Raw genomic sequence first — 72,089 nt, forward strand, 5'->3', positions numbered from 1 at the left:
GTGGTGGAATCACTGTTCCTGGAGGTGTTTAGGAAACATGTAGATGTGGCACTGAAGGATGTGGGCACAGTAGTAATGGTTGACAGTTGGACTAAATAATCTTAGAGGTCTTTTACAACCTTAACTATTCTATGATTCTATGTCTTATTTACTTGTAAGGTAACGATGTGCTTTACTTTCCAGTGCAGAATGATTTTCTTGGGAGTAAGCACAGGGACCCTTGGATCCAGAAATCTGGTCCTTTGAGAGAAAAAGTCTTGGACATGAAATTAAGCAAGAAAATGAGTTACAGCAAAAAAACTGGATCTCAGGGACCATAGAATTAGAGGGAGGATTTGAGGAAAGGACAAAGAGACAAAAATACATTCATGGTTGCACCTGTGAGCCTTCTAAACAGGAAGATGTCTTCATCACATTCCCGTCCCAGCTCCTGGAAATGACATTCAAATGGGTGTCATGGCCGCAGAAGCAGCCAAACTGCTTTTCCCCTGCTGCATTCCCCTCACAGATGGTGGACCTTCTGCCTCCTCCTTCTGTGGGATGCAAACCCACAGTCCTCTCACTGTTAGTCCACCCCAAGGGCTTCAGAACTGTACAGTTCCACTGCTCATATGGCCAGCACATCTGGTTGGATGTAGTGGTGGCTGCGTTTCCCTGGGGAAGTCAATGATCCGCACATCACACAAAACCAGAATAGCCTTTCATAACATACTGGGTCATGAGAACAAAGGGTGCCATAAATGCAAAATAATTTAGGTAAGTATACATGCAAACCTATCTAGGCAGATCTAAAGTTCTGAGGTAGGCCCAGCCTTCTCGCCTGGCTTGGCATGTTGGGAACAATCTGCTGCTTCCCTGACGGAATGGCTCTGGGCAGTTGGACAGAGTGTGCTGGCTCCTAGGATGGGCCGCATCAAAAATACCCACTGTAGTCGTGCACCAGAGCTGGAACTGCTCACTCAGTTGGGCCTTATCAAAAGAAACTCATTGGTAATCAGTAAAAACTGTTTGACATCTGCTGTGCTCTGCTGATTGTGTCACCACTGCCAAAGAAACGACAGAACCAGAACAGGGGGGGTGGTGAGTGTCGGTCCAGCATAGACCAGCCAGGATTGGGTTAAGTGTTCCATTATGTTCCTGGTGTAGGCAGCAGGTGTGCTGTTCTGGGGTTTGATTTGAAACCTTTTCAACAGCAGCACTACCCCTTCAGCTCTGTGCATAGCTGCTGTGTAATTCCACAGACTCAGCGCAAAGGCGACGGAGATCCCAGCCCCGATCCGTGCTGCAGGGAGCAGACTGCCACAGTAAACCAACTGGAACTACTTCTGACAGATGTGAAGATGAAACTAAGCACTGGAAGCACCCGGTGTCTTCCACACTTATTTCAGCCTTGAGAAATGATTGAGAAAAGCTGTGGCTTGTGTTGCTAAGGAGCAGCCGCCACCATTGCAGATCTGTTTGTGCCTTTTCTGGCTCATTGCTGCCTCCCTCAGCTTCATCAGGACTGGCTGCAAGTTTGTGTTCACACAATTACAGAATTCAAAACCATCCATTTTGCTTATTTTCAGAGTTTCCCATCCGTTATTTGACCTAACAGAGAAACGTTCCTACGTTAAGCATCAAATTCAGCTTTTGTATCCAAATGTTGAACTGCTTCTCCTATTTTTTTTTCCTCATAACACTGACTGCGGTTTCTTATTCCTAAAACATCAGCATTTCTTTTGTTTTGGAGATCAGTCCTGTAGTCAAGGAACGTGAGAAACAGTTTCATTTGTACAACAACAGATGCTGCTGAATTTTCTGTCATTCAGAATGCTCAGCAGTGGGACAGTTTAAGGTATCACCCTCCATTTGCTGCAGAGTCATCGATCCGCTGCAGTGTGCAGTGTGCTCTGATGGGCAGCGCACGCTGACTCCGATTCTGCCTCACTCCAGATTAACGCGAGGACTGTATATGAAATGAATAGGAAGCACAGATGCATTGTCTGGCACAGGTTGGATTTGAGTTCTGTCATAAAAATATCCCAAGTTTCAACTTTGGTCTCAAAAATGCAGAATATTAATGGCGTTCCACCAGTTGATGGTAGACATGTCAACATGCCAGTTGTGGCCAGTGCTGGGACTCCTGAATTCAAATAGCATTACAGTGAGTACTTTTCCGAGGCTAATTTAACACACATGTAAAGTTGGCACAGTCATCTGAAAAAGCACTGCTCACCCCTTCCCTCCTCTCTTCTTCTCCCGCCTGGTGCTCCTTGAGTTGTTCTGGCACAGGTTTTTGTATGGCTGCCCAGCGAGCAGCATGCAGGAACTGATCCAGCTGAAAAGCAAAAAAAAAAAAAAACAAAACAAAAAACCCACACATCTCTATTGGTGGGCTTTACCCTGAATCGTTTCTACCTTCCCCAAATCTAGATGATGGGTACAACTAATTGCTAGCAGTACCTGGGGGACATTGCAAGACAGGGAACTACTCCAAGAAGGCAGCAGAACAGCTTACTTCAGAGAAGAGCCCTTCACATAAAGAACATCACTGGCTTCCAACCCCCATCTGCTCTAGAAGAATGCTAAGCGTCAGGAGCAAATTCACTATTTCTTACTGCATGCATTCTTGATCGATGTCAAACAACGTTTATAAACAGCCATGATTAAAGGTCAACCGCACGGTCCTCAATTACTCAGCATTAGATTCAGGCTGTGTTCTAATGTTCAATATTTTTATTGAAAACAAAAGTTGGGCAAACAAGAAAAGGGGGAGAGCAGGGGAAGAACATGCAGAGAGCCGACTCATGGCAGCCAAACGACTGCTTGTTTCCTTCCTGGCTGCTGGGAAATAGCTGGGGCCAGATGAAATTGGAGGGTGTGTTCTCCCAGAAAGTTTCTGGCACTTGACTTGTAACACAACATTAACATTAACGTTTGGCTAGTATGAATATCTTCTCCTAGCTGTGTTTCTGGAGTTTTTTGGACTCTATGCACATAACGTTTTCAAGTAACACGAATGTAAGAAGAGCTCCTGTGAGAATAGCAAGGGAAAACTTCTGTTTTTCTACTTCCTGTTCCTATCTCCCCAGTGGCTTCAGCTCACTCTCAGTTTAGCAGTAAACAGAATCCTGTCTTTTTTTCTGTGCGAGTTGAGATAATCTATTTCCTCATCTTTTCACTTTTTGACGTGTACACACTGCAGAGTTCACAGTGTGGAACCTAGGCTATTGTTTTTAGGTATAAGAAAAGAAAAAATGATTGAAAATGATATGGAAGAATGTGAACTGAGTTCATGAGTAGACATTTGAGAGCCTCCCCCCCAAAATATTTCCTATGTACCACCACGAAGAGGCACATTCACCCCAGCTGGATGGCAACAGGGTATGGAAAACAGCCTCTTGAAGGCTGACCTCCTTTAGCTGCAGGTGTAGAACAACACCAGCACACAAGGCCAAAGCTAAATAAGCAATCAAGGAAGTGCTTATGAAAGACGAGCTCAGCCCAACATCCCAAATTCTACAGCAAGACATCCCAGTGACTCCAACAAAGTTCCCAAAGCAAAGTTGCACATGGCAGCTCAATAGGATTTTAAACTGATTTCATTAGCAACTGAAATGTGATTTCCAATGATACTTTCAGCCAATATTTTTATAGGAATGTTAAAAATCAGCTGAAATTCTCTGAATTATAAAGTCCTCTGCATATATCCTGCAAAGAGCTGTTTAACTCTACAGATATAGGTAACATTCCCTGCCTCGCTTCCCTCCTTTCAACCCGCTTGGAACAATAACAGCTCTCTTGAGATATGGTCAGAGCAGTCCATCTTCAAGGTGGTCAGACACGCAAGGAGAGAATTAATTTCACAACCGAATCCCTTTGCAGGAATGTTTTCCTTAGATTTATGAACTGCTTTTCCTTTCACCCACCGGAGAGAAGTCATTTGGAGAGCAGTGTGTGGATAGTAAGCACTGCTGTAAATACTTCAGATTTCAAGAGAGAACAAACCTGCTGCCTGCAAAGATGGAGCAGTAACAGAGGCATTCACTGCACTGTACTGCACTAGTGAGGGAAAGGAACTGTTGTAGCCAAACAGGCTGGAGACATTCCAGCCTGAACGATAAAGCAGAAAGGAACATTTTAAAGCAAGGGTACAAATCACGTCTAAGTTCCACATAAGAAGACTGGAGAAGTACTTGGAGAAGATGATGCTACTCACTAAATAGCGAGGAAAGTAGCTTTTATTAGGTAAAAAGCCAATTGAATACTACTGGTTGACTCTTATAAAATTGTTTAAACGGTTATTTGAAGAGTAACTATAACAAAAGGCAGATTACAGCTTTGGGAGTTTTGTTTTAGGGTCCAGAGGAGGGCCACAAAGATGATCAGAGGGCTGGAGCACCTCCCCTACAAAGACAAGCTGGGGGAGCTGGGCTTGTTCAGCTTGGAGAAGAGAGGGCTTCAAGGTGACCTCATTGCAGCCTTCCAGTACCTAAAGGGAGCCTACAAACAAGAGGGGAGTGAACTCTTTACAGGAGTAGGTAATAGCAGGAGAAGGAAAAATGGTTTTAAGTTGAGAGGGAACATTTAGGTTGGATGTCAGGGGGAAGTTCTTTACAGAGTGGTGAGGTGCTGGAACAGGCTGCCCAGAGAGGTTGTGGATGCCCCATCCCTGGAGGTATTCAAGGCCAGGTTGGATGGGGCCCTGGGCAGCCTGGTCTAGTATTAAATAGAGGTTGGAGCTTCATGATACTCGAGGTCCCTTCCAACCTGGGCCATCCTGTTTCTGTTTTAAATACTCCGGTATCTTCGTAAAGAGAAACAAAGTAATGCTGCACAACAGCACTGCTGCCTCTCACGTCTGCACAGTAAGATCAGGAAAATACATCTCTTGGAGATATAACAAATGCTCGTATAAGAGAGCAAATGCTTTGTTTATCACCATTCCTTTGTCCTTGCTCAATAGGTCATCATTATACTCTTGTGAAACCTGCTTTCCAATAAATCTGTTTCTCAATATTACATGCAGGCCACGTTCAATAGTGCTGAACATGTAACAAATCCTCTGCACTACAAAGCAGAGCTTGCAAAGATCGCTTCAGATTATGTTTAGTATCACCAGGAGTACATCTTTGTGAAGTCAATTTGTGGTGAGTGAGGATCCCAGTGGTGCAACAAACTGCAACGTTGTTGACAAAGATGTCCTAAACCTAAACCAGAGAAAACCCCAGAGAAGTCACCTTTCATTCTGGTCCCATGCTTTAGTATCTCCTCCTTACAGACCTTTAATCAAAGAAATGAAAAACAACTCTCGACTGTCCAGTGCAGATAAGCTGCACACATGCACATACTCAACCTAGCTCAACACGGGCCAGCCGGCAAACTTGCAGCAGACAGAATCAGCTGCTTCCAAAGGTGGCTCAAACTCAAAACAGTACAGTCACTTCTGTGTGATGAAGTTATCTCACTGGATCCAGGCTGGTTCTGCAGTTCCCAGAGACAGCATGAGTCAAACAGAATTCATTACCCTGGGTTCTGCGTAAGCTCTGCAGGTAACCCGAGGGACTCCATAGGAGATCTGCTGCTTTTACAGGCTCAGAACCAAGTGTCTGGATCTACAAGGACCTCGTATCTTCAGAAGCACTGACATATTCACAGAGGCAATTCTAGAAGAAAGAGAACTGCAGAGCTAAAAGAATTCAGGGCTGGATATGTTCTGGCATTCGGAAGGGACTGGCATGGAGATGAATCACTTTATAGAGTCTCCTCTAATTTTCCACACAGACATTCCTAGCATAGAGCGCCTGAACAAAACCACAGGATGGCCACTGAAGTCAGTTCTCCTTCTTAATGGTAAGAAATCTATTTGCACATTCAAGCTTTAAATCTCTCCAGCAGCTCTATCAGTACACTTCCACTCCTAATACCAAAATAAGCAATCTGTAAATACAAGGTCCCTGCTACGTAAGTGAAAGGTGTTCAAAGAAGATACGGAGCTCACACATAACAGCTTATAACACAACTTTTATTAGAAAAGTTATACATAACAGCATCAACTATTTTCAAGAATATTATTCTTGAAAAGCAACAAAACCAGACTAAAAAGTGTAACGAGAAACGAATGACCTGTTCTATAATTAAACATTCAAGTTATCTACAATGTCTCTTTTTACAAAGGGGAAAACCATGGTTTTACAGGCACATCATGATGAAAATAAAGCTGCAGTAATTTTATACAATTAATTAACTTTTCCAAGGATTATTAAAACATGATCATCATGGAGTTGCAGATTTTTTTTTTAAAACATTCACATAATTTTACATTTCTGTATACACTGAAATTTCAGTCCCAAAATTACACCACAAAGTGCCCACATTAAAACCAGAACCTTCAGTGTGAATAATTTTGCCCTAAAAAAAGTTAAGACAGGTTTCCATAATCAATATATTCACATAATTTCTGGTACTACTTGATCTAACAGTAAAGCTTCATTGTTTGTATGTAAAATCAAATGGGACTTCTTTTGCAAATCTGATAACATGTTTGGAACACAGGAGTGTGCATTACTGGAAAATCAATACTAAAACCATAAATATATCCAAAGAGTCATTAACACGCTACACAATTAAGCAGAACTATGCCCGTTCACACTGTATATTCAAGCTTGTTGCCCTTTCAGTACAGGTGGTATCTGAATGTAGTACCTCTACAGAGGTAATCTGTTCAACTTTTTATTCTTACTTTTATAAGCCTGCTTCATAAAAATCAGATAATTTACAATCTAGAGTTTGTTTTAAAAAGTCTGGAGTTTATATACAGCTCTAACAAACCTAAAGTATTTTGATATCTTAGAAGGTTTAAATGAAATGGCTAGAGTTTTCACTTGATGCTTATTAACAGTTATTAGCCATTAACAGTAGTGGACTGTAATGAGGTGATAAGTAGAAAGTTATGTTTCATCTAAAATGCTTAACACACATTCAGTCCTTTCATGTATGCAATGGTGTCACTCCCAGAAAGGGCTTTTCACAGACACCCATTTCCCCTTAGCATCAAGGGCTACAAAAATCCGACTGCAAAAATGCAGTGACAAAGCAAGCTGACGTATCAGGCACTACCTTTCATATTGGCAGCTGTAAGAGACCCACAGTATGCACAGAGATCTAAGGAAGGGGAAAAAACCACAACTATGAGAAGCAGACCGAACATTTTAGACAAGTTTGGCAAAATTTTTAACCAGACAATAGGTTGGCCATTCAGGTTTACTTGTAGAGGTTTTAAAATATCACTATTGAATTAACTAGTCGAATGATAGTAAGACATTGTCATGATACTCAAACATTACATGCACCAATATTGCACACATCTGCTCTGCCTTCTTAGCACAATCTTCATCCGGGTCCTTGAGCTGCCTGGTTTCTGCAGCTGGAACTCAAGCCTCCCACCCCAGCAGTTTCACTAAAAATTTAAGTGGTCAATTTAAAATACAAAACCCAGGTAACCCCCGAAAAAACCCAACGAGGACTTTATACAGACAATAAAATCTAAGTTTTCTGCAATGGTCTTGAGGGCCCTACAGAAGGGGCAATACACATATGCACTAGTGAACAAACACTAGCTCTGCCGTATCTAACCATTCAAATAATATGGAATCTGGGACCAGGTGTTGCAATGATGTCACTGTAAGGCTCCTCCTGTGTCAGCTCGATAGCTTGCTGCTTTTTAAGTACCAGGAAACTGTAGAATTTTGCAGCTGCTTGTTTTCTATTTGTATTTCTGCACAGCTCAAGCAAACTGATGGATTCTGCTCCAGTCTTAGCAAGAGCTCTCTGAAAAACACAAACATTGATAAGGCAAATTTAAAAAATGCATACAAGCATGAACAGCAATTGGCAAGATTCTGTTTTGTCATCATCTGAGAGATGCTGGGAAGGATTGTGATGGACTCAACACTGGGCAGGGACACTACAACACGTACATAAGTTGCACATGGATCTTATCTAAATGAAACCAACGAAGATCCCCCAAAGTGAGTGAAAAAGAAAAACAGTCTTGAGGCCACATATTCCAGAAACACCGCAGTATAACAGAAAGGCTTTGGATATCAGCAGCCAGCTGGCTTTTTGACTACAGAACAACTATCTCTGAAGAGACATAAAAAATCATGTTTTACTTCTCAGAATGAAAATAACTCCAAACAGAATCGTGAACTGTTGTTTCAAAAAGTAATTCAGGAGCTCAGATTCTGTACAGAGGCATCATTTTCCCAAGGTGGAAGCCTGTTTATTTCTAAAAATCCTCTTTGTCTGAAATAAAGTATCCAAAAGCTGTTTATGTTTTTTTAAAGTCTTGGCCAGAATATAAAGGATGCAGGGAAATACATTTGTTTGCTGCCTAGAACAACTACTAACATCTTCAGTTTAAAACAGAGCCATCTACTCTGGAATATCTATGAGATGAAAACATATTAAGCTGGCCAAATGAAATTACTTCATATTAAACAGATCCTAATTTTGAGTCTCATTACAGATTTAATGTTTCAGCTATCCAGTCTGATCCTTTTTTGGGCACATGGAGGAGACAATCAAACAAAGCTAGATGTGGCCCAAGGCAAACTCTGAAGCTCTTGTAAGAAATCCATGATTCAACAGAACAAAAATAAGGAACATTACCAACTAAACATCTGTACACTTTAAAAATGATTTTAATTGACAGCTGTACTAATTTTAGCTGGGATAGAATTAATTTTCTTCATAGCAGCTCATCTGGTGCCACGTTTCGAATTTGTGATCAAAACAGTGTTGATAAAACACCAATGATTTAGCTGTTGCTAAGTGGTGCTTGCACAGCATCGAGGCCTTCTGTTTCTCATGCTTCCCCCAAAGCAAGAAAGCTGGGAAATGCACAAGATATTAAGAGTAGCCAAAGCCACAACAGCTGACCCCAACTGATACGGAATATCAGCTAATATTCTATACCATACGATGTCATGCTGAATTAAATCTATGGGATAAGAGGAAAGGAAGGGAGTGTGGGACGTGTCTCGAGTTACTGCGTTACTATGCTGGAAAACAGCTGAGCATCTGCCTGCTCGTGGGAAGTAGTGAATGAGTTCCCTATTTTGCTCTGGTTGTGCAAGCAACTACACTTCAACTGCTACTCCATCTTTACATCAAACTGTTAACTTTCTTGTTTTTAGCCTTCTGATATTGTCCCCCATCTCACTGGGGAAGTGATGGTGTGCTGCCTAGCTGCCTGTTAGACTTAATCCATATAAGCCGTTTAAAACGATCTTAAGCTTGCGGAATTCTTGCAGGCAAGCAAAAGAACAGACTTCATTCACATCAGTCTTCAATGTCACATGCTCATGCTCCAGAAATTTAAAGCTTTTGCTTGAGTATGTATTTCTGAGAAAACAGAAATTACCACTAAATCATACTTGACTAAAAACTCAGCAACGTAAAAAAAAAAAACACACAAAAAACCCCCACAACTATAACAGAACTTCAGAGATATAATAGTGACAATGAGCTTTTATCAGAAAATGTGGACTAATTTTACCCCAAGAAAGATGACTTTGGAAAACAAAGCCAGCTTAGTGGGATGGAATTGACACTCCAGTGGTTTATGAGTCAGCCCTGGGAGCACAGGTGAAAGCAATTCACCTGTGCTACAGGAAGGGGTGGAGCCTGGCTCCACCTCTCCTAGACCCATTTAAGAGCTGACTACCAGTGGGGAAGGATCTCTCTCTCTTCAGAAGATCTGCTCCACTGGTCTTTCCTGAGCGAGCCCACAACACGGGTAAGCTTCCTATTTATTCTCTTTGTCTCACTGCGCCTAACTCTCTTGCTTATTTCATTATTATAACATCTTAATATTATTTGATTATATAATATTCCTTTATATAATTTTCATTGATTATACAGGACCACAAAACAGACTTGAAAGCAAAAGGCAGACCTACATGCAAGCAGACATGAGCTTGCACTCAACTTCAAGTATATACTAGAGGCATTCAATTTTCTTATCAGAAAAAGCCCTTCAGTTCTAGCAAGCAAGAATCCATTCTACAGACGATTATCTGTTGTGCAGACTGACAATGGCAGTCTGAAGCCACCTGCTGAAAAGTAATGCTGCACTACAGAGCCAAGGTCACATTCCCCCAGTTGCTGGGGATTCAGCTTATCGTAGCACAGAAGATTTCAGACTAGTCCATCTAGGAGCAAACATCCCACAAAACAGTTTTGTTCCTGGATCTTGACAATGTTTGTCTATTCTTACTTTGCCTATTCTTACAGAGCTCAAAGTCAGGGGGTGCTAAGGTTTCATTGCAAGAACACAAACTCAGTTATTTTAGAAACAGCATTTCTGGGAATCTTACTTGTGTACAAAGTGTGGCTGGAAAACACGTAAGTTAAAAGTCCTATTTCAAATGTTATTTGAAAAAACATGGCAGTTACATTATGATTTAGTCAGTTACAAGAGTATTTTCCTCCTTATGACAGAGCTGATATTTTAATTCCGTATTTTCTGATAATAAAGGCTTTAAACTTTCACCTCAGGTCAACAGCACCAGGGGGTACATTCAAAAGCTACTTCAAGAGAAAGTAAATAACTGATAATGTGTACCTGAAGCCCATGAAGCATTTGTTGAGTCCTCTTGTTCCATCTCCGTTCTTCTTGATCTTGATCACCCCCTGTGCCATCTTCTTCCTGCAAGCAGCCAGAACTCACTTACAAAACCAGAGATGTTCTCATGCACCAACTTCTACAAGAGGTATTTCTATGTATCAGTGCAGCTTTTTCTTTTCACCAAGACAGATGCAATCTAACCAGGTATGGACAACCTGACTCTTAGGGTACAACTAGGAAATGGGACAGAGGAAGATAAATGCTTAAGCTGATGTATCTTAGTAAGGCTGCATGCTGCTATGACTATACCTCAAAATGTCATGCTGCTAACTAGCAACACAACGAAGTTCAGTCATGCTGGCTTAATGAAAAAAGACTTATCTAAACTAAACATAACATCAACAATTCTTTTATTTTGTAAACATTATTCAACACTGACATTCTCATTTCAGTGTGGAAATGGAGTCAGTGAAAAAGGAAAACAGGTTGCTAAAAGCTGCAAAAGGGAGCTGTGTTATTAGAGAGGACCATGTCCAATGAAGCACTCAGAACTGTGTTTGTTTTATGGAAGATGTATTGCATATGGCTTTTAAAATGAAAGTTGTATTTCAAGCCTGCAATTATAAAAATCACCATGAAAGCAACACATGCAAGTATCTTTGTTTCCAGTCTTAAATCAAGTACTTCAAATTGAGCAGAAAACACCACCTGGACAATTTTTTTCTTTCATCTCTCAAAATTAAATCAAGATGTATTTCTTAGTTTTGATTGTACTCCTATAAAGCAACATTTCACTGCAAACAGCAACAGCTTGCTGCAGTACTAAGAAAATCAAAGTCCAAAATTTCTTGCATAAAGCATCAAAATTCAGAGAGAGCAGCTTAAATCGAACCACATGAGAAGAGAAGCATCCTCTAACTCCCAAGAGAATGCAGATGTGATTTGTAAAATGGTCATGCAACAACTACATTTCTCTAAATAAAAAGTTAACATTTCTTGAATACAAAAATCAAACAGTGCCAGGGAACACACAAACCCTTTTTACACAGCTTGTTGTTGTTTTGGTTTTTTTTTTTGTTGGTTTGTGGCTTTTTTTTTTTTTAAAGAGCTCTGCTCTTACCTCCTCCTCTTCCTCCTCCTCTTTTTCTTTTTCCTTCTCCTTCTCTTTTTCTGGTAGAAGTTCTAGCTCTGGTATTAGCTGACAGATGTTTTGCGGCTCCTCTGGAGGCATTTCTACTGGTGGTATTTCCAGCTGTTGCGATGGTGGATGCTTTAGGAATACACAGCACAGATAAACAGAGAATCACTTCTTTGGTGCTTTTACAACAGAATGCTGACACTACGACAACGTTCCACAACATCCAAGTCTCTCTAACTCTTCTCTTAGCCATTTATAAGAAGTTTTGAAAAATGAGAAGTAATGTTTTTGTCCATTTGCTCTCCTGACCTGCATTTTTAATGCTTCACTCTCTGCTCAAACAAAAGTTAAGGCATCACTAAGGAAAAAGGCTTCCCAGCAAAACTACTGATCTCATTTCTTGGATCAGCACACGTAACCAGACACAGTACTACGTGAACAAACTATCTCAGTCAATAAGACACCTTCAGCATATCAAAATGTTGTCCCTTGTAATACAAACAGAATAGAATTAAGAATGAGGCACTCTAAAGTTTCTAAGCATTTACTACTATATGAGAGCATCATAGGGCAGGTACCTCAAAGGTATGTTTACCTAGAGACCTGATCTTGTTGGCATAATCCAAGTTACCCCAAAACACATTATCTAATTCAGCAGTTGATACCAATTTCATCCATTGCTCTGCTTTTTATAAGACCATGTAACATCTGTGTCATTCAACAGTAAGTAACCTGTAATCCCATGAGAAATGGGATAACAAGTTCACAAGCGTGAGAAAGACTGCACGATCCAGGACTGTTCCTTCTCACCAGGCATTCAGAGATCGTATCTTTAATTTTGCACTTTTCTTCTCTCCCTTAAAAAAATATGGTTTCAGTTCATAGTGCAGCACAGTTTTTACAGAAGGGGTAGATATGAAATAGCTTACCCATAACCCAGAGGAGAAATCTCTCCTGATAGATCTTGTTTGAACTATTAACAGTGAACCACCAGGAATATCTTTTAAAAGGTAGAATGAATCTGTGCAGCTCACACAGTCCTTTCTAATATATACTTGCCACAGCAGAAAGTCTTGATATAATTTATTCATTGAAGACTTTCCTTGGATGAAACACCATCAGTTCCTACCCAATTTGAATTCAGGGGAAAGCTTACACAAACTTTTCGGAAAAATCCCATAAAGGCATTACACTCAGAGATTCTGGTACTACTCCACTGTATCTTGATAGCAAAGAAAGTCAGTACCTCAAATTTGTGTCACATTCTGCTCAAAGATACTTCCCACTTCTGATTAAAACTAGAAGAAAAAAAATCACAATAATTCTTACAGGTAACACTGGTTCTGGTTCCACTTGCTGCAGTTTGCGTTTAACACCAGTTTGTGGTGGTGGAGGTGGCATAACAGATTCATCCAGGTTGGTCCTGCTGCCTTCCATCATTGACTCTTGTAAACGACTTGGTTCTTCCAGAATTGGTTCATCTATATTCCATAATAAAAACAGTTCTAGTAATGTAGTTTCAAATAGTACTGATGTATCTAGGTTCAATCTGCTATTTAGAATGAAGTATCCTAACAGACTGCATAGCTTCTGCAATGATCTGGTACAGATGTGTATACAAACCAATACAATACCCATTTAATCCATTGGATCAAACCAAATCTGTCTTCTATTTCTAGAAAAAAAAAGCTGTTTTAAATCAGGGACTGTATAAAAAGCTAAGCAAGCAATTAAAGTCCTTACTTCATTATATTTAGGAAATTAATATTAAAAACAAAGGAAAGAAACAAGCTCTGAAGGAAAGCAGAGCATCTTTGACCAAATGACCAATGACAAACAAACCAATGACATCTCGCTGCTGTTGCTGCTGCTGCTGTTGCTGTTCCTCTCTGGGCACCTCTGGGTTTTCAAAGTCTTTAAGGAACTCATCAAGGTTGTCAGCTTCTCCACCTTTCCTCCTCTTTCTTAGGTCTTCTGGAACCAGGGGTGTCAGACAACGAGTAAAGAGCTAAGGAGAAAGTTAAATGACTCGCTATTGCAGCTCTCAATATCTTGTGTCACATAAAGCAATCACATGCCATCTTTCCTTCCTCCTTTTTAATCTCCTCTCCAACATTTATAAACAAGAAAAATTGCTTTTGTAACTGATAAATAAGCATTGGTATTTTATGTCGTTTTTACTGAGTCTTTCTTAAAAAAAAAAAAAAGCAAAAACAAGAAGAAAACTGATGAATATTCCTATCATTAGATTGTAACTCAAATACTGGTGTTTACCAGCGAGGCACAATCCTGAACACATCCCATATAAAAATTAATTTGTATAAAAGCATTACCTTCAGTAGCCTGTTATTCCACAAAGGCTGCGCAGGCAGAGAGAAAAGCTTCTCAACTCCTCCAGTTTCTTTCCACATCATCAGTTTCTTCGTAGGGGGCGCCAAGTCCAGCGTTGTAACAATATCAGAGTAATCACTTAATTGGGCTCGAATGGTCTTGCTATCCAACTCTTTCACACTGTCCACAATGAGCTTTCTCTTCCTCTTTGCTTTGGTTTCCTTGACTGTCGAGATTTTTTAAAATTAATGAAGGTGAGTTCACCAAGATACCAAATCGTAGTAGAAATCTTACAGATTTTCTACAGGCCTTACTTGACCACATATAATGCAGCCACAAGAATAAGGAAGTATCAGCACTAGAAGGTATGAAAACCTAAAAGCACTATATCAAATGTTACTCACTACAAATACAGTCCCACAGCCTACAAATTCTTCTGCTACACTCATAGTGTAACTGAATCTTCCTTATAATTGTCAATATCCTTAGCTGCATATGCCTCCTCCCTCACAGTTTGTTTGGCTGGTGTTCTTCATGAGCAAACCCCTGAGATGTAAGGTCCCACTGGCCAAAAAGCTGAAGTACTGTAACTTACTGATGATTTTTTTTTCCTTAAGCCCTATGTGAATTTTGGTAATACGGGTGGTTGTCATACCTGTACCTCATTCTGTTCTAGAAGGCTTTATTGTAAATTGTTTGCAGCGTGGCCCCTGGCAGCAGACCCTGAAGCTCTGGTAAATGCTGTCTTTGCTGGTCCCAGCTGATCAGCTAAGGACCTCTGTTGCTACCTTACCACCAGAGGGCAGTGCCAGGGCTTACTAACTGGTCAAGCAGTAAATCAGTTTGGAGTTCCAAATACAGGACAAACTACATTTAATAGATCTTAATTTTATTTTCCTTTTTTTTAGTGACACTTAAGTTAAAGCAGGGATCTGTTTATATTGAGCCAAATGCAATACCACTTAAAGAAAACAAGTGTGTCTTGCATTAATGAAATTCTGTCTTTTTCTCTATTTACTAGAGCTTGAAATAAAGAGATTTCTCTGCTGGAATCAGCAATTCTTAAAAGCTATACTAGAAAAAAGACTACTCCTTCTCAAGCAGCATTCACAATTTAAACAATCACTCTTGGCCATCAAAAATACTAGTCACCGTGGGGTTTTTTTTGTTTTTGTTTTTGTTGTTTTATTTTAAACTTCACGCATTCTTCAAAAGTTACAAACCAGTTTCTCCAGGATTACTGAAACAAGTTACCTGTCCAGAAGCACTGGAAGGTCAAAATTAGGATAAAATGAATTCAGCACTCAGTCCTTGGTTTCTTTCTCAACTGAGAAGTACAGTCATTCATTTCTACTCCATCATATTAAGGTGGGCTCTGAATGATCCAAAGAAAATATTTCCAAACAGTTTACTTACCAGTTATGTCAATAGGCTCCAGAGCAAAAGCTTCTTCTTCATTGGGAACAAGAGTTGTCTGATCAGTCATGGTTGGTAATGGTTCAACTGGATCTACTGAGTCTGGGCTGTCTGGTCCACCCACTGCCAGTAAGAACAAATACAATGCACTATAATGTCAAAATACAAACAGTGCTATGCTTCCCATCCTCTCCCTCCACATCTTAAAACAGTCTGACACATTTCATACATACATTCAGTTCAACATACTCCTAAGGAATTAAGATTCTTAATTAAACCTGGTTAAAAACAATTCAAGTTCTAGCCTTAGATCATACTCACTTGATACATTATCATCATCATCCATATCGTCATGGGGAGGTTGCTCTGGCATCATTACTCCACCTTCTGAGAGTGCAGGTGGGTCATCAAAAATACCACCATCATTATTACTGAGGAGTTTGTCATCTGAAACGACCATATGAAAACATCATCACTTTGCCTCCACAAAGTACAAACAAGTTTATAATGAAGTATAGACAAATTTAGGAGAACATAGATAAAGACAGTGCAGAAGTTAGAGAAATCTATACTTTTGATGCTGACATGAAAGCCATCACAAAGCATCTTCCAAGGCAAATTTCAGCTCCAACTCACAACTTAGAGATAAAGTTTATTACAATACACTTGCCACATACTTGCACCTTGCTATGTTTCTTAGTACTTCAAGTGGAAGCATTTAATATAACTTGTAACATATTAACAAAACCACTGGGAGAAGTCAGAGTTGTATATTGTTTTTTCTTTAAAGAATGTTTCCTACTTTACTGAATGGGAAAGCTCTGGATGATTTGATTTTACTTCATTTAAAAACATACAGTTCACCTGGAATGTACTGTCTGTGCTGCTACAGCACTCATAAAGCAGAATTGTACTGCTGAAAGCACAACTTAAGAGGATCAAAGTAAAAAAGTAAACAACCTCCTCACTCTCCTTCCCAAGAAAATATTAAGGTACAACATAAGAGAGAGGAAAAATATTTTAATTTCTCAAACATACCCAATATTCCACCATCATTTCCTTCTCCAAAATTATCATCTTTGTACTGGTCTTCATATTCCAGGTGATTAGCTTTCTCATTAAGGTGACTGGTGCTCTGTTCAGGTTCCAGTAAGAGATTAGAAGCACTGGTGCTCACTAGCATGTCATCTTCAAATGCACTACCTTCTCTCATCATCTCACGATCATCCATCCCAAAGTCACCTGCAAGAATATGATTTCACAGCTGTAAATGCAGAAGAACTGGTATGCAAGGGACCTAGCTAACCCATCAAGAAAGGTCCACTTGTAAGACCAAACCTTTCCATCATTTTAATCCTGTAATTTTTCATGGAGTGCAAAATATATATTGGAACAAACATTTTCAGAGTTACTTTAACTTCAGAGTTAATAGGCAAAATAGAAGAAATTGTAGAATCATTTGAGTTGGAAGGACCTTTAAAGGCCATCTAGTCCATCTGCCCTGCAATGAACAGGGACACCTACAGCTAAAGCAGGGTGCTCAGAGCACTGTCCAGCCTGCCCTTCAATGTCACCAGGGATGGGGCATCCATACCATCTCTTAGCAACCTGTTCCAGTGCTTCACTACCCTTATTTTATAAAACTTTTTCTTCTATTCAATCTAAATCTCCCCTCTTTTACTCTGAAACCATTTCCCCTTGTCCTATCACACCAGATCCTGCCTTCTTCCTCACAGCACGCCCCTCTAGACACTGAAAGGCTGCTATAAGGTTTCCCTGAAGCTTTCTCTTCTCCAGGCTGAACAGTCCCAGCTCTCTTATCCTGTCCTCATAGCAGAGATGTTTTACCACTTGAATCATTTTTGTGGCCCTAAATAATGTTCATCATTTTGCTAACAGCAGAAATACTGTTTAAACAATTACAAGAAAAACATCTCCACTTTAAACTTTTTTGAAACAGATTTCAGCAGGATCTTACAATCAAAAGACAACTCAAAAAGTTATATCCTATGTCTTGAGACTGAGCTGCATGTACAGTTGCCAAACTGATATCAAATAAACAATCAAAGCTCAGACTACACTTTCAATAAGATTTTTAAATTATGGATATTATTACACCCTCACTATCCAAAGGTAAATACTTCCCAAATATTTTCAGGTTTTGATTCAAGTCTTAGAACACCATCCTTGAGCAGATATTGAAAGGAGCATCAGCAAACCTGTCACCACCAACTGCTAGAATTTTTTGACTGAAAACATGCCTAGAATTCAAGTGACAATTGACTTCTTCATATCATATCATATTAAAATTGATATAGTATTTCACTAATTAACGTGACAGAACATTCTTCAGCTTTAGGTAAGCAGCCAGAAGCATGCTGAGTAACAGAGGGCAGACTTTCTGGAAAAACTCAAAAATATAAAAACTAAACATATGGAAACACATCCTGTTTGATCTAATTTGTTTCTGTACTTACTAGCAGGAATTCTGTAGTAATTGCAAGACTGTAACTTCACAGTTATCAAAACTAATTTATCAACAACATAATATACAAGATTTTACCAAAGTCATTATCCTGGAGGATACTGATGTTGCCTACTTCTTCTCTCATTGTAATTTCTTCCACTCTACTCTGGTTCAAACTGAACTGCTGGGCCACATCAATATCACTTAAACAAACAGAAGACAATTATTAACATCTCCATTAAAAAATAAACAAACAGATAAGTTCTTAGATAAGCATGTAATTCCTAAACAGTTCACTACACATTTAAATCAATGAAAAAGTGGATGACAAACACAGAATAGGATGTCCTACTTGAAGCACTGAGACTATTAAAGGTTAAAACCTCTAACTCAAGTTGTGTCATCTTCCGGAAAATGTATCAGTACCTCTCTTTCAGCCTTGTTATGCAGGGCCACTAATTTTAAGGCCAATTTAACAACTAAAAACAGCACTGCCCTCCTTCAACTCCGACAGCTATTAATATAGTTATAAAAAAAAATGTATCTAGTAAATGTACTAAGTTAATATTCAGCTGTGTGTTAAAGCACTTTTCTTAGAAAAGCTTTTTTTTTTCCAATTGAAATTTAGTGTATAATCCAAATTGAGTACAAACCACAGAATCACAGAATTGCCAGGGTTGGAAGGGACCTCAAGGATCATGAAGCTCCAACCCCCCTGCCACATGCAGGGCCACCAACCTTCCCACCTAATGCTAGACCAGGCTGCCCAGGGCCCCATCCAATCTGGCCTTATCCAGGCATATTTTGAATATTTCTAGACAAGGAGAATTCACAGCCTGTCTTGCCAGCTTGTTCTTGTGCTCCATCACTAACAATAAAGAATTTCTTTCCTGTGTTAGTCTGGAACTTCCTGTGTTCTAATTTGTTCCCATTCCTCCTCATCCTGTCATTGGGCACAACTGAAACCAACCAAATAGACTACTTATTAAAGCAAGCCACATCCCAGAAATTCCATTACAAATAATACATGAAACAGTATCCTTTGTAACCCCCCTATTTCTTAAAGGCTAAGAAGTCTTCACAGAATCACAGAATTGCCAGGGTTGGAAGGGACCTCAAGGATCATGAAGCTCCAACCCCCCTGCCACATGCAGGGCCACCAACCTTCCCACCTAATGCTAGACCAGGCTGCCCAGGGCCCCATCTAATCTGGCCTTGAAGCTGTATACTCTTCAAGCTGTATACTTGCCATGTTTACAGATAACTCATTAAGAAGTTATAAGAAAAGCATCAACTTACTCTAAATCAGGAAGTGGTTGGTCAAAATCATGAAACTCCTCGGGTAAGGTAATAGCATTGTAAGCAGCCTCTCTGTTTTCCTCAGGCAAATCCACAACCCCTGCAGAGAAAAACACTCAGGCATGAGTTCCCATTCCTTACAAGGACAGCATCTTCCCCTGTGCTTTCACTGAAGCTGTTCTTTCATAAACTTATTGTCTTTCAATTGTTGAGTTGAAACCATGCTAAACACCTATGAAGAAATCTTAGATAATATTAGTATTGAGATTCAGGCTAACAACAAAACAACACCTACTTATCAAGCTGTCATACTGAACTGTATAACCCTGCAAGAACTGCAAGCTTTGGGTCACTAAATGTTTGTGTAGCACATTGCTGAGCCATGCAGCTAAGGCAGGTATTCTAGGTCATCACAATATTACACAGGTATCTGTTAATGCAGGTACCTGGTAGGAATTTGTTTGATCAGGATGCTCCAGATGAGATACACAGTTCTACATTTTGGTTTGTGCTAAGCAGCGACAACACAATAACTACTCTGCTTCTGGTCAGGTAGTCAATTCAATTAACTTCTGAAATCCCAGCACAGTACTTGGACCACCCACACAAATTTTCTACTTCTGTACTGAAAATAGCTAGATGATCTAAACTACATCAGTGTTTGGTTGGAATCTTTTTTAATCCTCCTGAGATACTTTATCTGCTATTCAGTGGGCATCATCACAGAAAAACAGAACCAGTAAGTAGCAACCTAATACTATGTAGAGCCAGTAGTAACATTGCCCCTGTTTAATTCAAAAGCTTAGAGGCCAGGACATCTGCAGGGGAAATGCAGATTCAATTCCTTCTGTATCCAGAGGGAGATCTGAGCTCCATGTTCTGCCTTCTGACCCACACAACACAGGCCATTCTGAGCTACTGTACTTCAAAAACACTGCCAACTCTGTTCTCCTTCACAGTGGATAATCAAAGAATCACCATCCAGGGTGTACCAGGAACAAGCACGACTCCACAGATTTACTTGTCATAGTCCTTGGCTAGCAACTAAGAAACTTAGCCCTGCTTTCAGGGCAATTCAATATTTGTACCTGTTAGTTGATTAAAACATGTAAGCAATTCTCAGAGCAAACGAACACCACAATGGTTAAGCTGCAAAGTAAACTGAGAACAGAGATAAGTGCCTCAAATTGTTTCAGGTCAGCATATCATTTTCTGAGACTATTTTACTCAGTCAGCTCCAACAGGAAAAGATTTTGTTCAGAATCCAATCAAAAAAATAATTCATCATACAACTCATTCACATAGCCAGCTTGAAGCAACACTAAGGAAAACAACTTATCCTGTAATTATCCTATACAACTTTAGGTAGTTATTCTATTAAGAACAGGAAGTAGAACTTTATATCACCTTAAAAAGGGTAATAAAACTTTAGATGTACTTGGACAAATATAGGTACCTGGACGAAAAGCCATCTTAATCTTAATGAAGGCCTCATTACAGTCTGCAAGGAGGTACTTCGCTTTCCTGTGGTAGATTCTGACAACGCCTAATAAGAGATGTCCTGAAGTTCGAAGTGCCATCTTCACCTAAAAGAAGATTGTACAATCAGTGATTGAGGTATAGCCTTACCTCTTCCCTATGATTAAATTTGCCAGCTTTGTATGAGTTTTTCAGCAATATCAAATATTCCAAATAAAGATAAAAATCAGTAGAAAACTCTAAACAAAGAAAGAATGACAAGTTTACAGTTTCAGATGATGCTCTGTATATTACTCTAGGACAAGTTGGAAAATGTAAGTAAATTGTAAATTGGTGAGATCTCACGTAAGGAATTTCCAAACATTGGAAAAAAAAAGACATCAAGACAAAATCCATTTCACCATATCCTTTTCTGACAACTTTGTCACTTCAGTTGTGAAAACTAAACAAACGATCAAGTTTTGAACAGCCAGAAGTTACTATGTGATTAAGGCTGAGGTGTGGTTGAAGACAATGCTGTGCTACCTCTCCATCATCTGTCCTCCACTTACAAAGTAGAACAACAGTGGAAGACAAAAGATGTTCATAAACAAACATTGTCATATTAAAGTTAGCTTAAATAGCTCTCCTCCTTAACCTGAATGTTTTGCTGTGTAATTGAGTACTTCATGCACTGAAGGAGTCATAGGAAATCTCCAGAGGATTCTTCTTAAATGTTTCAGTCACACAGGCTACTTGCGTTGAAGAAAGATTAAACCTTAAATGTCTACCTTCAAACTTTATGAATACAAAACTGCATACATTAACTCACATTACAGCAACTGATGAAAGTCTTACACAAAGGTAAACATATGAAAGAGTGCCCAGCAGTTTCTCCTTTTTCTGAAAGGAACTCTCAACTGAGTCCACAAAAATTATCCTTTCCAAATCCTTCCAGGACTGGCACTGAAAGAAATGACTTTGTACTAGAACAGTAAGCATCTCTGTAATTGTATTATAGGTATCTTTGCTTCATAATGGCAACTGTTCCAAAATCCAGATTAGCACCATTGTGACACTGTTTTGTTTGATTCAATGAAAAAAAAAAAAGAAAAATAAATTTTCGTTCTTTTTTACATAGGGACTTTCTTACTCTTAAATGACAGAATTTATAACCAAATCAGAGCACCAGTTCTTGAACGGATATTTTCATTTTTATGAGCAGCAAAGGAGAAAAAAACATCAAGAACATAAGTTCCTCAAAATTCCCCCTAAAAATTTTCACAGTAACTGTACAGCTGTTACATTCTTCCAATTTTGTCCCTGTTTTCTTTCCATGAACAAGCAAAAATCCAAAAGGTTCAAAAGCAAGGCTTCTACATTACCCTGTAATATTGTTATTGAATGAACCTATCTTCACAAAAAACAGTAACACTGCAAGCTATTCTAAGTCTTTGCTTCTTTTTGCTGGTGATAAAAAGCCTGTTTCGTACTTTGGTCACAAGCACAAACAATATCTCAAATATTATTTCTGCAGCTTCCAGTAACAACAACTCCGAAAACACATCAAAGGCCTTTAAAAGATAACTTTGCACACAAGTTCAGGCTTTCTCTTTTGCAAACATCTGCTTCTAAATGATGCACAACATACCAAGATAAAAGTTCTCCATTTATGCAAAATGAAATATTTTCTAACTAAACTGCATGATACTCTAATATTAGAAAACAGACAAGAAAGTCATCTTCAGAATCATTCAAAAGAGTACTTCATATCTGAAAACGCCTTTTCATGCTTTAGAACAGCAATTCTAAGCAACCCAAATAGTAACTACCACCTGCACAAACAATTTCTTTTCAGTACAAGATAACATTACATCAGTGTAAAATAGATACCTTTGGTGAAATGATACTCTCCACGCTGCTCTCTAGATTACATTCAAAAACATGGGCTTTGGTTAGCTTCTTATCCCAGTGGGCCGCCAGCCATATTTTGGCCAGCGGCCCACGCTTGCTCAGGACAAAGTGGGCATAGAACATGGTCCCAGATGTCTAAATCGAAGAGCAGATCTGTAAAGAGAAAGGCAGATAGAGAGAAAATTCTTGATTAGTAACATCCTCACAAATATACTCCTTATGTTTGCTTTTCATTCATTAAGATCAAACCATTTGTATAAAACACTGACAGGTGTCGGTTATGTAATACATAAATTTTGTGCAATGAAAACATGAAGCAGGAAGAACTGTGATCAATCAATGCTCCTTCCACAGACTAAAACCATTCACATAAATTTAAAATGTTTACCATACAAGGAAAAAAATCCTTGAATACATTTAACAAAGTTGATGACAGTACCAAACTGTCAGAATGAAAACAGACGTGTACCAGTTTTCTTAGCCACAGTGGTCTTCTACCTCTTCCATTTCTTCCTAGTCTAGCTTTCTCAGTAGCTCCTACTATATTATATACTGTTTTAGCAAAACACAGAGCATTCTAAAATACAGTGGTCAACTCTGCAGACTGCTCCATGTTTTCTTAAAACAGAAAGTACAACTCTCTACTTCTGAACAGACTGCTATCCATCTCAGAATCCTCTTAGTAATATTTCATATTTTTTTATGCAAGTGATGAGAAAACTAATTGCATCATTCCAAACTTCCTGAAGGTTTCACTTTCTTCTTCCTCCCCTATCAGAAAGTAAGACTTCCTTCCTCTTACCTAGCAGCTACCTGTTTTCTACTTATCTAATAAGTATCTCCTTACTGCTGATAAAGACACCAGCATATAAAGCCATGGGGAAGCAGACACGATGAGGTCTTGTGACATAAAGCTGCTAATACCTGCAGAAGGTAAGCATCTGATTGAGTTTAACTACAAGCTAGAGGGAATTTTGCTTTGAAGAGTTAGAAGATTTTCCACATACAGCTTCTTTTCCAGCACTACCCATATCAGGGGGGGGGGGAGGGGGAAGAAATGGAAAAATGGGAGAAAAGCAGCAAGCACAGCTGAGGCTTTTGAGCACCAACACTGCAGTAAGTAGGGGCAGTTTTGTTTGGGTGACACAAGGAGCAGCAATTTCTAACCAATAAAAACACGTTTTCCAAACATGTACCAACACAAATTACAAGCAAACAAGGATCACAGTGAAACACAACCTTGGTAAACACGATAGCCAGAGAGAGATTCTCACCAAGACAACAGCTAGGTGACTACAATCAGCTTACAGGTAAAAGAAACAAGTTTCATAGCAGCTATATCAGAGTTGTTGGTATTTATGGTGTACACTCATAAAAAGCACTTGGCTCAGTGGAAGCAAAGCCAACCTCTGCATACCCAGGTAATAAACAAAAATCTACATATCTAGGAATAGATTCCTGAAAGCAAATGTCAAGCATTTGAGCTCTAAATTTCTGCTGCATTAAATACAGAATGGAAACACTTCTGTTGCCCAAAAAATTATCAAACTTGCCTGACTGATAAACAGGCTGGCCACCAGTTTTGCCCATAGCCAAGAACGGACACAGTACATGAGATGTAAAGAGAATAAAGGCCACATTCAGCTTGAACTAACATAGCATATAGCAAGCATTACAATTTCTGCTATGACTTCAGAAGACAGGTGTCAGTCATAACAGCTGCAAATTAACAAAAGTCAGAGTTACTTATTTTTGTGTGTTGAGACTGTGTGGGTTTAAGAACAGCACTGCACCAAGCTGGAAATGAGCAAGTTTTTTCTAGGAAGCAAAACAAAATCACTTTGGAAGCATCCTTGGTCAATAAAAGCTTTCTTTCCCTCTTCCTCCTACTGGCTTTTGGAAAACTCCACGCTGCCCCAAAGGCTACTGGACAATTCAGTCCCTCACACAGTTTCAAACGTCTCATAATACTTTTTGGCACTAAAAGCCAGGCTGGATGTGGCTCTGGGCAGCCTGGTCTGGTGGCTGGCAACCCTGCACATAGCAGGGGGGTTGACACTAGATGATCTTTGAGATCCTTTTCAACCCAGGCCATTCTACAACTCTATGATGCTATGATTTTAAATACACAGAGACATAACTTCGTAGCACAGCATTTTAGTAACTGGAATTGCACTGCCCTGAGCAGCAGGTAAGTTACCCACAGATGTGAGGAGGAAGAGCAGAGGAAAGCAAACACACACTTAACAAGACCTTCCAACAGTTGGAGAAGAACGTACATTGATTCACAGAGTTTGGTACAATTATACACTGATACATTACAATCATTAAAATATGTAACATGAGCATGACAGAACTTCAAACATACCATTAACTGTAAGCCTGAAATGTACTGAAGATTTCCTGTCAAACATGGAACATACTGTTAGGACTAATGAGAAGAAGCGACCTATCACTGCTGTCCAGGATTTGAAGCAATAATGCAAGCAGAACACAAATGGTTAAGAATTGGAGAGGAAGCAAGTTGCCCCTATAAACAAGGAGGTCAGTTATACCTCAAAGATGAAGGGTTTTTGCTTTGACTTTTTGAATCAGAAATTACTAACAACCTCTGTCTTTCAAAGAGTTGACAGCCCAAGTCAAATGGGAACGGGCTTTAAAACGTATACTCTATTAGTAATTAAATCAAAGAACAGAGGCTGAAAACCACTACACCACAAAAGCCAATCTGCTTGCACTGCTTCTTAGGTTTGACTCCTCTCAGTACCAGAATTATGGCTCAAACCTAAAGCTCACTCATCTTGCAGGCAGGAAGAATAAACTGCACGTGTATGGTATTTAGAAACTTCTGAAGCACGTATGAATCCAATATAACTAACTTCTGACAGAGGCTGTTTCTTTTCAGCCATTATCGAAGCCTCGCCACAGCAAAACACATCAAGAGAAACCATGAGCATCAGAGTACAAATCATTTAAAGCACTTTAAAATGAACTACTGCCAACAAATAATACTTCTGTTCAAAGCAGCACTATCTTCCCATGTCACAGTAAGGAGTCTCAGCAACTTGGAAATTCCAGCCAACCTGCTGTATTCTAATACCTTTGCTTCTATCAGCTGCAAAAACGTGTCTTTGCATGTCTTAGCTGCAGCAGATGAACTGCAGTTACTTAGAGCACCAGCACAATGGCTTAAAGCAGACCCCAAGGGCTGCTCTTACTTTCTTCAAATATTTTTTCTTTCTTTTCAGATAATTATTTTCCTTATTTTATTGCTTGACCTTTAATGCATAGGGCAGTATATCAGTGCAGAGGCATAAAAGGAGGAAGATTTTCTGGTGTAATTTAAGGTTGGCATCAATGTTAAAGGCACTAGAAGGTTTTCTGAAGAGACAGCATTCAGGTAGACACATAGAACATCTGTCTTTGGATGCAATAACAACAAATAGGAAGCCTCAAAAGAAAAAGGGTAGCTGATGGCTCTTATGAAGATTATAAGGTAAAATATCTTTGTCAACTTTTGAAATTGACTAGTTATGGAGCAAGACCTCAAAACTCATCATAAGAACTTACAGCACTCCAAGAAAGACAGAAAAATGAACAAGGTAAAAGTAGCATGTACTCACACAAGACCAGCTGGGATCAAATCCCAACCCTGCCCAATTGCAGTTTTAAGAAAGCTTAAACTTGATTTTAATTCATTTTGAATTTGCTTCAATGATCTGTTATGTTACTGTGGGAATGGAATGTTGTTTCTGCATTTGATATTAAAACGTAGCAATTGGTTTGAAGAAGTAGAACATAATGCATTTGTATTTTCTAACTTATCCTTAGAAATAGTTGATCTAAGAAGTAAAATACTGTATATGTTAGCGGCATGTTTTAGAAACATTATTACTGAATTATGTGATTAATTCTTTCTTGCAAAACTGTAATAGTTGTTAAATGTTCCAAACATATAGTGTGCTAAGGATTAGAAAACATATTGTAGAGCTGTTCTGTTAGGATAAGAGACTCTCAGCAAAAGAAAGACAGATTTAGCAAACATCAAAGAAGTTAGGGCCTCTTCACAAGGCTGAACTGTCTCAGTCCGTGAGAAGGTTGGGGTGTGAAGGCAGGCACCAGGATACTCCCCTGCCTCTCTCCCAAGCTTATCTTTGTAGAAAGAAGGACAAGCAGATATCTGCAAAATAATGATCAGATGTGGAATAAGTTAATTAACTACAGATTTACGCTTATGCAGCAAAAATTTATGTTTGTCCAGTGTTTCCATGTTTAGTGAAGCGTCGAGAAGATTGTGAACCTGAAGTACTCAGCCAATGGGGAACCAGGGGAGTAAGAGATGAGCGTCGGGGAATAGGGAATAAAAGATGTAACTCTGTTTTTCTGCGTGCTCTCCTGCTTGCAGGAGGCCCGCCACTGCAATTACGAATAAAATCTGCTTTATCAGAGATACCGTCCTAGAAAATTATTTGGATATTTCCTACATTACTGTCAATGTTACTGCCTTCAAGTTCCTCTGCCCAAACCTTGCTCAACAATCCCACCATTTTTTAATATTTTTCTTTCTTCAGAAGTATTGAAGTCTACAATTTTATATGCAAAATAATTGAATATGTGAAGTAATACTAATACAATTCAGACAGTTCATTTTCCTATTTAAAGTATCCAGCAACTGATCCACTCAAAAAAGCAACAGGAAAGCTGGGCAGTCAGTACTTGGGAAACTTCATCTTAATCATGAATTCAAACTTATGAAGTCACAGAATGAATCACAGAATGGCCTAGGTTGAAAAGGACCACAATGATCATCTAGTTTCAACCCCTCTGCTGTGTGCAGGGTCGCCAACCACCAGACCAGGCTGCCCAGAGCCACAGCCAGCCTGGCCTTGAATGCCTCTAGAGATGGATTTCCACACCCTCCTTGGGCAACCTGTTCCAGTGGAGGTGTTCAAGAAACATTTAGATGCTGTACTGAAAGCCATGGTTTAGTGGGCAATATTGGTGGTAGGTGAATGGCTGGACTGGATGGTCTTGGAGGTCTTTTCCAACCTTGGTGATTCTACGATTCTAACTCCTTAAGGCTCAGTGCTCTCAGCATTATATCATCTCCTTCCTTTGATAACCTTTACAGTTCTGTTGTTAACTCACATTTTTCTATATTTAGTACATTTCTTTGTGGCACCTTCAGCTTTATGGAAGCTCAATGACAAGTCACTTTCTTATATCCAAAAAATCAATTATTCAGAAGATGAAATTGAACTAGTCCAACCTGACATACTTTTGATATACACATACCAGCATTTTCAATTTGTCTCCAGGTTTTGCCTTTTTCCATCACCTTACATTCCAACTTGCTATGGCAAAGGGTGTACTACTAGGTCTGCAACTGCTCAAAACACTTACTTCTTGTTATGTAGGAAATGCATTCACTGTTCTCCAGTCACAATATACTACATACCAACATTATCAAACTTCCAGAACTAGCACCCACTAGCACCATCTAATTCAAACAGCAGATCTTTCAGAATCCTCACTGTCTGAGGTCACCAATCCTTAGGAATGGTTCTCCTTGTCCCAGCCATGACCTCTATTTTACTTGCAGGTATCCTGTCCTGCCACCTAGATTCAGCATGTCCATTTACACAATGGAAAAGACTACTTTTATGTCCTACCTCAACTATCCCAAACCATACAGTGAAACTGCAGCTCCAAGTCAAAAGAGTAATGATCCAATTGCAGCAAAGAAGTATTAACACACTCCTTAAACATACGTTAGTTGATAAAGACAACAGACTTTATCAGTCTTTTATTTTTACCCAAAAATCTGACTGTAAGAAAACTTGATTCTTCACCTTCTGCCTCACAGTTAAACTCATGCATCAACTGAGCAACTACTCTCATTTCTGGGGGATACACCATCATATCTGGAGTAGAACAGCAGCAACCTGGATGGTCAGACAACAGTAATTTGTGTGGCAATTTCAGATTATTGTAGGTCTCACAAACTTCTTGCTCCTCCTTTTGTTTCCCCTCAGCTTCCTCTGTAGTAAATATTTTAGATCAGCGTGCGTGGCGTATCCAAGTTCCACAGAACATCAAACATGCAAAATGAACCCTTACAACTCGAGACTGATCCTAATGCTCTGACACTTCCCCATTTCTCATATACCTGGTTTTATGGAGTATGAGGTCAACAGAAGTATTAAGTGTGCTTAACACAGACGTTCACACAACGGGGGCCTGCACGCTAACTTCTCTAAATTTACAGTATTTTTTTCCACGCACCAAAAGCCACTTTTACCCTCGCAGTGCCACGCCAACGAAGCACACATACCCCCACCTCCTTTGTTACCGACACAAACACAGCACCTCGCTCCGCGCTTAGCAGAAGCCTTCCATCGAGAACCACAGAAAGCCCTCAGAGCGCAGCAGCCCGCGGACCCTCACTCACAACTGCCCCAACCCCGCTGCTGCCGGACCCCGAAGCCCGGATCTCCGCGGAAACCCCGCGGCTCCGCGCCGTGCCCGCCACAGCCCGCCCCGCCTCACGCCGCGCTCCCCGCGGGCCGTGCCCGTACCGCCAACAGGCCGCGGCGGCGGTGCGGCCGCCCCCGGCCCTAGCACGGAGCCGCCGTCCTTCGGAGCGAGCGAGGCCGGTGCCGCTCCTTACCCGTGTCCGGGGCGGGGGGAGGCTGGCGCGGCGGCTGGCCGGGCCGGGCTGGGTACCCGCTGCACTTCTCCGAGCCCAGCCGAGCCGCTCACTCAAACAAACAAGATGGCGGCCGGGGCCCTTCCTGCCGCCCAAACCCGCCGTTCAAATCGGCAGGATGTTTACTGTTAAACTGCCCCCCTGCGCCCGGCCGCGCCGCCGCCACCGCGCCTGCGCGGCGCAACAGCCGCCACCGGGCGAGCGCCCAGGAGGAACTGTAGAAGTGCGCATGCGCCCGGCTGCGCCGCTCCGCGCCGCCGGGCGGGAAAGCGGCGAGCGGAGTGGGGGGGGGGGAGATGACGAGAGGTCGGCTGAGGCGACGGAGCGCGCCTGCGCACTGCCTCGAGCTCCGCTGCGGCGCCTCGGCGGCCGCGGGGAACGACGGGAGGCGGAAGTGGGGCGGGTTCAGTTGCCGTGGAAACAGCCGGGCCTAGGAAGCGTCGGTTTTGTTCGCAGGCCTGGATCCGTGCTGGGTGTCCCACCCTGGGTCTCCTTTCTGGGGGCTGTCCTGGCTTTGCGTGGCTTTCCCATCTCCCGTTGCCAGCAAACACCAAAACCTCAATAGCAGTGCTTACTTTTTAGTTAGCCTGTAAAAAATGGCTCTCACTGGAAACACACGTTCCCTCTTTATGACCTACTTCCTTAAGAAGATCAGCACACTGGGTTTTCTCTCTGAGCTTTGTAGCACACTCCTGGTATCTGGGGCACTGCAGGCATTGCTTCTGTGCTTTGTTGGCAGCTTTGGGAACACCTGCACAATCCATCGTGACTTTTTTTTTTTTGCAGTACTTTGACTTCTACAGGATTTGAAATTGTTTACTTGTTTGAGATTTGCCAATGTGTAAAACAGAGAACTGTGTCCATAGCTGAACATAGGCAGGAGACCATGACTGCCGAAAGGAGAGGGGAAATGAGGAGCCTGTTTTGGGAGCAGGATCTTCTGGTCTTCACTCTGAGGTCTCACATTATGAGTGCGTAAAGTAACATTATGGATGAACAAGAAACAGGTTTCAGCCCAAAGGAAATCAAAACACATAAACTGTATTAAATAACTCTTCTGAAATAATACATATGAGGCATCAGTTTCACCCCCTCCCCCCCCCAAAAAAAAAAAAAAAAATCAAATACCAAGAGTATCTTTTTACCGAGAATCTAAAAAGTGATATTGCTATTTGTAAATTTATCAGATAATATATCTTAGTGGATAACATCAACGCATAAGACATAAAAATGCATAAACTCAAGTCCCTTGATTTTCTTTCCCGTCTCAACTTTGCAGATTATATCATTCATTTTCTTTAATGATGTCTCATTAGAGTTTGCTGGCTACTGTAGTGTTTCAAGTGTTGTTTTTTTGTTTGTTTGTTTGTTTGCTTGCTTGTTTGTTTGTTTTTCCTGAAAGAAAGCATCTGGTGTACCACCACTCTTTATTTGCTTCTCTGTGTACAAATTGATTTAGTGGTTCAGACACTGAACCAGCAAGTGTGTAAGTTATAGGAGGTTATCGTCTACCAGACCACAGTTTAGAAATTGTTAAACATTGCAACAGTGATGACACGCTGGATTGTGTCAATTCAAGCATCTGTTGAAGGAGTGGAATAGCTTAAAGAGTGTGATATAGAAAAAAAACACTCAGAGGAAGAGAATAGCCATACCAGTAAAATCATGCATTTTTCTTCTTCAGTTTTCTAGCTATAATAAGGCTGAAGCATGACTTTGTGACTTAGAAATCTAAACTCTCTGTAACTCAACCTATATTATTACTCAAAAGTCTATAGCATATCCTTGTTTTGGATTATGCAGTATCTGAAAGTTGCATGCATTTTACCCTCTTTGTCTCAGCAGATACTGAATATTAGTGGCTTTTGGCCAAAATTCCTTTTCTAACGAGTGTTGGTCAGTGTATGCTGGTTGTCTGTCTAGAAGAAAACAGCAAACTACATTTGTCTGATAACAGAAATTAACTATGGGAAATAAATAACTGCCCACTTTTTTTTTTTTTCATAAAATACTGAAGAAACAGGTCTCCAGTTTTGTGTTGTTTTTTTGTTTCATCCTCTAACCTGCTTACGCAATCAATAATGTCTCTCTAAAAACATATTTTTTAAAAATAAATCTAAGATGTTTGATGTTAAGTTTTGGGTAGCACATATCATCCAGTTAAATTATAAAACTAGTATATATGTCCAGACCTTTCCAGATGACTCTCTGTAGTCAGATTTTGCAGCTCTTCCAAAGTTTAGTTTCCAGTCTTTCCATACTTAGTTATTATCAGGCTTTAAGAATGGATACATCAAAGAAGCATGTATATGCAAATCCCAGGGATTTTATAGCCTAAATTCAGCTCAATTTAAATCTGAAGGATTTGAATTATCACATCTGTTTCTTATGGCAATGTGACTACTGTGAAGATCAGTCTATAATCTTGTCCTGTAATTTATTTTTTAATATGCTATAAAATGGCACCAGCCTAAATTAATATAGCTTATTTTTTTCCAAGTTGTTTTAGATACTTTTCTCTTTTGACTGCCAAGAATACTTTCTTCCAACAAAATTAAAATCAAGACAGTTTCTTTGCATGGGCCAAAATTAAGGTTAACTATGTGATATAAAAACGTTTCGTTTTGACTGTGGAGATAAATGCACTTTGTGTGCAAGTCAACTTTTTAAACTTCCACATAATTTTCAGGTATTCTGCTAAAAAATGAATGTAATTATAGCACAATGAACAAAGAGGACTAAAATAGAGTGTATTGCAACTCATGTCCATTGAATTATATCCACTGTTCTTGTTTTAAAGGGCACAAATGAGTTCTCTTCATGAATGCTTCAAATGTTTATGATAGAAGTAAATTATTTTTCAGCAGTAACTTTTTTGCACTTTAGTTGTCATGAAAATCAATTCTTTGGAAAAAGCAGTTTTTCTCAATTTCAAATGTTTGTTTACAGTTTTCACCCAGATTGGAAATACTGTGAGTATCCTGACCTCAGAGTGTAACTCATCTTCCTCCCCCCCATTCTTTTTCCTAAAACATGACAAGAGAAGAAGCCTGCTGTTTGATTTGTATGCTACAATCAGTACTTCGCTGAATTTTTCTCTGGCTCTGCTCAGACACATGCATTCCAGATGGTACTTTAAAAAGCAAGCTTGTGACTGTTATGTGCACTCTTGCTGGCATATAGCAGAGCACATTATGCAGTGACATTTAGAAAGAAACTGAGGCAGAAAGCCTGTTTTCATTTCCAGCTTCAGCCAAGTGTATCTATCAGGCAACACAACCGTAATTTTCTAGTGCAGAACAGCTTAGTTCATATATAAATAGCTTGCACTTCACAGAGGGGACAACTTGTTGTAATTCTTTTTGAATAACCGGGGTAATCGTTTTCTCCCTTATAAGTACTGGAATTTGAGATCCAGATCCTCTCTGAAGTCACACACCTGTCTTCCAGTTCTTTACAATCTAAGTAATTTCACTGAATCATTACAAATTACTAGCAACATTTTTGGCAGATAAACTGCTTTTTTTGAGCCATCAAATAATAAAGGACAGTCACAGTCATACACCTAGAGCACAAAATAGAAGAAAAAATATAAATCATTATTTGATTAGAACCGATATTTTCTAAAAGCACTGACATCTCAAGACAGGTAATAGGAAATTTTTCCAATGTGTTGGAGATACTTTGAGGAACAAGTCACCTCTGCTGCAGCTGTATGGAAGAGCTGGAGGTGCTTGAAAGTGTGAATAGACAGGAGTTTTCAACTGTAAACCTCAGCTCCCTTTTGATGATCCATAGGTGTTGTGGGTTCTGAAACTGACATTCAGCTGCCACCATTAAAACATCATCATATTCTATTCCAAACATTAGAAGACAAACATGTTCTAGCTGGCTTATTAGACATCTTCCAGTAAAATAAAACTTTTACTTAAACTTTTGAGGAATTCAAATTAGTGGTAACCACTCTAACTACCATGATATTCAGAGATGACAAATTAAAAAAAATAGTCAGCTTGGTCATCAAGCACAACTAAGAAACTGCGACTCTTTAAAAAGGAGTTATTTTATGAAAGACATCATTTATTACCACATGAACAGGAAAGTTCAATAGATCTCAAGCATCAAAGTGATCAGACAGAACCTTTCCTATACTTAGTTCCTTGAATATATAATTTCTTTGAGAGTAAGAAGTCTCCACCTGATTCCATTAAAATCAGACATTTTGTAGAAAGCAGTTGTTCATCTGAGCGCTCTTTGTAGCTTCACCAGGCTTCCATAGGCACAGTAGAGCTGCACTGGTTCTGCCAGTTTGCAGTGCCTGACTCCCTGATTATTACCTGTTTTCACTATGGGCCATTCTAATTTTTGCCACCTGGCACAGATCCCACATGCTCTGTACCTACTGGATGGGAATAACAGGATAGGAGTATTCTTTCCTCTTCTGATTCTTGTTCACAATTTTGTCATTCCCTTCTGGCAAAAAGTTTTTTTATTTGCAGGGAATTTTTTGTGTGCCAAGTCAAAGATGATTCATACTGCTTTGTTTTTTTAGGGGAATGCAAAGAGATATAATTGAGGCAAAAAAAAAAAGGTCTAGATTTCTGAAATGACAATGGAATTTCTGCTCTTGGTTCTAACACTGGGTATGAGTCTTGATGTTAAGATCTGACACAAGAAATTATGCACAAAATAATCAGTACAAATAATCTTGTCTTTATTGGAGTTTTCAGTGTCTCCTTAATTCTGCTATTACAATTATTTTTTTTTCCAGCTTAGAAAAGGCAATATAAGAATTTTCTGTAGATGCAGCATTCTTGTACTCACCTTTTCACTCAAATATAATTATCACCCCACTTCTACTGAAAAGACTTTAAAAGATTCTAAAAGGAAAACTTTGAAAGCATCCTCTTTTTGTTTTCCCAATACAATTTATTTCCAGTAAATGGAAAGATGCGTTTAGCCAATTGCAATTTAATTTTCTGAAAAGGCTCTTCCTTAAAACTGCAGCTTGTCTGATGAAGTTTCTCTTAGGCACTAGAGCTTAATATATTTCAATTTTAATCAATAAACACCAGTATTTGTCTCTTGGGCCTGAAGGTTTCCACGTTACTGCTCAGTTCCAGTCTTTCTCTTCTTACATCTTTTGCTGCCCTCTTCCAACTTCTATCTTTCTCCTCCCAGTCTGTAAGCTGTAATTTGTCTTCATTTTTAACTTTAAAAGTGATCAGAATGGTGAAACTGAGGAACCTGGGAAAAGAGTTCAGGGACAGCCCTACAGGAAACGGGGAGGCTAGAGACAAGACTTAGAAATACAAAATAAGCATTGATTTTTAAATATACCTTCAGTCAAATCCATCAACACATATTTTGAGTGCTGATAACTTTATAGCATCTTGGTTGAGAACAGTTTTACATCCTGTAAACTTTGCAGAAATTAAATTATGTCTCTGTCAGCATGGTTATATTGATTTGTACTTGCCCTGGAAGTAGCTTATAGCTTTGCTGTGCTTTGTTGGAAGGCACAAGTCTTTGAGATAAAATTGTCAAGGAAGACAAATCAGATCCTTTGGTGAACACATTCCTGTAGGCTTTCCAAATTGTTTTCCTGCATTCCACTATTTGCTCAGGCTGGTAGCCATGGTACAGGCAATGACTATAAAATGATCTTTCTGATTATGTACACTAAGATGTGGCAGAACTATGAATAGTTTCCTAGAGTATGGCAAGCCCTAAAACACGTCGGTATCTATTAAATAATAGCACCTGTCTTCATGACAAGAATTTTAAGAGTGACCTCTGTGCTTCACTATAACTTATCAGAAGGTAGAGCGCTGAGCTTTCAGAGGAAAATAGCCACAAGTTTCAGCAGGTGCAAAGAAGCTCTAATACTGAACTGCCCCTGAGGCAGGCTCTGCAGATACTAAGGCAGGTTCCTATTTTCCTTCTGCTCACTTTACAGCTACACTGCTATTTGTATCCAATATATCTGTATCTAGCAGCATGTTTTGCAAATCTGGAAAAGGTTTTGCAATGAATGAAGCTACTCCAGCAGCCGTTCCCCATGGTAATTCTCTGTTTCTGACAATGCAGTGACAGGGCATAGCTGCTGTCTTGAACAACAGTCAGTGGCTGTCTGTCCTGCATTGGTACAGTCATCCACTGGTGGTGTCTTTTGAAAGAGTATGGAAAGTTATATCAGGATTATACTAAATTACAAGTAACGTCTGCGAACAAATCCTGCCACTTTAAAAATGTGATTCCATTCTCAAAATTGCACTACCTTCTAACCTAACTGACTTCTGTAAAGTATCCTTCAGGTCTTCATAGCAGCTGTCCCACAATGCATTATTTTTGAAAGGGGAGTTTCAAAGCTCATTGAGCATGGATGAAGCATCCCTGCTAGTATGACATGAGCATAATGAATATTCCTACTGCAAGGTAACCTTCTTGTAGGCAAGGCTGAAGTCTTTGGAAAAAAACGTGGAACAGAGATTCTGAGTCGAACTGTGTGACATTAATGGATGTTGGGCAAGATTGCCCAGTAGCATAAATCAGCTTGTCAATAAATCAAGTACTGAAAGTTAGGAGAGATACATTATTTTGTATGAGATGAGTATCAGGTCTTCAAATTTTTTATGTTTAGGAACAGAATGCACTCTTCTCAGTGAATAAGCTTTTTCGTTAGCTGTGCATTTTCCAGTTGTGAGTTCTTATATTTCACATTTCTGTTTGTGTTGCTTTACACTTCAAAGTGGTCATTTAAATATTTTTTTCAGTACAAATGTATGGGACTATCTCTTGAAATTTTCTGCTAGATATTTTACAGATACATACATATGGCTATATTTAATTCTCTGCTCAAATAGAACAATCAATTAAACTATTTAAGTGGGATAAATAGTTTATAGAGAATTATGATAGAAGTTAGAACTACATGGTAGATCAAAATAGCTATTAAATAAAGAATGAAGCCAAAAGCTATTTAGCTGTGGACAATTTTATATTGCATATAAAGCACAACGCTATACTATCCTATTTCTAGTACTATTAGACATGTCAGCATAGTTTCTCTGTCTTTATAAGCAAGAATGATTCCTTGCAGGATACTGTAATTTCATTCTGCTAATAATTAAGATCTGTTTCATGTAATACAACCCCCTAAACAATACATTTCTGTATATGAATGTATCATACTTTATATGAAGGGTATACTTATAAATACTTCATGTGGAATTAATAGATGATCAATAAATGCTATCAGTAGGTTGCAGCTACACATAAAACAAAATGATAGTGCCTGGAAGCATGTAAGCATGCTTGAGAGTTTATATACCAAGGACATAAGCAAGCTACAGACGTATTGGCTGTTACAAGCTCTAGTTTCATGTACGTTAGTAGACTGATGAACCAGAGAAGTCTTCTCTGCTTGTCGCTCTTCTGAGGACAAATGAAGTGACATGAAAAAGATGCAGGACGACTGTGGCAAGGTAATGGGGAGATGCTCAGGAAATGGGTCTCTCTCTATATAGTCAGAGTTCATTTAGCTTCCATTCAACTTCTCCTTTTACCCTCCACTCAACACGTGTGAGGCTACATCTTCAAAACTTTATAAAGGCTGGGCTTTGCTCCACGTGAGAGAGGTGTCAGCCCACTGTAGGGGATTACTTAAACTCTGGGGAGAAGATGGGAACATATGTAAAAGGATAGGTTGGGGGAGATGTCGTTCTCTAGCTTAGAGAAGGCTCACCTGGGGTCTAAGAGCAATCTTCTGCTTTGGAAAGGGAGCTTTAGAAAAGACTGGGTGAACACAGTGAAAGGTCAAGGAAAAGCTTTACTATAACTGTGGTTAAATTAAACTTCTGAACAAGTTGACCTTATGGCTCTGAGTCTGTGACTTTGAAGGCTTGGAAAAATCAACTGTATCTATGGTAGGATCTGTTGTGATAGGACAAGGGGAAATGGTTTCAGACTAAAAGAGGGGAGATTTAGATTGGATGGAAGAAAAAAATATTTTTTTAAAAGAGTAGGGAAGCACTGGAACAATTTGCTCAGGGAGATAGTGGGTACCTCATACCTGGAGACATGCAAGGTCAGGCTGGACAAGGCTCTGAGCACCCTGATCGAGCTGTAGGTGTCCCTCTTCATTGCGGTGGAGTTGGACCAGATGACCCTTAGAGATCCCTTCCAACTGCAACTTCCAATTATATGATTCTATGAAATAACATTGCAACACTATAACAAATGTGTGTGAAAGATCCTGTGGGTATAGGGCCCTGAGTACCCCCTAAGCCTTAATTGTCCTGATTTGCAGCCCACTGGGACAAGAGTCCCATTTCTGCTCAGATTGGACCCTGAGTTCTGCTGTGGTGAAGCTGTGAGCAGCCCAGTGATGGTGTGCTGGTTGGGCTTTCTGAGCTGGTCCTGAGCCTTATCCAGCACTTTGTGCTTGTCTGATGGTCACACAGAAGAAAGATAAGAAATGAAAGCAACTGATGCAGACGGTGAAACCGGCTGTTACAGTAACAAAAGGAACACAGGGAGTAGAAGTGGTTGTAAAGTATAACGCATTCACAAATAAGTAACTGGAAATCACTTCTGAAAAATATATATATATAAATGTTAAAGGCATTGTGGAGTAGAACAGATCACTAAATGTTAGAGATTAACAAAGAGGAAAAAATAATTACACTATCTTTGATAAAAGTGGATAAAAAGAACGTTTTCTGAAGGGAGTGGTAGCACTGTGCCAGAGATTCCCTTTCAGGTTTCAGTTTAAACAGAAGTGCAATTCATTTAAGTGTTATTCTGTCATTCTGGTATGGACTGGAGAAGAAGTGGTACATTTTAAATATTTCTGAGCCTGGTATCTGACAAGAACATGCACCTAACAGTCACAGAACCAATCAGAAATGGTACTCTATTAATAGAGTTATTTTGTTTTGCGATGTGGCATCATTTAAAAAGTGGTCATGGAAAATTACTTTCAAATGACTGATCAGAAACTAGTTCAATTGTAATTAAATGGTAGCATAAACAAAAGCATCTTCTAGGGGCCTTGATGTGATGCAATCTGTGTATTGTGACCAACTGCAATCATCAACTGCATCGAAGTATTTCCAGTGGAGGCACTGACAGCATGTAATTGAAGTCTCATTAATTCTGGAATGCTGTGGCTAGCATTCATCCATATTAGTAAATAAATGAGCTCATAAGCTTAAATTGCCTTCCTCCCTCCTCCACCGCCACTCCAAAAAAAGAAGCCTAGCTTTCCTCTCAGAGCATCTACAGGGAAGGGCCGTGACTTCTGCTGTGCCCCAAACCATGTGTTGTCCAGAGGAACAGGGAATAACTCACCAGTGAATGGACCAGCGTGGTAGATGGCATGGATGATCCTGTACTTGCGTCCCAGACCATGTCCTTATGCCCTTGTGCTATGTAGTATTTTATTGGTGTATTATCTCTATAGTTTTCTATTCCTAGAAACACAGACTTAAGTGCAGTACTGGAAAGTGTGAGTACTCAGAGAATCAGGAAAACAGAACAGAAACATATTTACGTCAAGAGAATAAAAGAGAGTGTTTTATTTATCTTAAGAAAGCAAAAGCAGAGAGGGTTATGATGCTTTTTTTTTTATTATTAGAGAGGTAAATGCCAGGGAAGGCGAAGATTCATTACAGCCATTTGGCAGTTCTGACTCAAGGATAAACATACACAAATTTTCCACAGAATAACTGAGGCTAGAATTTGAAATTTCCAAACACTGGAAAACTGTGAGTGTAGGATAGGAAACGTAAGAGTCAAAAGAACTCCCTGTTTTTAACATAAAGCTCAGTTTGTGAAGAGGATAACTTAACATGATTGGCAGATTGTTTCCTATTCTAAATTCCTAAAACTTATGATTTTATTTCTGAAACGTTTGCAGATAAACTTGATTTCAAATATAGATAGCTATAGTGGGCTTAGGCCATTTTATTATCTTTTAAGTGTGAAAAAATGCTATGGTAAAACGTTTTAGACCATTTCAGAACTTTCATAGTGTGGTAGTAATTATTATATTTGTTCCTAGATTACACTGCAATGTCTACTTCGATACTACATGCTCAGTCACAGCTTCCCATAAGCTGAGAGAACCCACTCAGCAAAGGAGCAAAGCAATCAAACAGATCAAAGGAAAGGAGGTGTTGAACCTGAGTGTGAGATACAAGGCATTCTGTAAAGCAAGTGATAAAAAGGGAGTATAAAAGCCACTAGGCTACCAGATACAAGGGATGCCAGGAAACAATAAAGTATTTAATGCTTCCAGCCCCTATACAGAAAGATCAGTGGAAAAGGTCATATTTGCATCTTTGGGACTTGAACTATCCAGAGGAGTTTCTCTTGCTTAAACTGTGCACAAGTCATATGTTTAGTCTAACTTAGGTGACTCAACCTTTTATCCTTAGTGAGAGCAGAAAACTGTGTAAGACTGAGGAGATGGGATTGTATTCTGCCCCTACTTTGTAATAAGCTGCAAGGTGTGGTCACTACTGAAAGACTACAGTGGAACCCTCAATATCATTAGAAGGCAATGGGTATTCTACATGCACATTATTTCCAAATTGTTTATGCCATGATTTTTTTTACTTTTGGTGTTTCAGCATCTTCTTTTGACACCTGCTACTGGTCAGTTCTTTATTCTGTCATACAATAAGACATTTTGATACACAGTGTACATTGCAATTTCCATTAGGCAGCTAAATAATAAAGGATACAGTAAAATATATTGTCATTATTGCACTGGTTTTCCTCCTTCGAAGGTCTACAAACTAATCGCACTGCTGAACATTTTTCAAGCTCAATTTCTACTGAGGTGATGCAAAAGACAGAGGAATTCTTGGCTCTGGTAGTGGTGTAGATCTTTTAGTCTTAGCTTTAGTTTCCTGGAAGAGCTTTTATGGGCACAGCAATAGATATATCAAGGAAGTTACAAGTAGCATTTCAAATCTAAATTCTGCAAACCAAGGTTTCCTCTTATGCTTAGGAAAGAAAGAAAAACCACTTCTTATTTTTATTTCTCCCTATACCTAGAGTAGCTTTCTTGTTGGCACCAAAAATATTTTTATGTACCTGAGGTTCAGATAAAGTAGGGTTAATCAGATCTAAATACTTACATGTGTTTATGCATGTGTAGCTAAACGTATCTCAATTTTGGGGAGATCTTATTGCCAAATGCCAGTTCAATGAAAAAGGCTGACATGTGAGATAATGATAATTATGTTCAGCAAGCAGGAAGCAACACAAGAATCAGACCTACTGAAATCTCATTTCCTATCAATTTCTGTCTGTGTAACTACATATTCCTTCCACCTTCACCTGCAAGATCACTGGCCTCTCCTGCAGTCCCTACTGCATCGCATTTTCTTAGACTACTCCCCCCTTACGTCCCCTAAACCTTTTTTTTGTCCTCAGCTTCCTACTATGGGCAAGGCAAGAGATAGGCTGTGCTAACGCTGGTCCTGCAGTGCAGGGATGCCAGCTGGCTGAGCCTCTCTGCTGTGGCACTGCCTGGCAGGACAAATGGAACAGGTACCTGGGCATGCAATATCTGACTCTTCGTTTTTGCATCTGCTTCTTTTCTGAAAGCTTTTTGGACCTTCAGATTGCCGAGGCTTCTGGCCTCTTGTCTTTTTCTTTTTAAACTGGCCATCTGGTTCAAAAGTTGTTAGGAAAGAATCGACAGACACCTTAATTTAATAAGCCTCATTTCCTTTCAAATTCCAGCTAACAGCTTGTTCTGCTGAAGGCAGCATTTCATGGGGAAAGCCAAAGGCAGATCAGTAGGACCATGCTTGTCCTATGCCAGCCTCCTAATTCTGCACCAAGCCATTGGAAACTAAAGCTCCTAAATAATGTAAATTGTTTAACATAGAATAAATAACTACTACTATATACTATATTTACTATACTATGGCTCCATGTACTTCAAGAAATAGATGAATTGCCTTTGATTAAAATTTGGAAGCAATATTAATATATAATTATCTACATATCTATATGTTCTAATTTCACTATAGCAAATCTTGCTTATCTTTATCTCTGATATCTAACAATCTTAACATCAGGGGCTGTTTTTCAGTTGGGAACTGTATGTATTAGTGTGAACATTTAATAGCCTAACTGGGGCACAACAATCCCAGGGTTTTTTTTGCCTTTATCATGTTTTGAGGATGAAAGCCATATATGTATACACACCCCTTCATATCCTATTCTGAGGATTTTATGTATTCTCAAAATAAGGTTTTGCATAAATCTTATACAACCTTCCAGCACAGCAGAGAAGCTCACCTAGTCAACACATTATTTTATGCTTTTTGTAAAAATGAAGTTTTTCTTCTATAGAAACCAAGCATTACTATTTGGCAATAGTGTGATAATATTCCTTCCAAGATAAAATTCATGTCACTGAAGCCCAGTTAAGTTCTGATTCAAAATCTAAATATTCCCGGAACTGTCATAATTAATAGTTAAAATCCCTTTGTTCTGGATTTTCCAGTAAACTTCCTGCATATAAAACATTCACCTCCAGCAATTAAATGCCACAAAGTGAGGTAGGTTTGCCTTCATATCATTATCTTAGCACTGAAAAAACTGAGAGTGCAGGAAAGCATGTGAAAATCACCAGTGATTAGAAAATGTCCACAGTTACCCAGAGGAGAGCCCAGCAATCAGTTTATATGTGTTTATATGAAGTCAATTTATATATGGAAGTATAGAAATCTCTGTTAGGTCTACAGGAAGAAATGTAAATTTTATTCTGATTAGTTTGTGTGAATTACACTGCTTCATAGTCATTTTTTTTCTTTATGCCTGTGTTTTCCTTCGATTTTAGTAGAATCTTGCTTTTATCCTAGAGAAGAAAGGGAACAAATGAACAGGAGGTGCCCGGTGGTCCCACCTCCTGCATGCCTATATGGACAGCTTGGCGAGGGAGGCAGGATCAGAGAAAGGAGAAGGGGAGGAGATGGGAGGGGATAATCTGACCACAGCTTTTTGCACAGTGAGGGCCAAACAATTTCAGCAGCAGTGTTGACCGTTCTGCGCCACAGTCCAACAGGATTGAGATACCAATGGTTAAACTAGCAATAGAACATACTGCTATTGCTAAATAAAAATAACCAAGCACCTGCACTTTAGAGCAGGACTTGGACTAGTCCGAGGACTTGGGCTAGGGGAGGCTGGTGAAAGCAAATTGTTTCTTCACTCAGCTGCGTCTGCTTACTGCTGAGAGTAACTTTACAGGTGAGCAGAGCTTATGGGGTGGACAGAAATGCTGATCTATTTTTGGGTTTGCTCCTTTGCATACTAGATTTGGGTGCTTTGATAATTTCCAGAACAAGCTTTGGGCCAGAAACACTTCAGCAACTTTTTTTGACACACAAGCTCTATGTAGATCTCCTTTCACCATGCTACTCCAAGCAGAAATGCTGGGCATAGTGGTGCAAAGATGTCTGAGTGGCAGAAAGCAAAGCTAAAATGGCTCTGCACGGAAATTAACAAATAGAAGAGCACTTGGCTTCAATACTTGATGCTGACCTGATGGTTTTAAGCTGCCACTTAAAAATAAGCAGAAGTGTAGTCATTAAGAACAAATTCTCTCCTTGGACATATGTAGATGACTTAGCAAAATCTGTGCTAACAGCTGAAACCCTATTGCACAATGATTTTTTAAAACAGTTTGTCACACCCATAAAGTCAACATCTGCTTTGCTCTTCCATGAATGCACTCCAGGAGCTATTTCAGACAATTGTGGATTTGCCTTGAGAGATTGCTACCAGGTATTGTTTCTCTTGCAGCAAAGTATGACATTATAGCATGTGGAAATCTGCAATTCAGTGTGTTTTCTGCTAGGATTCATCCCATGTAATGCTAACTGCTTGGTCAGGCTGCCTGAAATAGAAAAGTCTCACTCCTGGCTCTTGCTGCAGGTATCTGAGCAGGCTTTGTCACGTCCTTCTGTGCACCTCAAGGTATGACTGAGTCACTGCCAAGATGCGTCCATCCTTCAGACCCTGAACAAAGTCCCCTAGGCCAGTGACTGCTCCCATGTGTACTTGGGAGATGTACCCAGACAAGGGAGGAGTCAGTCTGGGCTTTGCTGTTTCAGGTAACCCAGTGGAACTATGTACAATAGTATGTAATGGCCTTAAGTTTCTCTAGGGGAGATTCAGGTTGGATATTAGGAATTTCTTCTCAGAAGGAGAGATGAGATATTGGAATGGGCAGCCCACAGAGGTGGTGAAGTCACTGTCCCTGGAGGTGTTCAAGAAAAGGGTAAATGTGTCACTGAGGGACATGGTTTAATGGGCACGGTGGAGATGGGTTGATAGTTGGACTAGATGGTCTTAGTGGTATTTCCAACCTTTAAGATTCTATGTTAGTAGCAGGTCTTACTTCACTGTCTTGCAGTCACGTGGAAGATGAGCAAGCTGTCTTCATATTGCATGGGCTTACAGGGCACATTTGCACAGCAGCTCACTTATTTGCAATAAACCTCTTCTGAAGATGAGTATCTTTGCCCTTTGAAGATATTTGTCTCCCTTCACTGACCAAGAGGTTCCCTGGACATCTGGTTTGAACTACACAGCCAGTCTTTAGATGACAAATGGAAAGGTGAATGCACTCTCAATGAGCAGATAAACGATAAATGTCTCTCTGGAATGTTTACTGAGACATTACCACTGGTAGCTCTGGCTGCAGCCATGCATTTTAGGAAGGGATCTGCATGACATGGTAGTCCAAACATAGCTGAGGAAGATTGTTCTATATAGAAAAGGAAGCCCAAATGCATTGTCACTTCAGCTGTTTGGCTTTGTTTTGTTTTGTTCACTTAGAGCGTCTGCCAGAAGAGACAAATAAGCACAGAAAAGAAATCCTGTTTTTTTGGCGTACTTTTACAACCATTCATGTGCATATTTTTAAAGTGTAATACCTGCATGAAAAAGTGTATTTCTACAGTTCATTTCCTGCAGCATATTAATTTTTATGCATCCTATTGTTTAATTGTTCATTTCCCAATATCCTCCTAAAACAATGCAACATACCTTTTAAAATCATCACCAAAACTAAACTATTATCTGACTCTGGTTCAGAGAGTCCTAATACTGTATATACTGACGTAGTGTGTCACCTCATGGGAAAATCTTGTCCCCATGAAGTATTATATTGCTGTGATACTTTCCCACATATGGCAGATAAAGCGCTGAGAAGACGTGAGACAGAAGGGATCTAATGGAAAGAAATGCAGCAGAGTCCTCCTACAGAAAATTACAGGCTTTTAAATATGATTTGCAGAGTATTTTTTAAATGTGTTTATATCCCGTTTGTGTTTCCTTGTGATGCACAAAGAAAGCTTGAAACATGCTATTTTCTCAAAGCCAATAACAATTTCAAAAAGGAAGTGTCTTATAAAGAGCAAATGTCATGTCTGCTGTGGACAACAGAACAGCTGTGAGAAACACATACGCAGCTCGGAAACCCTTTGCCAACTGTTTGTGCTTCCAGCTCTCTCTTGTTAACCACAACCATTCAAGTATATGTTGTTCAGAGGGAGAGAGAAGCCCTGACAGTTGTGTATATAAAATTGGCTATTATTTTGCAGCACAATGAAGAGTGTAGAGAAATATTTTTCACTAAGCATCTCCTTGTTTTTCACAGGACTTAGCTCTAGGAAAGACCATCAGTTAACTTCATATCCAAGACTATACCTGTGTATATCCTTTTAGAATCCAGGGAAAATCAAAGTGTGGGGATGAAGGAAGACAGAGAGGCAGTTTTAAGGGACAAATAGGGGTGATGATGGGACAGAAGGAGGCAGTGACATATAATCCGCTTCTTGCTAAGGGACTTGCTAAGGACTGCAGATATGCAGTGGTCACACCTGCCAACTCACCTATGTGTCCTGGGGCTTGTTAATGAGCCCTTTGCTAGAGATGTAGCTCTCATTCTGTCAAGAGCTGGAAAGCTGCAATCCATTTTCTTCAGTAGGGTGGCTCTCAGTTGTGAGTCACATCACTATAAGAATAAAATTACATCCAAGTTAACCCCTCCATCATCTCCTGTGTCTTTTTAAAACATTGAGGAGGTTTTTGTTTACTGGATCTTGGACAGCTAAATTATCAGAGGATTAATATTACTTGGAGTTCACTTTATTGTTGAGATTGCCGTGTCCTCTTCTGAACTGAAGCGGCGGACATCACAAAAGCTGAAAATGCAGTCTTTTCTGCTCTGTGGGGCACCTATCCAAAATGACTTGGCCTCTGGAGATAAGCAATAAGTAATGGATACACTGATTTATTTTTCTTCTGTACTGAAACTAAAGACTGGCAATTCAAATGCAGAGATTGGAGGTTTGATTCCCAATCATGTTGATTTTACTCTGGAATAACTGATACAGTGGAGTAAAGGAGCAGGCCTGGTATACACCTGCCTTGTGCCAGAACTGCTTTAGCCATTTCTGGTGAAAGAATTTCTGAAGAGTCCCTGCAGACCTGAAATAAAACAGTAATTATTTAATGTTGAAGGTCATGATAATGTTAGAGATTAATGTCAAAGCTTAGGCTTTAAATTCTTGCATGCTAGGATGACAAGGATGTTCTTAGAATTTCTTGTCTCATTGGTGCTCTGCACAGCATCCCATTGAAACTGTTTTCATCCACACTGTCTTCCCATCCTGATCTCTCCTGCTGCTGAGCACACAGCAAACCTCACTCATCGCTTGTCATAGGATCCTGATCACCTGCCGTGCAACATTGCACACAATCATAGAATCATAGAATCCTTAGAGTTGGAAGGGACCTCTGAAGGCCATCTAGTCATCAACTCCCCTGCAATGAACAAGGACATCCACAGCTAGATCACATTGCCCAGGGCTTGATCCAGTCTCTCCTTGAAAGCCTCCATGGATGGGGCATCAACCACATCTCTAGGCAGCCTGTTCCAATGCCTCACCACCCTCACTGTAAAAGACTTTTTCCTTATATCCAACTTAAATCTACCCTCTTTGAGCTTGAAGCCATTTCCCCTTGCTCTGTTGCCACAGACCCTGCTAAAGATTCTGTCCCCTTTTTCCCATAGTCCTCCTTTAGGTACTGAAGGCCTCTCTCAGGTCACCTTGCAGCTTTCTCTTCTCCAAGCTGAACAGCCGCAGCTTTCTCAGCCTGTCCTTGTAGGAGAGGTGTTCCATTCCATGGATCATTTTTGTGGACCTTCTCTGGGCACACTCAGAGAGTTCTGTCTCTCCAGTACTGAGGACACCACATCTGGATGCAAGATCTGAAGATCTTTCTTCTCTTCAGGAATAAGTCTCTCCCTCTTTGGACATTCCTAAAAACTGCCTGAATGTGGTCCTGGGCACCCTGCTCTGGGCCCTTGCCTACCAACATCCGCCATTCTGTTATTCCATGAATAAAGGGCCTTGGTTGTAGTTCTGTGATGCCAGTACTGAAATGCATCCATCTCTTCTGATGAACCTCAGATTCATGAACTTTGGGATCTCAAACTTGGCTACTGAATAGGTTTTATGTGTGGTATTGTGTGTCAGCTAGGGGTGGGGTACGGAAAAGTCACACCAGCAGTCCACCAAACTGTCTCTATGCACAGCTCTGATGGAGAATGTTTTGTGTCATGTCAGTTCAGCTATACTGGAAGAAAGCAATTTTTTTGCATTTGCTGTCCTCCTACAAGAGACCTCTGGTAGCATAACTAAGCTGACACAAGCATTTCAGTGGTGATGGGCAGTAAAACAATGTGCTACAGGACAAGTGGTTCTAAATTTATTCTATAATCAAAAGCATCAAAATCATTAGACACCAATACCAGTACATTATCTGCAATCCTGTTCTTTTGTCCAGTTCTGCTCTGCTCTGCTCAGTCCTTCCTCTTTCCTCCAGGGCTGATAGGGCTGCTGCAGTGCCTCTGCCTTGCAGGTGACCTGTACAGGTGGGGTGGAATTGAAGGGATCCTCTACCTCTACCTCTACCTCTCCATCTCCATCTCCATCTCCATCTCCATCTCCATCTCCATCTCCATCTCCATCTCCGTCTTCCCTCTTCCCTCTTCCCTCTTCCCTCTCCCACTAAGACTTTAGGATCCTAAGACATAGAGTTATATTTGTACACCCCACAAAAACAATGCAGTTAAAAATTAGTATTTTTTAAAAGTACATAGCTAGACATAAATAGAATTCCAGCAATTTTAAAATAAATGAAATGTAAATCCCTAAATTCCATTTGTTCTCTCTGGATGTATTTCTTTGCATTTATAAAAAGATCATGTACACAGTTTTGTCATTTAACTGCTAGTTAAATGTGCCAGAATAAGAAAGCTGAAGAATTAACTTCAATTATGATTAACAGAACAAATATAATTAGAATTGTACCAGAGCAAGTTCCCATGCACTTTCAGGTGTCCTGGTAATATTTTGAGTAAGATAACTTTTCAACTCTTTGTTTCTTAGGAAAGGAACCACTCCCACACACTGTGGATGTGTCTGAACATGCTGTCTTTGCCACGCAAGGATTAATTCACAAGGACTTGAAATTGTATCAGAACTGGTTTTCGGCCAAACAGCCAACCATTATTAACGACTTCGAGTCATTGAAATCCAACATGGATGTGTCCCGGATTTCTGGTGCCTGGGATATTTTCCAGATCAAATTAGTGGTTTCTGTGTGATGCGAAAAACTGAAGGTTTGTGTGAGTTGCTGTGTGCAATACATATTCTTTTCTGTACATTTCTGATGCATCTATGGTACTGTATCTTTTAATCTTTCTCAGTGATATTGCTTTTGATTTTCAGGTAACTTGGGCCAAAACTCATCAGTCAGATTTTATCGTCCTCTTATGCTCCCTCTAACTCTTCTCAGAGTAAAGATTTCAAAAGCAATTTAGAAATTCTGTCAACATCTACGAGAGAGCCAGGAGTAGGAAAATTATATCTTTCTGTACTTCTCCTTAGGACAGAGTAGAGTAAAGGAGAAAGCGTTTTCTGAAAAGGGATTCTTTTTGACCAGAAATTTGAGTAAATTTCTTGTCTCTTACAAGATACAAGTGGATCTAAGAAAGTCACACTGTTTATCGTCAGATCTATTGGTGTATAGATTTGAATAGACTCTAAATGTTTCTTCAACCCACCTTCCCAAAGAAAGTAGGCTGTCTCTGTATTCAAACTACAAAGAGTGTATAATCTTTGAAAAAAGATTGAAAGCATCTTCCTACTGTGATATTTTTGTGTAGAAAGCTGACTGCTGTGGGGCTGAGTTTGTGTTGGAAAAAATGTCATTTTCAAAGAAGATAAAATTCAGACTTTTACTTTCAATAATTAGAACGGTGAACTCTTTGAAATTATGCTTCTTATTTCACGTCTTCAACAAGGCTGACCAGCAAATGGTTCTGTAAACAAAACAAGTTATTGCCATATTAAATGAAATTTATTATGCTAAGGCATACAATGGTGAGTGGTCTTTTTTTACGTATTTTTATCCTCATTATCATTTATTACTTGTTATTTTTCTACAAAAGGAAGAGAGAACGATATATACAGAAAACATTTTTAAACTTTTTTTTCTTGTTCATTTGCAGGAATGTTAGGTGTAATACACATGCAGCTCCAGAGGAGGGCTGTGAAGATGACCAGAGGGCTGGAGCACCTCTCCTACGAAGGAAGGCTGAGGGAGCTGGGCTCCTTTAGCTTGGGGAAAAGAAAACTCCAGGGAGACATTACTGTGGTCTTCTAGTACTTGAAGGGAGCTCACAAGCAGGAGGGGGACTGACTTTTTATGTGGTCTGATAATGATAGAACAAGGGGAAATGGTTTTAAACTAAAAGAGGGTAAATTTAGATCAGATGTTAGGAAGAAATTTCTTACTTAGAGGACAGTGAGGGACTGGCACAGCTGCCCAGAGAAGCTGTGGGTGCCTCATCCCTGGAGACGTTCAAAGGCAGCTTGGATGGGGCCCTGGGCTGCATGATCCAGTTGGTGGCAGCCCTGCCCATGGTAGGGGGTTGGAAGTAGGTAAACTTTAAGGTCCCGTCCAACCTAAGCCATTCTACAGTTCTATGACACAAGGGTGTATGGGAACCATTAGGTCATGGCCTGAATTGGTGATTCAGCAGCTGGTGAAGGAGCTGAGCCAGACCTGGGAGCACAGGTGCAAGCAATTAACCTATGTGACCAGATGGGGTGGACCCTGGGTCCTCCCCTCTCTGACCTCTTTTAAGGGCCAGCAGCCAAAGGGGAAGCATCTTTACTTAGAGATTACTTCCTTTGGGAGTTTTCCTTGCAAACCCTTATCCTTAGAAAAGGGTAAACTGTTCCTTTTTTGTTATTGAATTGTGATCAATACCTTTCTTGTGGGGTGATCTGAAAACTGTTCAATGGCAGCTATAGCCTCTGCCTTATACAATAAAACGAGTATATTTTTTCTTGGTTATAGGTAGGGTGCTCTGCCTGGCTTTCTTTACTATGACTGAAAAACTATGAAAAAAATCTGTGTTTTTTTCACAAGCTGCTACCTTCCTAAACTAATAATTAAGCACAAGTTTGCCTCCTGGACTATTCCAGAAATTGATCTTCTAGTAACTGAGAGAACTCAGAAACATTCAGTCCTGATACTTCAGTCTTAAGGCTGATGTGGCTTCAGTAGTCATTGTGGTCTCTTCCTCAGAAGAAAGTGTGAAAGTAGGGGTCCCCACAGGGTTTTGTTCTGTAGTTTTACAGAGACTATAAGTATATTAATCAACCCTAATGATTCTCCAGAATATATTCACTTCAATACTAATGGCTAGATTACTCCATAATGAAGAGAGATTTTATGATATTTTTGTCTAGTTCTATTGCACTTTTAGTGGCTGGAGAGATTCCATTTAAGTTAATCTCATGTCTCTCCTTCAGGAAGCAAGGTCAAGTTTAGCATCAGTTAAATATATGGCAGTACATCTGTCAAGACTTTCAGATCTTGCAGTTCCAGGGGGCAATTTCAACACATGCAGTCCTTTGCTAATATTAAATAGCAAAATTCTCTTAAGGATCATTAAAACTGTTGTGATTTTTCTGCATCCTCTGTTTGTCTTTCAGAAGAACTTCAGTTGAAGTTCTTCTCCTTGATTTCTGTGCCTTGAAGAGTAAGACTTCTTTGGTGTTCTCCCTCTGTACTCACTCTTCAATGCAGTCCCTACTACTTCTGGACAGCTTTTTCTCTGCTGCTCCATCTCAGTTCTTTGGCTTCTTTCACTCTGTCTGTAAATATGGCTGTGTGTTCCAAACAGGCTTTCCAACACTCATTCTCTGCTAGCATTTATCAGACTTTATTAGTTAGTGTTAGTATCTGTGAGTCCACTTTTGCCAATGATATTTCGTAGCCAAGTGGGCTGCTTTCTATTCAGATCCTCCTTAAAGCTGCATTAGGACCACTGGTACTTCACATCTCCACCTTATCCTTCAGTAAGCCTGCATTCCTGCTTTTTGCTTTTACTTCAAGCCTCGTTCTCTTTTCCTGTGGCAGATCCTCCCACTCCCTCTCCACTGTCTGTTGGCTCCTTTCCGATTTTCACCCTCAGTCCTCCTCTTTTCATCTTTGTAGTATCTATTTTGGCTAACTCATCCTCCCCATCAGTTTCTGTTGCTTATACTCTTTTCCTCCTATTGTGAATTTTTACCTTCTTTGACATTGCCCTGCCATCCCAAACTCTCTTCAGATGGGGTTTCCTTAACAATCTCAATTACGCTCTTTTCTCCTGCTTTCACTTATTCAAAACTGTACCATCCTCCTTGTCTTGCAGCTCTAATGTCAGTGTTGATTTCTCATTCTCCCCTTGTATCTCTATTTACACACTTATTAAATCAGATAATTTTACTCCATATGACATTAGCCAGTCTATCCATGGCAGTTTGTCTTCATTGCTTCAGTACTTGTCCATTTTTGCTCTCATTTCCAAGCATCCTTTTGCTATTTTCTAAAACAAATTAGCTATGCTTATGTTCACTATTTTCTAACCATATCTCCCTCTAATTCAAATCATTTCACCTGCTTCCTCAGTCTTACTACACAATCCCTTTGAATGCCTTGGATAACCTGTCTTTCCCGGAACCTCTTTGAATTTACCTACAACTTCCTCTTTTTTTTTTTTTTTTTCCCTGCCAAGGTCCTCATTTCATTGTAATTTCTTTCCAGGCTTCTTGCAGTCTGGGGAAGAGGTAATTCTCTTCATTTTGGCTTTTTATCCTATTTCTGTTGTTAGCAAACTAATTAATGACACCTAACATCAGCATGTGTGCTGGAGAGACTACAGTAATGAGGTGAAGCTTCTGAAATGAACTTATGTCCCTCCAATTCAACATTGATTTGTCATTCTCCAGAAGTCTTGTATCAGTGTTCATAATCTGTGATTGGCATCCTTTTGTCTCAGCAGCCCAGCAAGGTGGAGAGCAAAAAGGAGAAAGGGAAAGAATTTTTCTGCATTTCCTAAGATTGAATTAGATGAAGGAATAGTCTCATTCTGTTATGAAAACAATCAGGCACTCCCCTGCAGGAGACAGCTGGGAACACTAAAATAGTGCAATGGGAACATGGAGACAGCATTTTTGCCCTGAAATAAGCAGTGTGGCAAGTATTGCCTTTGTCTTTTTATGTACTGTTTTATAGGACTGTCCTTCATTTTGTCTTACAGCAGTAATGTTTGTGGCACTTCAACAAAAACGGCTTTTGCAGTTATTAAAATGCTGAGGTGTTTACTCTCAAATTCTTTGTTGCAGCATTTTGTTTCTCTTGGGCACCAATCTATACAGAGATGCATCAACAAAATTCGACATTACTTCCTTAATTCTGTCACTTTCTAATTCTACTTGCTCAGGTTGGTGCGGTTCCTCCTGCAAAGTCCCTGCTGCGTTTGTAAAGACAGTGATGTAGCACCTTTGATAGGCATCTGCTGACAGCCTCAGAGGATGGAGCTGAGGTTACTGCCCCAGTACATGCACCGTGCAGACCTCCCGATATTGTCTTACCTCTCTCTGAATGGCAAATACTGCCACCAGAGGACAGTGTGGCAGTTATCGGATTTGTTGCTGCATTTGCCAACCAGATTTGTTCATGGTGATGAGTTTTGTGATATGAAGACAAGTATACTTTAAACTAGATGAAGTGAGTCCAATGATTTCAGTGCCTTGTAGTACATCAAGTAACCAGCAGATGGTAATTTTCATTAATGATTAGTCTGTTCTGGAATTTAATGGGGCATCTTCAGTGGAAGAGCACTGTTAGATGCTGTTACAAAGCTGCATGCTTTCTCCATTCCTTGTTTGCATTAATTTTGCTGTAACTTCAGATGTTTCTAAGATCTTATTTGGTAAGTGTATGGGACTGTATTTTACATTCCCATAGGAAGATGGTGTACTATAAATGGGTTGTTCATATATTTTCATAATTTGCTATATAAAACCATAGTGGATGAAAAATAGAACTCAGTAGTGCAATATTAGCAGAAGGCCTCCCGCCCCTGTAAGAAATGAAATACTTCTCTCACCTGGTTGGGAAAGCATCTTTTATTTTGCTAGATTTGCCTTGAAACCATAAAAGTCTGTTTCCTGTTCTCTGCCTGGTACCACCCAGCGGGATTACAGCCTAGCAAAAATCCACGACCGTAAAAAAAAAATACAGCAACTGAAATTTACTGGAGAGCAGACAATGAAAGCTGTTAATGTGCAAATGTGAAAAGTTCACCCAATTTTTAAATTTATCAAATGCTCAGATGTTAATTACAGTTTGAAACGCCTGAAGCCTGCAAGTTTTAAGCGCACAAAGGAAACTGTAGTAACCTGTTAGACACTTGTCCTTTGCTTGGACTTTTCTTTGGCACCCAGATAAGTGAGCGCTAATAGAAAGGCTGACAGCACAAGTGCGTTTCTGATGCAAAGCACCAGGGCTGGGATGAACGGTCGGACCTTTACGAGAAGAATGGGGCTTCTTTGTTATGGAAATGAAGCTGTGATAATGTTCCCAGACTATAAACTGGCTGTTTGGAATGGCCCAAACCATAGGAGCTGTTTCAAATTCTTTATCAATGTCAGCAGATTTTTTTTTTTTTCTTCCTGTTGGGGATTTAGCGAAGAAAAATGTGAAAATTTATGTGAGCAGTTTGATACTGTATATAGCTCTTAGCAACGAGGCTGGAGTGCAGAAAGGCAAACATTTTATTGTCCATTCACGAACAGATTAATGCCATTAATGAGAGAAAATCCTGTGGGCTGAGGTGTTCTGTTTCCAGAAATAAGAATATTTTAAAATGAAGCAGTCTCTGCAAAAAGTGATCTGTGAGCAAGTATTCCATAATCGTATGACTACGCACTTAATCTGTTTTACTCAGAGAATGAAAGGGGCAGAACAACCTATGGCACTGTCTTTCTCAGGATCTTGGTAAGCTGTTGTACTGTTATGATTAATATCACAGAATGGTTTGAGTTGGAAGGGACCCTGAAAGGCCATCTAGTCCAATTCCCCTGCAATGAATAGGGAGACCTACAGCTAGATCAGGATGCTCAGAGCCTTTTCCAGCCTGACCTTGAATGTCTTCAGATACAGGGCATCCACCACCACTCTGAGCAGCCTGTGTCAGTGCCTCACCACCCTTATTGTAAAGTCTTTTCCTTACATCCAGTCTAATCTCCCCTCCTTTAGTATGAAACCATATCCCCATATCCTATCACAACTGATTGTGCTAAGGAGCCTGTCCCCTTCTTTCTTACAGTACCCCTTTAGCTACTCAAAGGGAGTCTCTATTTTATAGAAACTGAAAGAGGTATCTGTGTGATGTTTGTATTTCCATCAGTACCTAGATGTCCTTTGTGACCTCTGTGAGACCATGGTTTATTTCATGAATATGGGAGGCCTGCCATGGCTGTTCTTTCATAAGTGGAGGCCATACTTGATGCACCAACTGTTTGTAATAAAGGGTTCAGAATTCCATTCCTGCACTTTATGTATATATACATATATATGCATATGTATTTTTGTATGTATACACATAAAATCCTGTGGTCTGTGTCAGCATACAGCAGCTACCACCTTCTTGGATAGGGGTTGACTGTTAATGCCAGTGTGTGCTGACAGCATTGGCCACACACAGCAGAGTCTTGGTGTTTGGGGTTTATCAGTTATCTTGGATTCAACAGGACCACAAGTCTCCAGAGCTTATCAATTTGGGAGTTCAGGCTTTTTCTCATGTTGTTTCCTGGTAACAACTTCTGCATTCATGCACAGGGATAAGCCTGTGCTAAGGGCTAGCTCAAGTAGCAGAAGCATCTTCAGAAGGTTGGTACAGCCCCTTGGTGACTTGCTCTGTGTGAAAGTCCTCTTTAATGAGATACCATTTAAAGCTCACACAGATGCCTCTGTTCTGCACTGCTACTTTCATTGCAAACATAGGAGTCTGGCAGGGCATCTGCCCTGGGAATGCAGAACTGTAGCCAGTGAAGACAAACGGTAAAATGAATACATAGAGACAAAAGTTACATAACACTGAAGATCATGCTGCACTGAACCAAACCTCTTGATTTTCTTAACATTCTGATTATTGCATTTTTTTCATTCTTGAAAAAATAAAAGGGATCCAGAAGACAGTTAAATAATAAAAAAGGCAGTGACAGATCTGGGCAAAAATCTTTATTCTTTTCCATGCATTTTTGCTGAAATAATGACAATGCTTAAACTCAGCATAATACAGACTTCATTGCTAAGAACTTCTGGCTCAATTCAGCTGAGGCAAAACACAACCCCTCCATGGAATATCTGGATGGGGCTTTTCTGCTTCACACTGATGTATTCTTTTTCACAGAAGCCAACATCCCTGTGCCCCATAAAGTACAAAGAGCTGAACTACAGATTTCTCAGCATGTATTGTCACAGAATTACAGAATCACAGAATCGTAGGGGTTGGAAGGGACCTCCAGAGATCATCGAGTCCAACCCCCCTGCCAAAGCAGGTTCCCTACACCAGGTTGCACAAATAGGTGTCCAGGTGGGTCTTGAATATCTCCAGAGAAGGAGACTCCACAACCTCCCTGGGCAGCCTGTTCCAGTGCTCCGTCACCCTCAGTGTAAAGAAGTTGTTGTGCACATTGGTGCGGAACTTCCTATGCTGCAGTTTCTGGCCATTTCCCCTTGTCCTGTCTCCACGCACTGCTGAAGAGTCTGGCCTCGCCACTCTGCCCCCCACACCTCAGATATTTATAGACCTGGATCAGGTCCCCTCTCAGTCTTCTTTTCTCAAGGCTAAACAGACCCAGTTCACTTAGCCTTTCTTCATAGGGGAGATGCTCCAGGCCCTTCACCATCTTTATGGCCCTCAGCTGGACTCTTTCCAAGAGATCCCTGTCTTTTTTGTACTGAGGAACCCAGAACTGGACACAGTACTCCAGATGAGGCCTTACCAGGGCAGAGTAGAGGGGGAGGATCACCTCCCTCGACCTGCTGACCACACTCTTTTTAATGCACCCCAGAATGCCATTGGCCTTTTTGGCCACAAGGGCACACTGCTGGCTCATGGCCAACCTGTCGTCCACCAGGACACCCAGGTACCTCTCCGCAGAGCTCCTCTCCAGCAGCTCATCCCCCAACCTGTACCGGTGCATGCAATTATTCCTCCCCAGATGCAAGACTCTACACTTGCTTTTGTTAAACCTCATCTGGTTTTTTTCTGCCCAGCTCTCCAGCCTGTCCAGGTCTCGCTGAATGGCAGCACAGCCTTCAGGCGTGTCAGCCAATCCTCCCAACTTCGTATCATCAGCAAACTTGCTGAGGGTGGCCATTATCCCTTCATCAAGGTCATTGATGAAGATGTTGAACAAGACCGGACCCAGCACCGACCCCAGAGGAACACCGCTGGTTACAGGTCTCCAACCAGACTCTGCACCGCCAACGACAACCCTCTGTGCTCTGCCAGTCAGCCAGTTCTCAACCCACCTCACTGTCCACTCATCTATCCCGCACTTCCTCAGCTTTGTTATAAGGATGTTGTGGGAGACAGTATCAAACACCTTGCTGAAATCAAGGTAGACTACATCCACTGCTCTCCCCCCATCCACCCAGCCAGTGACAGCATCGTAGAAGGCTACCAGGTTGGTCAAGCATGACCTCCTCCTGGCGAACCCATGCTGACTACTCCTGATAACCTCCTTTTCTTCCAGTTGTTTGGAGATGCATCCAGCACAAGCTGTTCCATCACCTCTCCTTATCCAGCCAATTTTACAAGGTCTATCAAGGTACTATACAGCCATGTTCTAAGATATGATCAAATCTCATAATGGTCAGTAGGATGATGGAAATTGGACTATTTGCTCTTGCCAGATATTGCCTATAGCTCTCCTTGCATTTTTGCTCTGGAGATGGAGAACTGATTTAAAAATGTATTTTAATAGGAATTCCAGACAAGCTTTGCAGGTACAATAAGCTGAAAGTACAAAAATACCCAGAAGAGACTGAAAAACAACAATTTCATTCTCTAGCAATACACAGCTGTTCTATGAATTCACTGTATGGGGACCAAAGCAGCAGGGACTGCATAGGGACTAAAATGAATGGTATAGCAAAACCCTGTTTTCCCATCTCTGTTCATGATTAGTCATATTTCTCACTTGTATCTCACTTGTATTTGTAGCAGTTTTGTCCTAGTCATCAAGCAAAGAAGTTGTGTCATTGAATCATAGAATGGTTTGGACTGAAATGGACTTCAAAGATCATCTAGTTCCATCTCCTCTGGCGCGGACAGGGTTGTCAACCACTAAATCAGGCAGTAGATCAGGTTGCCTAGGGCTTCATCCACGATGGTCTTGAACATCTCCAAGGATGGGGCAAAAATAAAACCCAATTTCCTCTTGCTGATCTTTCAGTCTCTTAACATACCAATTGTTTAACAAAACCTGCTAAATACTTTGTCTTCTTCTAATAGAAGTTTCATGCTCCCAATGGGACACAATTGGATGTTTAATACAGATGCTGTATGCTGTGGTGATTGATAGGACCCACTGCAACCCTAACAGCTTTCTATGATTCAAAACAAAAAAAATACCAAGCCACACAAGTTTTCAGAAGCACACATTATTGGTAATGGGTTGCTGAACCACCACACCTGGATGCTGCTGAGGCTGCTTTCAGCAGAAGAAGGAAGTCTGAGGATGGCCCCATCCTCATCCACCAGGGTCCAGGGCTCAGATGCATTATTTCTGTTTAATCCATCACATGCATTATGCAGAAGTAAGATGAGACTGGAGGGACAGCATTCTGGAAATGTTTGTCTCCAGGGCCATAGTTTGATGTGGTAAAAAAGCTGTCCAAGGGAAGCTGTAAATGAGCAAGGCTGAGTGCTGGAAGCAAACTGGCTGCAGAAGTGCTGTGTTTTGCATCAGCAGTCTTGAATAAAATTAATCCATGTGGAGCTCTGCTATAGCATGTCTGTAAGGATTCTCCTACCCATATTTTTTTATTTAAAAGTGGTTCAGGTGTCTGCCTCTCCCTGCAGCAAACAGTACTGATGTATGCTCTGAAACCACACAAGGTCTGTGCAAGCTATTTCAGTTAACATAAGGGAGGGACTGTATTTAGCAGCAGATGAGGTCTAACTTGAGCTGTGACATCCCCAGTAATTCTGTAGTTGCTTCAACCTGTAACTTAAATTTTGTCCATGCACAATCTCCTACTAGCAATAATCATTATCAAGTGATGCCTTGACTTCTAGGAAAGCTCAGCCCTAGCCAGCAGATGCAGTGAGGAAAAATGGTAAGATTACAACAAGCCACTAAAGCTAAATCCAATCATTTCAGTAAGCATCTTTCTTACTTACGCTAATTGATGAGCTTATGTTTGTACTAGTGAGCTAGGCAGAGGCCAGGTGGAGTGAAAAGCTACTGCCTATGCACAGAAGAAAGAAGAAAGGTTTGAGTAGAGTGGAAGCAGCTGATGTTAAAGCTTCTGTGCTTACCCTTCAGTGCAGATTTCAGCCATTCAGACCGAATGCTGTGGGAGCCTGCCTGGCTCAGGCTTTATATGATCATGCAAACACAGTGGAGCAAGGGAAATGGGAGAGTATAGCTTAATGCTGTGGGAATCACAGAATCACAGAATGGCCAGGGTTAGAAGGGACCTCAAGGATCATGAAGCTCCAACCCCCTGCCACATGCAGGGCCACCAACCTCCTCATTCAATACTAGATCAGGCTGCCCAGGGCCTGATCCAATCTGGCCTTGAACATCTCCAGGGACAGGGCATCCACAACCTCTCTGGGGTGAAATAGCTGTTCAAATTAGGACAACGTGCTAAAACCAATCACATAATCTATCAGACAGTTTAGGAGCTTTTCTATGTAGAAGAAGTGTGGTTTGTTACTGAACGTGTCTTGTTGTTTGTTGTCCCCCAAAGACACATATTTCCCTACCACTTTGAAAAAGATCTTAATTTCATTGAAATAATAGGCCAAAAAGTTATGCTACAGTGGTTTGAGGTGTTAGTGCTCTGGCAGGGCATTCCAGCCAGCTTGCAAACAACTATGGACCCTTGCAGGAGTACCTACCAGCAAGAGGCTGTTTCTGAGTCTGTTTCTTTGCCCTGTGAAGGTGGGTTACTTCTAACTACTGCCAAAGCCCAGTGTACCTGGAGTGCAGCGTCCAGTTCTGGGCTACCAAGCACAGAAGAGACATGGAGGTGCTGGAGAGAGCCCAGCAAAGGAAGGGTGCAAAGATGGAACTAGGCTCTGTTCAGAGCTGCCCAGTGCCAGTTCAAAAGGCAGTAGGTACAGGCTGGAGTGCATGAGGCTCCCCCTGAACATCAGAAGCATTTCTGTGTTGTCTGGGTACCTGAACACTGGCACAGGTTGCCCAGAGGCTGAGAATTTTCTTCCTTGGAGATCTCCAAAAGCCACCTGAATGTGGTCCTGGGCCCTCTGCTCTGTGTTTCTCTGCTGAAACAGGAGTTGGACCAGATGGGCCCAGAGATCCCTGCCAGCCTCAGCCATTCTGTGAATCTGTGATGCTTATCTTTATATTGCTCCCTAAGTATACTAGCAGTGCTGAATGAGATGGAATTTCAGTGTGTTCAAAGTGTGACCAGTATTACGTTGCCAACAGAGAGAAATTATACAGCTTTAGCAAAGTACTATTTACCATCAGTTGATCCACAATAACATTCTGTGCTTACACTCTCTTAACCTGGGAAAGAAAAGTGACAAAGATCTCTCCCTTGATCACGAGGCCATGGTATGTGGGTTCAGCCATCTCAAGAAAGTTCACCCTCAGGCTATGTTACACTGTGCAGGGTTCTGTCACTGCAGTGAGCTGCTTGGAGAAACCCAGAGGAGTAACTGAGCTCACTTCAGGAAATTCTGTACTGGCCCTATGTGGGCTACCCAGCCATGGTGCAGGCTGGCCAAAAACCAGCAGAACAGAAGTGCACTTTCACACTGAAACAGCAGAGAATCCAAAGTGCAGCTTTGCTTGGAGCTAAGGTTGACTTCCTAACACACCCCCAATTTAACTTTTATTTTCCCTGGTCAAATGGCAATTTCTGCAGTGAAAATCCACTCAAAGCCACAACTCTTCTGCTGATGGCGGGAGGGGGGGGGGTGAGGGGGGGGGAGGTTTGGAGCATGCTCAGTGCAGACCGGATGCCTAGTGATATTTTCAGCAAATGTTCATTAAGTTCTGCCAAGCACTGTTTGTCCAAATTGCACATGTATTTTATAGATAATATGAAATAGGCATATATTTTATATATATATGTATATAAATAGTCTTGTTGTGTGTCCAAAGTACATTTTGTCATGGACACAGCACAAGGTTTGCTAAGTTCTATTTTCTTACTCCTATATGTAAATATAAAGAGTATGCTAAAAAAAAAAGTTTATGAAATATTAGTTCAAGCTCCTGCAAAATTAGTGACTTTTTTCCCCTGTAATTCTGAGAAACAGTTGAACTGGCTGTACCAAAACCTGAAAATCAAAACTAAAACATAACCAGCTAGAGTGAAGAAGGAAAATGTAGTCTAAACAGTTGTGTTTGGCAAAATGTAAGCTACTGAAAGCAAGGACGTCGTGGGAAGACATCAGACAGCCGGAATTACCAGGATCACCTATCATGGTCTGCCTCTTCATTTAATAAAGTTAAAAAGGAAATTAATGTTGACTATAATCAAATCACATTATGGTTTTATTTTGCATTTATAGGAAACATCTGTGAATGCTGGAATGTATTCAGACTTTATGATTCTTAACTCTTTCACCTCACCCCTGGAGTTTTTGAGACTCTCAGAGTAGTCAGCAGCTTTCATCTTTGCAACAGAAAGAGGAAAAATTCCCACACAGGAAAAGAACAAATAAGCAGATAAATACCAGCCAAGCTTTATGTAGGAGTAGGATACTGAATCCCTTCCTACACCTAAATCAACCTGAATTTGCTAGGAAATTAATGGCATGAAATGTCCAGTGCAGGAAATGTCCAGCATTTTCTGTGACAATTATCTCTTTGCTGCTTTCACGGAGTAGGCAAAACGTGGTAGCTATTGCTGATAAGAAAACATTAAAGAAAATAGAGAATGATGGCAGAAGTATGTGCTTAGGAACTAAATTTCCACAGAAATTGAAGAATTCATTTGAAAAGTACTTAGGATTTATAGGGAAGGCTGGAGGAGATTGCAACAAAAAAAAAGTATCTTTTAAAATTAAATTATCTCTCTAAGTTGTGGTTATATAAAATGGGTATTCTAATTTAGATGTTTGTAAGTAGAGAAGCAATCTGCTGGATCCGTATGCTTATGCCTCTTTCTATGTCTGTATATTTGGAAGGCATATAACATTAAGTCTTTCACTGCAAGGCATATGAAATCATAGAATCATAGAATCACAGAATGGCCTGGTTTGAAAAGGACCACAATGATCATCTAGTTTCAACCCCTCTGCTATGTGCAGGGTCGCCAACCACCAGACCAGGCTGCCCAGAGCCACATCCAGCCTGGCCTTGAATGCCTCCAGGGATGGGGCATCCACAGCCTCCTTGGGCAACCTGTTCCAGTGTGTCACCACCCTCTGTGTGAAAAACTTCCTCCTAATATCTAACCTAAACCTCCTATGTCTCAGTTTAAGACCATTCCCCCTTGTCCTATCACTATCCACCCTCGTAAACAGTCTTTACCCCTCCTTATACACTCTTTTCAAATACTGGAAGGCCGCAATGATGTCTCCTGGAGCCTTCTCTTCTCCAAGCTAAACAATCCCAGTTCCCTCAGCCTTTCCTCACAGGAGAGGTGCTCCAGCCCTCAGATCATCTTAGTGGCCCTCCTCTGGGCCCGCTCCAAGAGCTCCACGTCCTTCTGAAAAAATGAAATGAACATACTGGGGACAATCCAGCAAGGTATTGGGTGCTGTGTCTCTGTTCAATACCCCACTGCAACAACTGCCTCAAGATATACCCAATGGGCTATGGAGATGTGTTCATAGTTAGAGAGTGTGCTTAAGAGATTTGCTGGACTTGGTTCAGAGGGCAGCACTTTATGAGATTAAGTCTGGATTAATTTGTTCACTTGCATTTGATGGTATATTTCAGCTTGTGTATTGCTCACTTTTTGATCCTAATTATTTTTTGCTTCCTTTTCAAATGATTTAGATGGCCAATAAATACATATCCAGTAGTTTCCTCTCCAATGAAGGATTATTTTGACTGACCTGTAACTTAAAAGAAGGCTATATCACTTGAAGAGTCCATGAGAAGTGCCTATTCTTCTGATGAGCTCTTGGCAATTACCTTTATGTTCCACTCAGATTTATCTATCTGCCCTATAAGAGTCATGCTGCGATTTAGGCTGATGGTTGTCTTCTGCTAATAAAAACCTTCTCCTCTGTATTTAGCAGGAGGTGAGCTCTCAGAGTCACTGGCTTGCCAGAACTCTCCTGGATTTAAACACAGAAATGCAGAGACAGAGACATGAAAATGAACTGTCAGCGGCTTTTGAGTCCAGAGCACCGAATGTTGCCATGAGCCCAGAATAACAAACTGTGTTTCAAGGCACAGGCCCTGAAGATGAAGCACACATTCCTGAAATGGTTCTGACAGCAGCATTGTGGATAAGCTGCACAAGCTTCTTGATCCAATCTGGTAGCAGAACACATGGCATTGTTTGGAAATTACAGACATGTTTTAGAGAGGGTGGAGGGAAAAGAGGTGTTTGTATCAGAGTTGGCAGTTTCAGTTGTCTTGTGGGGAGAAGAGGTTGCCTTTTTTAAGCAGAAGAGTGTAAGAAAAGTTTTCTTCTCATTCTGAAGTTATTTTTCAATAATTTAATTTTGTACATTTTTTAGTCCTTAATGTTGCCTTTAAGTGTCTCTGACTGTTTCATCAGAACACCTGTCACTTCTTGGATTTAATGCTTTGTAAATCGCTCTAAAGGTACACAAACAACTGGTACCGTGCAGCATTTTAGCTTTCCTTCCTAGATTGTAACAGCTAAAGAATCCAAGGATGATTCATAAACACAGAAATGTGTAGGTGATAAAAATCAGTGCATATAAAATGTATGTAACTATAAAATTTAACTTCTAGCTATAAAAACTAATATCTACAGGCAGAGGAGAAGTTCACTTATTAAGCCTCTTACTGTATTCAGGGCTTTTAAGGAGGTTTGTGGAATGAACAAATTTTACACTCATTTTGGCAAATGTGCCAAGGAAAGACCATATGGTGTTCTGCAGGCATAAAATCTATTATAAACTCCATATCCACTTCTCAGCTACTTTCTCAGAGCAGACAGTGAGAACCCGCAGGCTATTTGTCACTTGGGATTCATGCATGCTCCATTCTCCTGGGCTCCTACTGCAGATCTCCACGCTTTTGGAGAGGTGTGAGAAAGCTGCACCTTGTGATCCAGTACTCGCATTAACTGTTATCCCTGACAATGTTCCTCCTGCATCTTCCTGGGAAAACACAGTTCTGAGGCAGGGCAGGTTTTAATGCATGGAGCAAAACACGGTGCTAAACTTCCCCTAGTTAGAGAAAGCTGTGAGTGGGTTTGGAGGATGTTTGTCCCGAGCTGCCCTTGGTCACTCAGTGCACCCTGTTACTGCTCCAGATCTGGGGGAAGATGGAAAGCAGAAGTTGTTATGCTTCAAAAAAAGTTATGGGCAAAAGGGAAACACATTTGAATCCCATGATTTCTTGTTAGTGTGATTTAAATTTGTCTTAGTTTCAGCTGGGATGGAATTGTTTTTGTCAGAGTGTCTGGCATGATGCTGCATTTTGGTTCTAGGAGAAAAACAATGTTGATAACACACCAATGTTTTTAGTTGCTGCTAAGCAGTGTTGCAGAGAGCCAAGGCTGTTCTCAGTGAAGGGCCCAAGGAGCTGGAAGGGGTCAGAATTAGGACAGCTGACTTAAACCAGCCAAGGACATATTCCATAACACATGACATCAAACAGAAGGACTTTTGAAGGGGGTGGGAGTTCATCTCACTCTCTTGCTACTTGGGGGCTATCTGAGATTGGTCAGGGAGTACTGAGCAATTGCTTGTGCATCACTTTTTATATATGTTCGTGTATATATATATATATATATGTATAATTATAATCCTTTTCTTTCTCTCTATCTTATTAAATAGTTGATTTCAACCCATGAATTCCACTTTTTCCCCCCGATTCTCTCCCCTATCCCAGACTGTAAGCACTGTGACCATTGCTCCAATGGCATTGCTCTGTTGCTGGTACAAGGGAGCCTTCTCCAGGGTTCTTGCTCATCACTTTGCACCACCAGGAGCTGTATGCTGGCCGGTTTGCCCTGTTTTCCTCCCTGTCTGCATGTAGTGGCTGGAAGAAGCAGGCAAGCCAAAAAAGCGATATTCTGCAACCCTTCTGCATTTTTTGTGTAAATGACTGTGAGTTTTATTTCAGCCTGGCAATGGCAGCGTTGATGGGAGAAGCTAACAAGCAATTTACTTCAATGAGGACATACTTGAGGCCCAATTTGTTTCTGACTGATGACAGCAGTAGTCTACCATTGGCTTCAAAGAAAGCTCGATGAGCATTACTCAGTGGCAGTAATGCTGCATCTCCTATAGTCTGCAATTGAAGTAGAGAGATACTGCAATCTCTGTAATTGCTTCACTGCTTTTGTCTTTGTAAAAGGCTTTGTCTTAATATGAGCTAGAAGGCATATAAGAGTATCTTCTGTAATAAAAATAGCTGTTGATTCTTACTTCACAGGAAAGTCAGCATCAAAAAGAGAACAGGGAACATTTTCTTTTTTACACAGGGAAAACTTAAAAAAAAACGTTTTCAGTACCTTCTATAAATCATACATCTGAAAACTGAGAATGACAGTCTATTTAGAAATGCAAATTTCATAATAATAAAACTGGTGATGATTGGATAGCAAAATTAATAGGATAAAGAAAACCCAGCATTATAATCTGTGTGGTTGAACTCCAGTGTCTTCAGTGAGGATGTTATTGGTTCAAGATCCATTCTTAATTAAGGATTTTAATATGACTCCTGAATTTTCACTAGGCACTTTCAAATGGTGCATTCATTGAGGTCTCCGTCTTTAGTGGCTGGATGTGTAGATGTCAGCACAGCAGACTGGTCTCATGGCACTGTGGTCACTTGCATTCTTCCTTACAGCATTTGGGTGAGACGTATTGCTCCTTTGATATGCAAATATGATATTTTCTGCAGATAGGAAAAAAATTAATACTTAGATTGGACATTTAAAAACTGCTGTGTACGCACTTTGCTAAATAATGTACAGTTTACGTATCTTTCATATCTCCACATCCTAAATACCAAATTAGCATTAATAAAGGATACTATGTAAAAATTTTCCATCACAAAATAAAAAACAAGTTCCAAGCACATGAGGAGGCTGATGGTCACTTTTGTTCGTGCTGTAAGCAGCTGCGTTTGTGATCAGTAATTTTTGCTACCGTTGACTTTAAAGGGGCTCATGCATTTCTTGAAAGCAATCTAATTGGCCTGCAAAATGAATATGAATTCATTTTTGTTTTCCTTGCTGGTCTGCATGAAAGATAATGTCATGTTTTTCAGGATGATCAGTCTTATACAGGCAGTATTAAAGTAATCTCAAGGTAATTAATGAAGCTTGAGCTATCAGAGTTTAATAACTAGATAATTGTAGACTCTGCCTTGCAGGGGCTGTGGCTGCCGATCCATGCAGGGTGACCTTCCTGTTTCCAAACGCTATTAAGTCCTAATAGCAGGAGACCTCTGCATCCTGAGGGAAGGATTTAAACCACCGGATCTGCATCTGCTGGCAGAACAGAATTTACCAGCTCTTGGAGGAAAGCTAGATGAAATCTGAACAACCTCTGGAGCAGCCTATGGCAGCAGAGGATACCTCCTGCCGTGGCTCAGGTGCTGCAGTGCTGTGCCGGCAGTCCCATCCAGCCCCAGCAGAGGCACCTGGTGGGGCTGCCTCCAGCTCAGCTCAACAACATGAGCTAAATGAGCCCAAGTGCTTTTGGAAAGCACAGCTGTGCCCAGATCCAGGCCATTCCTGGCATCGCTAGGTGCAATTTTTCCATGCTCGTAGCCAGCATAGCTACGCCTGTGAAACTTTGTAGTAGAGATCTGGCTGGAATCCTTCAGATCCTCACTCTCAGCCTTGGCAAAGCAAGCCCTCTAACTCTGTTGGAGCCAAGGCAGATACATTCTTCTGATTTAACAGTCCAGACCTTGTTCTTTCAGTGACCAAAAAAGTTGTTCCTGCGGGAATGGCTTATCTCTCTGTTCACTTCTTCGTATCCTGCCTGAAACAATACCATGGGATGTATGGCTGTTCTACTGGATGCTGATATCCATCCTGTGCTTTTGGAAAGGCAGCTGAAATACTTGTGCATGCACTTCTGGCACGTTGAAAGCTTTTGGTTGCCTGTATCCAAAGGGCTTGCTTGTACATGTGTGCAGTGTTGGGTGAGCTGGCAGAAAATACCACATTTCCAAACCCTCTGCAAGGAATCAGTGCTGAAGTTCTGCCTCCCTGATCTTGTATTGATGTTTCCTTTACTAATAGATGTTAGAATACAAGTTTTATTTACCCAGGATAATACTTCATTTTGTCCATGTGCTGAGGTGATAAAGTACATAAATACATTGGATGATCTTTTCCTCATGCCATTTGGTGTGTTTATGATGTATTGTCAATTTTTAGAGATAAAAAGAGGCTTAGAGAGCATCAGAGCATGGAAGAGATACTTATGAGTGTTGGGCCATCATCAGAGGAAAAAAGAGAGACAGATTTGAAAAAGAATGAGTGTTGTGGTTAGTACTTTCTTCTCATCCTTCACTTGGGCATTTCTGAAAGAGCTCTGGTGTGATATGGTGTGGTTCAGATAAGCAGTAGCTGCAAAATTGCATACAAAGTAAGAGATGACCGACTGGGATTTTTCCCAATCACCTCACAGCAGTGCTTCTTTTAGTGTCCCTCATTCATTTGGACAAAATGTCTTACCACACAATAGGATATGAAACTTGGCCATCAGGGGAGGTGCACAGATAATCTGCTGCTACTTTCAGCACTTAGAGAAGTTGATTATCATCTGAGAAAGATTCTCAAATATTCTCAAGTGCTGGCTCAAATGCGATGTATAAATGATGTGAGTTGGTGCTGTCTGCTGATATCTTCTAAAGCTACTCAGCAGTGCTTCTAAAAGAAGTAAGCACCAGGCAAAGAAACCCAACTTACACAAGTGCAAGATTATGGACCTGAAAACAATCAAGGTACAGAATGAAAGCAGGCCAAAGAAATAGTGGGGCTCACTCACATCACCTCTGTTCTATTTTAAAGAATGGTTGCTAGATCATACCATTCATGGAGAGTGACGATGGATGTTCTCCCATTGATACTTTACAGTGTTTTCAGTGGTACATTTGCTCAGCTTTGTAAAATCCTGGGATAAGAGAACAAGTAATATACATTAAGTTTATTGAAGCTCATGAATTTGACGAAATATATTGGGAGGATTGATTTATTCACAATATTAAGCAGCTACTTACATGAAACTCTGCTTTCTGACTGGGAATGTGAGAACGCACATTCGTTTCTTGCTGATTTTGTCAATACTACACAAAACCTTTTAGCAAGGCCGCATCAGCCTCTCTGTTTTTCTGCTGTTTCTCACAGTTTGGCAGACAGCAACATACACTTAACAAAAACAGAGAACTTCATTAGGCTTAGAGACATGTGCAAGAGACAACTTCAGAAAAACTCCCAAGACATGATAATCATCTCTAAGAAGAAAATATGTTATTGGCCCAGTAACTAAGGAACAGACAAAGCCTTCAGGAGATATGTAGGCTTTAAAACAAACTGCAATATAATTCCACATAAATGGCACCAAAGTAATTTCCAGGGGAATTGCTGCATCATATTTTTCACAGCTCAGCACCACACTTGGTCACTAAATGATGCACCTCTTTGATATCTCATTCTCATTTTGGCTTGCTTAGCCAAATCCAGATGATCTCTGCCCTGTGCATCAGTGGATGCTGCAATCATCATGGCTGTGCTCAGGCCCCCGTCCCACAGGAAGAACCGCTAGGACTGTTCAGACTGGGGAAAAGGAGGCTGAGGGTAGACCTTATTGCTGTCTTCCAGTACCTGAAAGGTGCTTACGAGAGCAGGATTGGTCTCTTCTCACTGGTGACAGGTGACAGGATGGCCTCGAGTTGCATTAGGGGAGGTTTAGGTTGGATATCGGGAAAAAATTCTTTACAGAAAGGATTGTTAAGCACTGGTATAAGTTCCCCAGGTAGGTGGTTGAGTCACTATCCCTGAATGTGGTTAAAACCATTTGGATGTGGTGCTCAGGTACATGATTTAGTGGAGAGTTGTTAGAGTTAGGATAGTATGGTTAAGTTGAGGATGGACTTGATAATCTTTAAGGTCTTTTCCAACATGAACAATTCTATGGTTCTATGATTCTATGATTCCTGCTCTGGTCTTGGCCAGCACAGATCACTAACTCCAACCCCTGGCACCTGCACCATCCCACCATCCCTTCTGCAGATGTGAAATTCAGCATGAGCAAAACTCACCCAGGTCCAGGTGCTAAGCAGGCCTAGGTTAGAAAAATGTGGTGGTGTCAATTCTAGTTGGAGTTTTGACTAAATATGCAAGGATTAATTATTCCAGCATATCTGAGAGGGTGCATCCTCTGAAAAAGTGAACAAACAGCATGACAGTGGTGGTGGGCTGCCTGGCATGGGGGGGGGTTCTTGTGCAAATGGCGTCCTCCTCACAACAAACAATGTCTGCCCATGGTCTAATATTGAGGTAAAGTGTTCTTACCTCAAAGAAATGAAAAATGTCTTAATGCTTCATTATTGCATATATTTTCAAGTTTGCGTTTGGCAACAACTTGAGTAAGAACAAAACTAAATATTCATGTTCCTCAGTCAAAGAATATACTAGGCTCTTTAGCTTCTCTTTGAAGGAGGTTTTGAATTAATACAAGCCTAAGTTTATCCATAAGAGCAGACAGACAACAAATCTTCATATTAAAAATTATTGATTATACGTACATAGTAAAAATAGGTAGCAGTTGTCCTTGGTGTGTATCTAGCACTGGCCCTGATTAGTTTGGCAGTCTGTGAGCAGAGCAGTGCTCATTTAAATGGTAGAGCACTCCCCCCGCGTAAGCATGCTCCAGCAGAGCACATTAGCTCTTACAGGCAAGGCGGAGCCCTTTGGCATTGGAGCTGCCCAGGACAAGGATCACTTGCCTGCACTGATGCTGAAGGGTTGTACCTCTGGGCTTCTTCCATTAACCGCACACATATGGAAATACAAAATATAATTCCAGCTCCATCTGTCAGTCTGCTAGATATGTTTTCATACTGTTACCTATGATGCGTAGAATCAATATTTTTTCCCTCTCTGTTTAAAAAAAATAATCCTGACATAAACCCACATTTACATGATATCCTACGTACAATGCCATCTTTCAGCTACACCAGTTTTGTATTCTTCCCTTTCCATTTAGCTTTAAAAGTAGAAGAGTTGAATGACTTTCTGGTTCAATGGAATCTTTATTGTTAGAAGGAAGGATGATCAAGAAGAGAGCATCTTGAGATACAGCAACTTCCAAATGCTGCAAATCTACTGGCTTATGTTATTTGAAGAAAGTAAAGCACTTTGTTGTCAGCTTGCTGGTAAAAAAGACCGTTTGGCACAGTGAAGAAGAACTATTAAGAATTCAGCAGCAATTTTGAAACTAAGAACCAGTCTGTGTTATTAAACAGGCAGCAGCAGAAAGTGTCTGGTAGCTCTCATCTCACTTTTGTCTGTTTTACACCATTCTGCAAGTCCATGTAGATTCAACAGACAATTGCTTTGAAATTAAAGCAACAGCAAAGAAAAGTTGCAAACAAGAAAGTGTTGGCAACACCTTGAGACTCTCAGTTATTAAAGCAGATTTCAGCAAGAGCCTTGGAATCATCTAGCTGTTTGTCTAGACTTTCTAAGATAACTCATTCAAGGACACATCAGGACTGGGTTCTGCCCTGTGCTGCTCTTCACCAGCCATGTAGCCCTCCTGCAACCCTTCATCGACCCTCGCAGTGAAGTTGTGCCACTTCCGTATCTTTGTATCAACTTTCATGTATATTCCATTCCTATCTGCCTTCATCAAACAAGAGAAAAGCTGTACCATGATGGCATTGCACCATTACATATAGAACTGTGGTTATATCAAAAGGGAAAAAATCTTCTTGAGAGCATTTTGCTCGTGTAAGTTGAAACCTGTTGAATTTCTCCCTGGCCAAACTCCCTTTCTTTGTGGCTTTTGTTCCTGGCAGGTCCTGCTGGAGCTGGGTCCTCCAGCTGCAGCCTGTGGTGGCCCTTTTGTAAAATCTCGGTTCTTTCCTCTCTTTCCATAGACAAAATCCCCAAACTATGTTTTTTTCCTTGTTGCTGACATAATGCTGCTTCCTCCCAAGAATAACAAAAGCAGACTGGCAACACAATAGCTGGCCTTTAGTCTAAATATTTTGTAAATACCACAGGAGTATTTTAGGATTAACGACCTATTTGCATTTGTCAGCTGGGGACTTCGTCTGAATCTCTGTCTTCTCATTTTGTTTTGCTTCTGTGTTAATTGGTGTCTGTGTTCCCGTGTTAATCAATGCCAATGCCCCTTAGAGAGAGTACTGTCGATTTGGTGTCAGTATTCCTCGTACCATTAATCTCATAAAAGATTTAATGCTTTGCTCTTAGCATTTCATGAACTCTGAACATGTATATTTAAGCCTTCAAAACATTTTTTCTTCTTTTAAGCTTTTTCTTTTAACTATGCTGATCAATTAACAATGAGAAGATAAAAAAAAAATAAAAAATATTTTCTTCAGTCTAAGCAGCAACCTTTGAAGTTACTACTGACTATTGGACAAACAAAATGGCTTCATGGATTTAGGAGGAAAAAGAATGCAGAACTTCATTGAAAGGATTAATTGAATTGTTGCTCATTCAATAATGGCATGTAGCTATAAGCTGTGACGAGAACAGCACTTGTGGAAGGCAAGAGGGCTGTTCAGAGAATCATTTGAGATTCCTATGTTTAAAATTAAAAGGAGGAGGATCTTGCTATAATACTGAAGTCATTTGATCACAAACAAGTACAAATAAAGACAAGGGCAATGAGCAAAGATAGACAACTTAGGAAAAAATACTGAGGGAGTTGATAAAACATTTAGGAAATGTCTCCTAACAGAATGACAGTCTTGTTCATCATTGCTACTCAGGCAAAAACGACTTGTGCAACAAGGTTGTTAAGAGGTAAACAACAGACTAATTGGAAAATAAGATCATGGAAAATTTAGCATAGTTTGAAAAAGCAGCAGGACTGGGGTGTGCTTAACAACTACCAAGAGAAACTAAGTAAGGAGTTTCTTGTTGTACAAAGAAGTGTTGAAGTTCTGAGCTCTGAATGGATGCTGGCAGCTAAGAATAGGCAAACATTTTCCTGAACATATATTTTGCTCCTTCGTGCTGATTCTGACTTGCCAAAAAGTGTAAATGTGGTATTTCTTTCTCCTTCTAAGAGGAACAGAAAAGGACTACCCATATGTGCTTACCTTTCAATCAAGAGACAGAAGCACAACTAATCTAATGCCTTCTGGGAGGACATCTCGGTACACATACAGGCGCGGATTTCCAAACGTGTACAAACACTATCTAGCATATATTGATGTGGAATCTTTTAATAAATGCAGATGTGGCACTCCAGAAGACTGTGCATGCCAGTTCTTGGATGTCACAGCTGCCTGAAGTTAAATAATTGTGCATTGAAATAAATACATTAGTGTCTGCATATATTTGGAGTACTGCACCTGAATACAACACAAGGCAGCCAAAGTATGAAAGGTTGCTTGATGAAAACAGATGGCCCAGTGTTTGGCTCCAGACGTCTGGGTACATCATACACTGGGGTAGTGCATGTGATTTTTAGTGTGAACATTATCACTATAGAGATGTTAGGTGCTGGCGCTCTTGGTATGAGTGGGAGGATGCCCACTTAGTGGATGCCAGACCAGTTGCCAGATATGTGTTTTATATGAGACCTTCAGCTTGAGTGCAGTTCCATAATAAGCAATGGAGCCCAGAGGTCTGTGCTGGCTGAGGATGTTGCCCATGCAGTCCTCTCTGGTAATGTTTGTGTGCAGAGGAATCA

At 40.4% G+C, this 72,089-nt stretch overlaps 1 protein-coding gene across 2 annotated transcripts; it reads right to left on the bottom strand.

Moving 5' to 3' along the window:
• Positions 1–5,982: 5,982 nt before the first annotated feature.
• On the bottom strand, positions 5,983–29,490 carry RAD21 (RAD21 cohesin complex component). Of its 2 annotated transcripts, none has more exons than XM_031591150.2 (14): positions 29,309–29,490; positions 22,618–22,791; positions 20,723–20,852; positions 19,267–19,366; positions 18,064–18,170; positions 16,539–16,742; positions 15,822–15,947; positions 15,501–15,623; positions 14,087–14,310; positions 13,596–13,761; positions 13,083–13,234; positions 11,736–11,885; positions 10,613–10,696; positions 5,983–7,812 (listed from the first exon to the last, which is right to left on the bottom strand). In XM_031591150.2, the coding sequence occupies exons 2-14, from the start codon at positions 22,759–22,761 to the stop codon at positions 7,621–7,623; spliced, it is 1,902 nt and encodes a 633-aa protein (XP_031447010.1). In that variant the 5' UTR covers positions 22,762–22,791; positions 29,309–29,490; the 3' UTR covers positions 5,983–7,620. The 2 variants fall into 2 exon arrangements, with proteins under 2 accessions (XP_031447010.1, XP_031447011.1); XM_031591151.2 differs by having other exon boundaries at positions 29,217–29,490.
• Positions 29,491–72,089: the final 42,599 nt, after the last annotated feature.

The sequence above is a fragment of the Phasianus colchicus genome, chromosome 3 (assembly GCF_987193195.1).
Source record: "Phasianus colchicus chromosome 3, bPhaCol1.hap1.1, whole genome shotgun sequence".
NCBI lineage: Eukaryota > Metazoa > Chordata > Aves > Galliformes > Phasianidae > Phasianus > Phasianus colchicus.

What these genes read in the sequence shown, in the direction of transcription:
- RAD21 (XM_031591150.2), bottom strand. Translation starts at nt 22,761, where the DNA reads ATGTTCTATGCCCACTTTGTCCTGAGCAAGCGTGGGCCGCTGGCCAAA. An exon ending in TAAGATGGCTTTTCGTCCAG is followed by an intron (nt 19,367 to 20,722) that starts GTACCTATATTT and finishes TTTTCTCTGCAG; the next exon opens with GGGTTGTGGATTTGCCTGAG. An exon ending in GGAATAACAGGCTACTGAAG is followed by an intron (nt 13,762 to 14,086) that starts GTAATGCTTTTA and finishes CTTTCTCCTTAG; the next exon opens with CTCTTTACTCGTTGTCTGAC.